Source organism: Phyllostomus hastatus, unplaced genomic scaffold, assembly GCF_019186645.2.
Source record: "Phyllostomus hastatus isolate PE091 unplaced genomic scaffold, TTU_PhHast_1.1 phas_scaffold_317, whole genome shotgun sequence".
Lineage (NCBI taxonomy): Eukaryota > Metazoa > Chordata > Mammalia > Chiroptera > Phyllostomidae > Phyllostomus > Phyllostomus hastatus.
Window position 1 is genome coordinate 213,520 of NW_025334023.1, and position 71,408 is coordinate 284,927.

The 71,408-nt window shown below is 36.2% G+C and overlaps 6 protein-coding genes across 6 annotated transcripts; 4 read left to right on the top strand and 2 right to left on the bottom strand.

The window, feature by feature from the left end:
- Nucleotides 1-8,387: 8,387 nt before the first annotated feature.
- On the top strand, nt 8,388-9,332 carry LOC123805576 (olfactory receptor 52R1). Its single transcript, XM_045818240.1, has one exon. It carries the CDS (start codon nt 8,388-8,390, stop codon nt 9,330-9,332), a length of 945 nt encoding a protein of 314 aa, XP_045674196.1.
- A 9,388-nt stretch (nt 9,333-18,720) lies between these two features.
- Nucleotides 18,721-19,672, top strand: LOC123805316 (olfactory receptor 51F1). The gene is given in 2 exon segments (XM_045817796.1): nt 18,721-19,350; nt 19,352-19,672. Coding segments are annotated over 2 exon segments (948 nt in total). The 5' UTR covers nt 18,721-18,723.
- Nucleotides 19,673-26,652: 6,980 nt separating this feature from the next.
- Nucleotides 26,653-27,603, bottom strand: LOC123805318 (olfactory receptor 51F1-like). Its single transcript, XM_045817797.1, has one exon. It carries the CDS (start codon nt 27,598-27,600, stop codon nt 26,653-26,655), a length of 948 nt encoding a protein of 315 aa, XP_045673753.1. The 5' UTR covers nt 27,601-27,603.
- Nucleotides 27,604-38,445: 10,842 nt separating this feature from the next.
- On the top strand, nt 38,446-39,390 carry LOC123805521 (olfactory receptor 51F2-like). The gene has a single exon (XM_045818152.1). It carries the CDS (start codon nt 38,446-38,448, stop codon nt 39,388-39,390), a length of 945 nt encoding a protein of 314 aa, XP_045674108.1.
- Nucleotides 39,391-50,497: 11,107 nt separating this feature from the next.
- Nucleotides 50,498-51,448, top strand: LOC123805527 (olfactory receptor 51F2-like). The gene has a single exon (XM_045818159.1). It carries the CDS (start codon nt 50,498-50,500, stop codon nt 51,446-51,448), a length of 951 nt encoding a protein of 316 aa, XP_045674115.1.
- An 11,534-nt stretch (nt 51,449-62,982) lies between these two features.
- Nucleotides 62,983-63,933, bottom strand: LOC123805523 (olfactory receptor 51F2-like). Its single transcript, XM_045818155.1, has one exon. It carries the CDS (start codon nt 63,931-63,933, stop codon nt 62,983-62,985), a length of 951 nt encoding a protein of 316 aa, XP_045674111.1.
- Between the last annotated feature and the right edge of the window lie 7,475 nt (nt 63,934-71,408).

Here is a 71,408-nt window from a genome sequence, read left to right on the forward strand (position 1 = left end):
AACAAAAGTTTGTGTTTGCAACCCAGAGGATGAACAACAATAGGGGCATTGGCTTGGGATGGGACTGGGTAGAGGTGGGGAAAGGGAGAAAAACTGGGAACAGCTGTAACAGCATAAACAATAAAAATAAAACTAAAAAATAAAAAGTTTGTGTTTGGCAGGAAGAGGGGAGGTCTATAAAAATTTACTGCTGGGCATAAAGTCCTTTATTCCTTTTGTGAAAATAAGAACATTCAACAGTGAAAAATGTAAACTTTCCCATTAGCACTCACATAAATTTAAAGCATTATCAACCAATAACACAAACGAGTTTTTAATGAATAGTGACAGATGGATCTTAAAATCTATTAAAATGTGCAATATATTCAGTATAATACTGAAAACAATAGGTGATGTCCTTTGATAATAAAATGTAGTATAAAGCTATTATAATTAATAAAATATAATAGTCAAAGGTTTAAAAAACATATCCCCAGAAAAGAGCAGTTTCCCAAAAGAAAATGTGTGAGGATAAAAAATATGATCATATGGCATCTTACATTACAAAAAGAAACTGGTATGTCATAAGTGATATTTGGTTAATTGGCTAACAATTTACAAAAATACAAAAAGATCCTTACTTTCCACATTTCTGCATTGATTAAAAATTTCAAGGCAAAAAAAATTCTGTAATAATATTAAAGTGAAAGAAAATGCATTTGTGTCATGTGTAGGATATTCCTTCTTAAGATGAAATTATTAAGCAAAATATTAATACATTAGATTGCACATATAAGTAAAATCAGATGGTACTTGTCTTTCTCTGACTGGCTTATTTCACTTAGCATAATACTTTTCAGGTCTATCCATACTGTTACAAAAGGTAAGATTTCCTTCTTTTTTATAACCATGTAGTATTCCACTGTGTAAGTATATCACAGCTTTTTTTATTCACTCATCTACTGATGAGCACTTGGGCTGCTTCCAAATCTTGGCTATTGTAAACAATGCTGCAATGAACATAGGGGTGCATATATTCTTTTCAATTAGTGTTTAAGGTTTCTTTGGATATATTCCCAGAAGTGGAATTACTGATTCATAAGGCAGTTCCACTTTGAGTTTTTTGAGATAACTCCATATAATTTCACTTATATGGGAATCTAATGAACAAAATAAACTAACAAAGTAGAGACAGACTCATGGATACAGAGAACAGGCTGACAGCTGTCAGAAGGAAGGGTTTGGGGACTTGGTGAAAAGAGTGAAGGGATTTAGCAAAGAAAAAAAAAGAGAGATTCATGGACACAGACAATGGTATGGTGATTACCAGAGGGAAGGAGGGGTAAGGGGAGGTGGAAGAGAGTTAAGGGGGGGTAAATGTGATGGAAGGAGACTTGACTTGGGGTGGTGAATACATAATATAATATGCACATCATGTGTTATAGAATTGTACACCTGAAACCTACATGATTTTATTAACCAAAGTCACCCCAATAAATTCAATTAAAAGAAACAAATTCAGTACTTACTAATTATGTAATTTTGGGAAAATGATTTAATTTTTTATGGCCTCAGTTTCTACATTCAAAAAATGCTGATGCTAACTTGTAGAATGGTTGTAAAGAGCAGATGAAATAAAAATTATAAAGTGTCTGGAGCCCCCCAAAAATAATGATACAGAACACTACATCAATCTTAACTATTTACTGAGTGCAAAAGTTATATGTAATGAAATCAGAAGTGCAGCATGCTATACACACATTAGAAGGCCAAGACTCAAAAAACAGTGCTGCTGCCTTAGCATTAAACAAGATCGTGTGTCTGTTTTTGCCTGATGATAGTTTGTGGTTTGACAGACTCCTTGACAGTCCGTGAAGGAGCTGAGAACAGGAAACAACAACACCAAATAGATTTCTGTGGGCAGAGGTTTCAGTCATGAAGGAAACGGTGGACATTGGGATGTATTATTCTAGCTTGTCGACGAAGGTAAAAGACCTGACTACAAACATTGACAGGAGACAGGACCTTGTATACCCATTCCCACTTAAGATTCCTCATCTGTAAACCTTGGACTTTAAAAATATATCTGATCTAGCTATTTGTAGTTGTTTCTTCAATGGTCAAATGTGAAGAGGTATTTGAAGTCCTTCTTTCTAAATATAAATGGGTTGTACTAAGAAAGCTATTAGAAAGCTCAGACTATGAGGATCTTGTAAACAGATTTATCTGATGCCAAGTGAAAAAACTCAAAAAGCTTATTTTCTAGAAAATAGGGTTATAGAAACCTGCCAAATTTAAGAGCTGAGTGAAAAAATAAAATATATAATAAATGTCAAATTTGGGTAACACAGAATCACAACAATATACTTGCCTTTCTTGATTTAACTGGCTTTGACCTTTTCTCCTGGAAAGAAATGTTTGTTTGCAAACTGCTTACTGATCTCCAACTAATTCTCATAACCTTCAGCTTGAGCCTTTCACTCTGAATCTCTCTTCTCAATATCTCTACTCTTCTTTCTCTGATTTACAGTCTTTTGCCTCTAAGTACCTGCTCCCCACGCCCCATCCCTTCCTCTGGTCTATCTTTTGCCTTCCAGTTAGCTCTCACCCATTCCTTCTTGGTCTGCTATTTCTGGCCTAGCATCCTACCTGACTCCCAACAGAGAGCAGTCTGTCCACTCTCTGCCCAGCCAAGGACATATATGTAGGTGGCTCTTGACCCTCTTCTTCTGCAAGGAGCCCAGAATTAACCTGCTGCCAAGAAACCCCTGGGGCTTGGAGATATTATAATCAGATGAGCAGCATGATCCCAGGTGTGAGAACTAGAATTTCCCAGGAGGTTCACCACACCAGACTAAATCAGGTCTAAATAACATGTTTACCGTCTCACTTTTAGTTATTTTACTATTTTTGTATTACTTTTAATGAATAAAAAGATCCTTTTTTTCCATTAACTTCATATTTTTATTTACTGCTATGTTGCGTGCAGGCAAAAAATGTCCTTACACTCAATTCCTCTCCTCTTCTTCCTTCTCAAATTTAGTCACCTAGGTTTTTCTGGATAAGATATATAAATTTATATACAGCTTTGGCACTATGATTAAATATTGTCTATTTGTGTTTCAATTGTTCAAACTTTAAAGCAAATAAATTTCTATTGAAATAGGATTAAACAAACATTACACAATGCAAAATTTAGAATACACAGTGTGAGTAAAAAAGAATGGCATATCATCCTAAATTGCTAACCACATATAGCTATTAAAAGAAGCATGTATTCATCAAAGTAAAATTTATTCTTTCCTTGTACATCGATTCAATTATGTCAAATGTATATTTAATTTACATTGGTTCTTGCTTTTTAAAGACTATTTTCTGTTTTCTATGGAATTCAAATTATCCTCCATTTTGCCTAGTAGGTGGATAAAACAGGCTTTCTTCAGCATTTTCCTAATAAGTTACTGCTACTCACTCAAAATAGTAATTCATGATGATACAAATCTTCTCAACACCTTGTTAAAATTAAAATGCTAATTCATTATGTCTGGGATGGAGCCTGAGTTCTGAATTTCTGACACTACTTCTGCTCTGAAGCCATATTTTGTGCAAAGCTTTAATACGTTCTGCATTTTCAAAGCGTATGAGAGAACATCCCCCCAAAAACAGAATTTATTTATTAAAAATTGGGTATTCATTCTTACATGTTTAAACTCCAGTCACCTTTAAAGCACTCCATTTGATGCAATACATCTATCAAGACTTTTTTTCCACGGCTCAAAACACTTTCTGTACTCATTGATTTTGATGCATTTTAGTGCTTCTGCCATTTTTTGTTTCACCTCTTCCACATCAGCAAAACATTCCCCTTTAAGGACTTTTTTCACCCTGAGAAACAACAGCAACCACCAAAAAAAGTTGCTGGGTAGAGATTGGGTAAATAGGGAGGGTTGGGCACGTCATGCCATTTTTTGGTCAAAAACTGCTGAACCATCAGTGCTATTTGGGCAGGTGTGCTTGTAAATCATCCATCATGAAATGGGCAGACTTGTTTAGTCTTCAAAAAAATTCACTGAAGCCGAAGACAGCCTCTCACAACATCGGCAGCTGGTGCACTGGTACAGATGGGTTCCTAGAACACTCACCTGGTGGGGGAAGCCTGTCCTACAAGGGCCCACACTCCAGAAGACAATTCCAGTCTTGGGGGGGCTCCCCTCATATTTAATTGGTGCTTTCCTGGTATTACTTTACATGGCACCCCTAAGTAATTTCCACTCATACTTCATTAGCAATAGCTGAACTTTATTGAATATCTGTTTCATTTGCTGAAACACATACTCCAGTTTTATTTTTAAAAAATGAATGTAGAAAATGACAAATTTTCTGTGTTCCTGTCTAAAATATATATACATATATGCTTATAATTTATTGATACATTGGATTTATATAGAATTTTTAGGCTTAAATAATTTTGCTGAACATTTTAACATTCAGTTTAAAATGGTAAGACTAGAGATAAAATTCTGGGTCTGTATATCTGCACTGTAAAAACTTAACTTCTCTGTGCCTTAGTTTCTCTACATAAAATGAGGATGCTAACATTTATATTATGAAGTTGTAGAGAATGAGTAATTATGTAGTTTTAAAACCTTTAGAATACAATCTGGCATGTAGAAACTATTAAACAATCTCACCTAGTCATAGCTAGGCCTATAAGAAAAACTAAAGTTACTGCCTTTCCTTTGTAGGTCATCTCCCTATTTTAAAGCATTAAGCTCTACTCTCATGGTTGGTGCTTTGAAATTCTACAATACTATTTCTATATAGACATTACCCTTAATACTTTCTTCTTTTTTCTTATTTACTTAGTATTCTATTGACTAAATGTAGCAATATGTGTTTAACTAACTGATTGACAGATATTTCAGTTGTTTCCACATTTTACCTGTTATGAATATAGCTATCTATGGTAAGCATTCTTTAACATTTTTAGTGTACATATAAACCATTTATTTAAGGTATGCAACTCGAAGTAAAATTCCTTGGTCAAAAATATGTTTAACTCTAATAAGGTTAATTGCCAGAAATATTCCTGGTGTGGCTATGCTCAGTGCACGGTACTCTCATTGCCTCCCATTTTTGCCAACACTTAGTGTTGTCCTTGTATTTAATTTTATTATTCTAATGAGGTTGTATTGGTTCTCATGATAGTTTGATTTTTTCATTTCCCTGTGATAATAATGTTGAATACCTTTTCTCATATATATTACCCATTCATTTACCTCCCTTGGGAAGTACCTTTTTAAATCTCTTGCTTACAATTTTAATGAGTTGCTACTAATTGATTATGAAACTTTATTTTTTAGCTATAAGCATTGTAAATATTTTCTCTATCTGTGGCTTACCTTTTCACATTTATTATGGTATCATTTGAAGTGGATTTTTTAAAGTGAAGTTTAATGTTGAATTTCTTTCTTTTACAGTTAATGCTTTTTGTATCCTGTCTTAAAAATTTTTGTTTTTTTCAAGTTCATGACATTATTTTTTTTCTTTGAGACTTTTATAGTTTTAACTTTTAAATTTAGGTGTATATTACATTTTAAATAAAGATTTTGTTACATCAAAGTAGGAGCTGAGGTTCATTTGATTTTCATACAGACATCCAATTGTTCCAGTACCACAGAGACATTTTCTGTCACTGAATTGCACTAATATCTGAATATTAGTTGAATATTAGTTAATTATGTTTGGAGCTCTTTCTGTTTTCCTTACCATTTTTTCAATAATGAATTGATCTATTCCTACATAAATAAAGGCCACATGATATATCAACATACTTTCACATTGCACAAAAAACTCTTCAATTATAAATATAAATATTCTATATATTTAGCAAAAATTATATTCATACAAGTAAGCTCACATGAATGTAATCTCAACAATACACCCTTTGACACATGCATTCAAACCCCCTGCTTTTGTACTTGTGTACACAGAAGAGAGAGGAAAGTTAGGGGTTAATGCTTCCAGCTTTGGTCTCTAGTCTCAGAGGAAGCCAGTGTGTGAGGCAGTGGGTTATAGGAGGAGCAGGAGAACTAATGCTTGGCAAAGAGAAAAGCCAGAGGTTAACAGACCTTTAAATAGGCTCTAAGCTGAGGTCTCTATTAAGGGCTGAATCCCAGGAGCCAGGTAGAACTGCTTATGGTCATGCAAGATTTGGTCAGAGCTCAAGGTGAGTGGTTCTCTGTGCCCCACTCATCTCTGCCCTTCCCAGAGAGCAGTAGGACTCACAGAGTTTCAAGGGAGCTGCAAGGCAAGGCATGAACTGTGCAGGAAACCTGATTCACTGGGGGCTCCTGGTCGAGATCCATAGCTGCTGACCTTCCTTCTTAGAAGGGAAGAAAGAGTCACTGCTTGCACTGTCTTCCAGGGAAACTCTAGAAAAATGGAAAGAGCACCTCCATATGCAACTCCTCCACAAAGGAGGTTATATCTGAACCTCACCCTGCTGTAGCATTATAGCTCCATGCTGTAGTTTTAGATGCCCCAAAGTGAGAAAATAAAATCTGAATATTCCTGAAACTATTTCCTAGCAAGATCTCAGCCCATTTTATCTTTCATCCTCTTAAGTTTGAACAACACAATTGAACTAATGAACATAATTATTTCTATATAATTAGTGGAGTAATTGAGTCTCCACAGAGCCAGGGGGTAGCACAGCTGGATTAAGCCCATATTCACAGATGAAAGCAGAGCTCCATTATTGTGAGAATATAGTTCTCATAACCATATTTGCTGAACCAAAAGCTATGCCAAGCTCTCACAAGTTAGATTGTATTTGGGGGAAAAGAAAAATTGAACCTGAAATCCAATGTGTGATCTGTAGCCCTAGCTATAATGCTTGAAAAAGATGACTCAATTTCACCTTCAATATGTATTATGCTCACAAGCATTCTAGCCCATGGAAGGTGGGAAAGGAGAACATATTTAAAATCAAGGAAGGGAGGAAAGAATGTGGTGCAAAAAGGGGGAGGATAATACTCTTCCTTTCCCTACGCTTTATGGAATGAACATTTTCATCCCTTAACCCAGATGCAAGCTGATAACCTGTGCTTCCCCTCAAAAACATTACTGAAAACCTCACGCAGTGCACAAAAATTACCAAGGATTAACTCCCTTTCCACTCTCCATGACTTACTTATAGCCTGAACTCTGCCTGCACTAAGTGTGTAAGTTTGAGAGAAAAAAAAAAGATTAACAGAATTGCTGATAATGAGAGCACTAGATTCAATGGGACAGCAGCAGAAAATGCAGAGAGAAAAGAGGATCCTGTCAAGGGCATCCATATCCTGTTAGACTTGGGTCCCAGGTCAGTTTTACCCCTTCATTGTACACCCAAGAAAGAAAACCTTAGAGCAGAAAATCAGAGGCAATGAAATGAGGAAGCTAAGAAGTATCTGTTATGGAAGAGAGCTCTGGTCCGTGAGAAGGCCATTTGAGAGTCTGGGATATAAATGAAGCAGAGGAGAGAAACTAGCTTTCAAAAGGGATTGCACACTGTGGATAGCTGAGCCCTGGCTGAGGAGAGTCACTACAACCCCTGCAAAAAGTATGTAGAACAGGTGAGTTCTCCATTAAAGTTCATATAGGCAGAAACTAATAAAGATGCCATCTTATAGAAAGCAGGCCATACAAAGACGACCAACCTGGAGCATATTCTAGAGCCACTCCAGTGAAGTGGCAGAGATTTTGGGTCCAAATGCAGATGTGTCTATAATATTTGTATATAATTTTTGTGTGTGTCTTTCATATCCACTTTTGTCATGATAAGGCAATGATTTCTGCTTTACTCCACAAGGGCAAGTGTCCCAATCAATCATTGTCTAGCAGAGGCAGTGGTGTGCATGACCAAAGCACAGGGTGTAGAGTCATGGACTTGGCTCTAAATTATTGTATTTCCCAACTGGTTTCCTCCCTGAAAGTTGTCTAAGTGGTCTACACAGAGGGATAAAAAAGACCTAGGGCAAAGTTTAAACAAATCAGTAGTTAATTCTAAAGAATAAAATGGTGAGAATTACTATGACATTATATGCCAAGATAGTTTTCCCTTAGCAGATTCTACTTTCAAGAAAAATTTGATTTTTATTTTAAAAAATCACACTTATAGCTGGTATGTTCTGACCCCATTTTGAATAGCATAAATATGAATAATCCAGGGTAGCGTCATTCTATGTTGAAAAATTTTATTTATTAAAGTAGTTGAAATTATTCCATTTTATCATTAAACCCAATTGTCCTATTATTCAACTGCTCCTTCCAAAATATTATGAATAATACTTTTTTTATTTGATTGTTATCACTTACACAGAGTACATTCCCTTCCCAATGAAGAACAATTCAGCCATCCTGTGATGTTGGCTTCAGGGAACAGCTCTTCTCATCCTGTGTCCTTCATCTTGCTTGGGATCCCAGGACTTGAGAATTCCCAGTTTTGGATCGCCTTTCCATTTTGTGCCATGTATATTGTGGCTATAGTTGGCAATATCACTATACTTCACATAATTCGAACTGACCACACCCTGCATGAACCCATGTACCTCTTTCTGGCCATGCTGGCTATCACTGACCTGGTCCTCTCTTCCTCCACCCAACCTAAAATTCTGGCTATTCTCTGGTTCCATGCTCATGACATTGAATATCATGCCTGCCTCACCCAGGTGTTCTTCATCCATGCCTTTTCTTCTGTGGAGTCTGGGGTGCTCATGGCTATGGCCTTGGATCGTTATGTGGCTATCTGCTTCCCACTTCATCACTCTAGTATCCTGACCCCATCTGTAGTAAGTAAACTGGGGGCAGCTGTGATGATGAGAGGGCTGTTGTGGGTGAGCCCCTTCTGCTTTATGGTCTCTAGCCTGCCCTTCTGCCCCAACCAGGTCATTCCTCAGTCATATTGTGAGCACATGGCTGTGCTGAAGTTGGTGTGTGCTGATACCAGAATAAATCGTGCATATGGGCTCTTTGTGGCCTTCTCAGTGGTTGGCTTCGATATGCTTGTCATCAGTATATCCTATGTGATGATCTTGAGGACTGTGCTGGGGTTGCCCTCTAGGGAAGCCCGAATGAAGGCTTTTGGCACATGTGCCTCCCATATCTGTGTCATCTTGGCTTTTTACATCCCAGCCCTCTTTACTTTCCTCACCCACCGCTTCGGTCATCATGTGCCCAGAGTGGTACACATCATGTTGGCTGATCTCTATCTACTGGTCCCCCCCATGCTCAACCCCATCATCTATGGAGTTAGAACCAAGCAAATCAGGGACAGGGTTAATCAAGGATGTTGTGGAAAAGACCCATGAGCCCAGGAACACAGCATCACAACCAACCCGACTGCCCTACTGATCTGGGGAGAGAAATGCAGGAAGTTGCCTGGCCATCACATATCATCAGTAAGTCATTTCTGTGAACAACTGGCTCAGAGGTCAGCAAGCTTCAAAAGCAAAAGGAAACCATTTTCGGGATGTCCAGAATGAGAGTTCTCTATGAAATGCAGCTGATAAGTGCTTAGTTGACCTATGTTCACCATCACAAGAAAACAGTAAAAAAAAGTTTACTTCTAAAATTAGTGAATATTTCAAAAGAATATCACTTTACACAGACCACTAAGGTGAAAATTGTTTTTAAATTGTTTATAGAAGGATAAGTTGGTATACTTTGTTAAAAAGGAGTATAGAAATTTCCATCAAAATGGTTAAAAATGTATATATTTTCCCTATATTGGAATCTTGTTATAGAAATAAAGTTTTAGAAAAAAGTACAAAGACATGTGTAGATTTATTATTTATAAAAACCAAAACAGAACATTCAAATATTAATCTATAAGAAACCAGGTGAAGCAATGAGCAATTGAATGTCATATATCATTTAACTACTACATTTGTAAAGAGTGTCTAAGGATATTAAAATGGTCAAGGTATAATATTAAAAGAAAAAAAAATTTCCATAAGGCTGATGCCAATTCTAAAAAGGAATAGATATACACAGAAGAAGATTCAGAAAATACACTCAAATGCTAATAACAGTTACTCAGAGTAATGAGATTTGTGGTATTTTAATTATTTTTGCACCTTTATTTATTGTTTCAAAATGATCTTCAATTGAGGGACTTTAATTTTAATATGAAAACAAGTAATTGAAACAAAAAAAGTGTACAGAAGAGGTTAATTAAGTGCCAAAGTCTAGAGGAATGCAGTGGGCAACCTACGAGGATGAGTGGCTATAAAATAGATTAAGTTCCTGAAAACTTAAAAATATAGATGTAAAACTTTCAGAATCTTAACTAATTGAGACTGCTAACAATTAGGATTAGGTATTCTGAGTTGATCTCTCTTTACAAAATTTGCTGATTTCCCAATGACAATGGATTTCGGAATGAAAAAGTTTGGGAAAAGAATGAGGAAGGAGATTCTTCTGAAGATAACTATACTGTTTGGTTAAAGGTAGTGAAAAACTAGAAATTATAATAATATTTGTTACTATTCAATTACCTTTTAAATTAAAACTTTAAGCTCTTTTACAAAGTTGTTTGTTTTTTCATGTTTTCAACTTATTAAGATATACTTTATATGAACAAAGTAACACATATTTAATTCGTGCATACATTTTGATAAGTTTGGATATCTGCATACAACCATAATAACATCACCTTAAAAAAGTAATAAGTATACTAATTACCATCCTTACATTTGTTTTTTATCTTTGTCCACCACTCTCCTGTCAAAGACAATAGTAAAGAAGGTTCTAGAATTTAGACTTTAACGTTACTTAAACCAACATCAGATAAAGGTGCTTTAAGAGGAGTCAGCAATGTGCTTGCTTCTCCCAAAAGAAATAGCTCTTGGAACCTAAAATTTTCCTCAGAAGTTAATCAGTATTCTGCAGGATCATTTTCATAATTCCCAAATTTTATAGTTGTAAGGGATCTTGGTTCTCTTACCAACAAATCAATCAATGATTGTGAGTCTCCCTGTTTTTTTTTCTTTTTCAAACTAACTTCATTATTGTATAACTTGTGATAATAAAATGCAAATATTGTAATACAGTTTGATGAATTCTGACACACATAAATATCTGTATAGCTACCAGCCTAGTTAAACTATAGAACATTTCCATCACTTTATAAAGATTTCTCCTACTTCTTCAGAGTCAATCACTTCCACCCCAAACAGGTAGATGCTGACATGATCTCTTTCACTATAAATTAGTTTTTCTCTCTCTAAACGTTTTATAAAATAAAGGACTAAATGATGCATTTTTATTAGTGTGGTGCTTTCTGCTCAGTATAAAGATTAGTGTGGTGCTTTCTGCCCATACTCTTACATGTAGGAGTAGTTCATTTCCTATTATTGCTGAATAGCATATTATATTTTTTCAACACACTTCAATTGGTATATCGTTACTTTTTTGCTTTGCTTCAGGCCTTCTAGTCTTCTTTATTTCCAAACACATCAACCACTTATTTATCTTAGTGTTCTGCTCTTAATTACCCACTTTGCCCCACTGTTCTTTTCTAGGGCATTCTATCTCCTTCTAATCACCCTTTAGGTCTCAACTAATACCACCTCATTAACAACATATTTCTTAACCTATGTATCTCAATTAGATCCTGCCACCTATAATTTTCTTTCAACACAAATATTTTATTTCCTCCTTATCTTAGCACAGTATGTAATTATTTCAAGTACTTATTTATCATCTGTTCCTCTGACTTGAATATAAATTGTAAAAACACTGCATACATGCTCACTATTTTAGTCCCAAACCTAGCTCACGGCAAAAAACACTAGCAACATGAATGAATGATTTAATCTAATGTGCCTAATATCATTGTCCCAACAATTCCACTAGTAACCACAAGATGGTACTTACAAGTTTATTTTTGCCTTATTTCTACAGAACTGGATACCAGACCTCTCAGTCCCAAGAGCTCCTTTAATTATTCCCATGGAAATGTGAAGGATGTTATTAGTCAAATAAGATAAATCTGTTATGTAAATAAAATTTTCCTTCATTCACTTATTTTTGTTAAGAAATTTAAAAATTTGGAACATATATAATTTATCTCTTGAGCAATTATTCTGCACCAAGCACTCTGTAAGAGGATGGGAATAGAGTGGAGGACAAGAGAAATTGGCGATCAGAGCATCTGATTAGCACACCAAAATAAGCATACCAAATACCTACAATTCCAGCTTCAATATGAAAAACAGTAATTACTGAAATTGTGCAGGCCTGCCATGAAGAGAAGCAAGCTTAAGTATTATAAATCAGTGAAAATAGTTGATTGCCTTCAATACAACCCAAAGAACCAGTGGGTCCAGGGCATCAGATTTGTAACTAACCTCAAGCTTCTTTGTAATCATTTGCAAAACTTACCAAGTGAGCACTTTGAATAAGGAACTCAATTTCCCATTTTTGAGAGGGAAAGAATCGTTACCATGCCTCTCTTCTCTCAAGTAACATACATCTGTAATGAGATATAGTGAGTAAAACCAGACAAAACTTAACAAAAGCAGTCCTCAGCAGGTCAGCTTCTCCTACTCTAAACATTACTCAGAGCTGAGCCATGCTTTTAGGGCTTTTTTCTAAAGTAACTTCAAAAGAGAAATGTTTCATCTGTGTTGACTACTCCACACAGAGCTAAACACAGTATTATTTATCAGTATCGTGACATTTCACACTCAAATTCAACAAACATGTCTCCTTCCATTTAAGGTGTGACAATACTGTACTTGGTGCTGGGGTTGTGGAGATTAAACTTTTATTTTTCATCCTATAAACTTCTCTTCTATATTCTCACAACACCTGGTACAATCTGCTGTCATCACATTCATTCCTTTACACCCAAATGATTTGATGGTGGGTTTTACTGTTTATTCTCAGTCTGCTAAACCTGAAGTCTTTGACTCATGGTGCCCTGTCTCCTGAGCCTGGAACTCCCAGTGCCTGAGGAGGGACAGAAAGGCCCAAGGAGGTACGATGCCTGACTGCAAATCACATCTTTCACCCCAGCCCTATCCCTGACAAACCTGTAGTCTCAGTCTTTGGACCCTGATTCTCAATTGTCTATCTTAAGTATAGACCATCATGGAAAAGATTGGGGATTCTCTAACATCTGGACCCCAACAGACAGTTACCATCCCCAACATTTCTTACAGGCCTTGGCCTCACTGTATGTGCATATGTACAAGTAGTTGTAATTATCCAATTATAGTTTGTAGATGGGGAAACAGAAATGAAATAATCTAAATAACATCCACGGGTGTATCCCCCCCCCCCCCACAGAATGTACAGCAGAGTCAGAAAGTGGGGAAAAAAACAGATAAATAAATTAACAATATGTAAACAAAAACAAGCAAACAAACAAAAAATTCCTGACCCCTAGGTAAGAAGAAATCAGCTGCAAGTCTTAGGGAGGCTTATAAATAAAGAGTTGTGGATTGTTAAATTCTGAAAAGACATCCATATGGTATTCTATATTAATGCTCTCACTGGAGTTGTACAAAAATGCACCTTAAGAAGAGATTGAAAAAGAAATTTGTGAAATATCAGGGGGATCACTTTGTAAAGTACAGTATTTTTCAGACTATAAGACACATTTCCCCCCAACCAATTTTGGGAGGAATAATGGTTGTTAATGCTGTTGTTGAGTTATGTTTACATTTACATTGGTGAAATATTGTTATTTATGTTTTTAAGTATTTTACCACAATTTTTGCTTCAAATTTTTTTTCTTATTTTCCTCCTCTAAAACCTAGGTGTGTCTTATGGTCCAAAATATACAGTATATGATTGTCTAACCATTATGCTGAAACAAATACACAATAATATTGAATGTAAACTATAATTGAAAAATAAAATAATAATAATATTAAAATAGAGATTTGTGCAAATTTGTTTCTTAAATGTGACAGCCTCATTTTAAACTTCATGTTTTAAAAGAGGATCAAGGCCAGTGGGAAGGGGATTGAGACAGGCCTCCACTTAATTGTTTTCCAGTAGAAAAGGCAGTAGAAAGGCTCAGTGGATGTTGTAAACCAGATCTGCAACAAAAGTTCTCTTACCACCAGAAACAGCAGTAATTATGTGCATGGTCACTGCAGCAGAAAGGTGTAAGCAAGATGTCAGGAGGGGAAGAGTTGTTGCAGAAGAGTTAATGTTGTTCTGGAAAAGAGAGAGAGAAGTCCATAATGTGTTGGCATAGACACTGTATCAATTGGGATGGTGTCTTGAATTACCAATAAAACTTATTTTTGAAGCTGGTGTTTTTGAATCCACATGGGAGAGGGTCATGCCTTCATTTAGTAATTTTTGCCAATAGTTATACTTTTATGTGTATTTTTGTCTTACTAATCCTCAACAGCCATGTTTTTTAATGTCTTTCTACTGGTAGAGAATTTTTTAAGGCAGCCACCAAATCATTCTTATTGCTGCATATCCAATACTTAGCAGCCTGGAATAGAGTAAGTGCTTAAATATTTGTTATATGAACAAATAGGTGAATGAGGGATACTATATTCTAAAAAGGTCTTGTGTAGGATTTTAAAAAGATAATAAATCATTTTTTGGTTTCTCAAGCACTCTAATTTTCACAAGGCAAAAGAGTACATGAAACTGAACTGCATTATTGAGTTATTGATTCATTGGCAATAGCAATGCTTTAAATAGCAGCTACTGAAGAAATAGTCATGAGACCCAAAATGTCAGAGGAGCAAGTGGAAGCTACACTAACCTCTTCTTAGGATCTAACTGGGAATTACAACTAAATTAAAGAAACATCATCCTGAATAAGCATGAAATCTATCTGGAGAGAAGCCTTATATAACCAAGGGCTTATAGAAGAAACAACTTCATCAAAATGAAACTGGTAGGAGTACAGAAGAGGCCAAGAGGGCTGACTGGTTTTGCACTGGTGGCAGCTGAAGTGCTGGAATTTCAGTGGCTAAAGAGGGGGATCCTCCTGAGAAGTGTGGGGTATAAACCCCAAGGTGGGCTTTCCAGCATAGACCACTAGAATCAGGAAAGGAACCCAAATAATACCTGGTGGTAAAAAACAGTAGGGTTTCTGTCTGCCAGGGAGGGACAGCTAGAGATGCAGAGAGCCTCTCAATGGGCCAACACAAAGAAATTTAATTTGCAACCATTTGCCCTGGATTCCAGCAGAGGGAAGATAGAGCAGATTAGAGTCACATAAGGAGAGTCTAGGGTTGGTGATACAGGGAAGAGAGCTGAAGCATCAGCCACCAAGATCCCTGTGCTAAGTCATTCCCTATACTTCAGAAGCCACCTTTCTCTGGCAGAGCACTCCCCTCCAAGTAGCATTAGCCTGACAGAAAGCAATAGCCCCACCCACAGGAATCCCACTAGCCCCACCCAGCGGAGTATAAGCCAGGCTGCTGAGTACAGCTGGAGTCTACATCAGTGATTAAGCCTAACAACTAAGAAAGACCTCTGGGAGTTCTGAGACTTTAGCTGACCTTCCATTGGGCCCAGTACTGGTAAAAGCCAGCCTTGGTGCACAGCCTGGTTATTTCTGCAAATACCCAGCCCCAGCAGAGGAATCCACAAGCTGTAGATCTCTGATAACTCCAAACAGGATGTCCAGGGCCAGTCACAGGCAGCATCTGATATAGATCTCAATCAGAGCCTTTATAGATCTACCTAATACATAGAAACAAATCAAAGAGGCAGCCAAAATGGGAAGACAAAGAAAGAGGACCTAGATGAAAGAACAAAAAAAATTATACAGAAGAACTAAATGAAATGGAGGCAAGCAATTTATCAGATACAGAGTTTAGAGCAATGATTATAAAGATGCTCAACAGCATGATAAAAGATATAGAAACCATAAAAATGCAATATCTGAAATAAATAATACACTGGAAGGAATAAACAGGTCAACATAATGGTTGGTGTTGGTCTTTCCCTCACCTACGAATCTAGAATTGCTAGGCCTATAAAGTAATCTGCATCCCTACTCAACTGCCCACATTGACAAAAGTGGACAAATTCTCCCAATAGTCTAGGTCCTTCGACTTATTACCACAGAAAAACAGCAAGTGCCAGAGTAAGAATACATTTACATGAGAACTCATTATTCACACACAGTGACCCCAGCCACTAGCAAAATGGGACCCAATTTCTGTATCAGTAGCCACCCCATTTCTTGGGTAAAAGCCAGTGAGTGGCTGGACACAGATAGATTCACGAGTGAATATATCATTCTCCCTATGGATCAATACAGTCATAAAGAAACAGGGCCTTAGAGACTGGTTTGCATCTTTTTATTCCCCAGTGATAGAGCAATGTCTAAATACCCACTTATATGGATGATTTGGTTTATTTGCATTTAAGGGTCCCATGGAACACTTGTCACTTGAGTTAGTTGCTAAAACCCTTTTGAAACTACACAGCAAAGTCCTGTATTAACAGATGGAGAGAATTCTGTGTGTGGCCCCAGGGAGAGTCTCATTTTGCCAATGGTCCCACAGCTCAATCCCACTTGACTATAAAGTCCTTGTTTCCAGAACTGTAACTTGTTTCCTCTCTGCTACTGAAGACAAAAAAGGCTCCCCTTTCCACACTAAGCTGGTAAGAAGGTAGAGAAGGGTGTTCATTGTGTAAACTTTGCGTTTTGACGGTTACCTACTCACAAATATTCATGTGAGCTTGTAGAAAAGTCAGGTAATGTTATGGTCAACCCTATCCTCAGGAATCTGCATAACACACAAACTTCTGAACCCTATTAGACTACGGTTAACTATTGTAATGGTTTTTCTCAGATTGAATGAAAACCTTAGGAACTTGAGAGTAAAAACCAACTGTAATGAGATTAAAATTAAAATTAAATAGCTTATACCATATTATTTCATGACTAACAATTCCCATACCACTATACCATAAAACCTGTAAGTTCCTGAAGCATAAAAAAAAATAACTTTGTCCATTTTTATATCTCACTTGTGTCTGGCACAGAATATATAGTCAATAAATAATATGTATTAAACTAAAAAAATGTAACTGTAGAAACTTGCATAAAGGGGATGGTAACATGTATACTTATTACAGGGTATTTAGTCTCAGGAAGTAAACTTCACCTAGAATTTTTAAATGTTTAACTGAAAAATATTAATATAATAATATTTAATATTGCTATTATTTGATTTTGTCTTCCTAAAATTGATTTTAATAATGTAAATGTGTTCATTTAAATATTGTTTTTTAAATTTTAATTTAACAAGACTTTATAGAATTTTAACATTCTGTGTGTATTTAGCATTCTGTGTGTATCCCACTGCCTCTCCTTTTCTCTGCAGTATCTACTGAGAACCTCTACCTGATCTTCGAACTAGCATCCATCACTTCATGCTCCTGAAACAGCAGTGAATACCACTTTAATAACTCATGCAGAGCAAAAAATAAATGGGCACTGGTTAAAAAGGAAGGAAATTCTCACACATTCTACAGCATGAATGAACCATGAGGGCATTATGGTAAGGAAAATAAGTTATCACCAGAAAAACAAATACTGCATTACTCCAATTGTATGAGATATTTAGAATAGTCAAAACTATTGCATTTGTCATCTATTTAAGGGCTAATTGCTGTCATGCTCTAAATCAAACACCTGCTACTTCCTTAAGGAATTTTCTATATCAATGAATCCCTATCATTGTATATTTTCAAACTCTCATTATTTACTATACTTTTAACCTCAGGTTATAAACACAGAAATTTATCTAAGTCTTTATAATCTTGCAAAAATTCTCCATCCACATTAGAGGTTTTTTCAGTCAATGGTCTTTCTCCTTGCTTTCACTGACAAGTCTCTAGAAATATAAACACTGTGCCTCCACTATTTGTTTTTCCATTTATTCCTCATGCTACTGTAGCAGGTTCTCAGCTTCACTGTGGACCTTAATTGCTTTTCTTCAAGGTCATTAATGCAGCTATTACATGGGCTCTCATTTAAAAATTTCAGCCTTTAGTAGACTTGACCTCATAAGCAATTCCTCATTATTGTTCCTTTAACACTGAGTCACCACCATGCTTTCTTCAGTTTTACAGTTCTTGTAAAGTGTCTAGACCCTGCAGGACTGTATCCTCATTGGTTTTCACTTGTAAGTCCATTTTCTGAGGTTGTTCACCCACACTCTTAGGTTAAAATGATTTACAACTTCCAAATATCTAAGGAGCAAAAATCTGAGGGTTTTTTTTTTGTCTCCAGCATAAATCTGGAGATTTTTTCCTGGATTTTCACACCAACATGGGCACTGCAGACACAAGGATATATTTAGGTGGATTTCCCTTAGTAACTTCATACAGGATATTTAAAATTAAATATAATTACATTTCTTAACAAAGTCTTCATTCATAGAATCTTATAATCTAATGGAGCTTTATTATGTTAATAGAGAAAACTATCAACAAAATGTTTAAAGTTATACAGACATACTTTCCTTGAATTGAAGAATTAAAATGTTTATGTATATAGCTAAATATACCTGATATGAATGCAGATGAATGTCAAAGTTTAATTTAGAGTTTTCTCAATTAAAGAAAGTTATTTATGAACTTAGAAACCTCTCCTAACCCAAAGAAAATTTACCTAGATATTTTGTGTAACCATGTAATTTCTTATTTCCACAGGATGAGAGCATTGTAAGAACAAAGGCTACAAATCTACAAAACATGGAGATCTTAAGTAACTTGACATCTACATTTCCAAATTTCTTGTTGGCTGGCATTCCTGGCCTGGAGTCTGCTCACGCCTGGATCTCCATTCCCTTCTGCTGTCTTTATGCCATTGCTCTCTCTGGGAACAGCATGATCCTGTTTGTCATCATTACCCACCAGAGTCTCCATGAGCCCATGTACTATTTCCTCTCCATGTTATCAGCTACTGACCTGGGCTTGACTGTGTCTACAATGTCTACAACATTAGCTATACTTTGGTTTAATGCAAGAGAAATCAGTTTAGATAGCTGCATAACCCAAATGTTTTTTCTTCATGGATTTACTGTCATGGAATCTGGGGTGCTAGTGGCTATGGCCTTTGACCGCTATGTGGCAATCTGTGACCCCCTAAGGTATACTACTATTCTCACTAATTTCAGGATTATTCAGATGGGCACCTTAATGATTATACGTAGTGTAGTATTAATAGCACCACTACTCTTGCTCCTTAAGCCCCTGTATTTCTGTAGAGCAAATGTCCTTTCCCATTCTTACTGTTACCATCCAGATGTGATTAAATTAGCATGTTCAGATACTCGGGCCAACAGCATCTGTGGATTAATTGATCTCATCCTGACCACAGGGGGTGGATACACCATGCATTGTCCTCTCTTATATCTTGATCATTCGCTCTGTGCTGAGTATGGCCTCTCCCAAAGAACGACACAAGGTCTTCAGTACTTGCATGTCCCACATTGGAGCAGTAGCTATTTTCTACATCCCCATGATGAGCTTGTCCTTGGTGCATCGCTATGGCCAATCAGCCCCCAAAGTGATCCATTCAATGATGGCCAATATATACCTGCTTTTGCCCCCTGTGCTCAACCCCATCATCTATAGTGTAAAAACAAAACAGATTCGCAAGGCTATCCTCAGTCTTCTCCTTGCAACTAAGCAGAGGTGATTAATTTGGAGAAAAACCTGATAAAACTTACTTTTACTCTAGAAAGGCAACACTGTTAAGAGACTGCCTATTAGATAATTTTTCTCATTTTGCTCATTTGTTCAGCAAACAATTGGTAAGCATTTTTGTATTTTCAATTGGGAAATATATGTATAACATACCTCATGAACTTTGTAGTCCAACAAGAATAAAAACAAAAATGCACCCTGGCTAGCATAGCTCAGTGGATTGAGCGCGGGCTGGGAACCAAAGTGTCGCAGGTTCGATTCTCAGTCAGGGCACATGCCTGGGTTGTAGGCCCCGGCCCCCAGCAACTGCACATTGATGTCTCTCTCTCTCTCTCTTTCTCCCTCCCTTCCCTCTCTAAAAATAAATAAATAAAATCTTTTAAAAAAATTAAAAAATGCAATAATGAAATAACAAAAATAATATTCATAGTAATTAACATTTATTGATTGTTTATTTTATATTAGGTATCCTATTAACTGTTTCTGAGATATATTCAATTTATTCTTCAAAACAACTCAGTGGAACTATTAATTGTCTTAGACTTGAAGACACTAAAGCCTAGAGACCTATTTATTCATCAAAGGCCAGATATTTAACAGAGCAGTATTCATTTGAATTCAGGCTTTCTGTATCTTAGACACTATACTCTTTACTAATGTATTGCATACTCCACCAAAAGCATCTAGAAAATACATTGTGTAGTCAAAAGCAAAGACTAAATTTTTATTTCCGTATGTTGTGGTTTTAAATCGTCATAATGGCTTCCTTAGAGTAAACTTTTGTTTGCTTTCTTATTTATTAATATTACAAAAAGTAGATATGGATATGTCAAAGAGTAAACCATAGATCTGTATCTAGTACTTGATAGTCAATAGTTAAAGCTACAAGGAATGGGGACATTTGATAATTCACCACAGGAAATGGGGACTCTGTAGGATGAAAAGGATCATGTAGTAATAGAATATAAGGAAGTCAGGGGTACAGACTCATAACCATTTTCTGCACAATCATCCTTGGAATTTAATAAAGCTCATTAACCCTTCTCCACAGGAAAATTGCATATAAACACATTCATTTATTTTCCATAAATATCAGAGATGCCATAAAGAGCCTGCATGGCTCTCTTAAGCAATCAAAGAACCAAAGTAAAGAATTCATGGTGTTCAGCCAATAAACAGTTATACATAGCTAGACATAAGCCATTAGACTCCTGGAAAGAGCTTACTATGCTCACAGTAGTACAGTAACTGTATGATACTCACAGGAACTTTATCAATTTGAGAAGGAGGCAGAAACTTAAAACTCAGCTCAGTAAAATTGTAGAAAAACTGAGAAAAAATGGAAATAGAAACTCAGTGGAAGTCAGATCAATTTTTTTGCAGTTGGAAAATTAATCAATAGGAGGGATGCTTTATATATCTCACAAACACTGGGGCAGCAGAGTGGTGGCGCTCACTCCAGCTTGCAAGAATCCATGGTGTGTATTTTCATCTCAGCTCTGTGTTCAGTGATGCCATAATGGCAGCTGAAATTGTCATTATACATACCATGAGAACTGATAAACATTGTGAAGAGGACACTTGTGTTTTATTTTTGTTTGCTATCAGAGATACGGTTTTCCAGCACACCAGTGACTGGGGGTCTATCTTATGTTTGACCTTGTGAAAAGCAATAGAAAAATGAAAGTAAAAATGTATTCCTTGCACTCAAGAAGCTTAAAGGCAAATGTGTGAAGTAACGACATAAACAAATTATAAAATCATACACTAGACTTTGTAGTAGTTTATAATACAAAATTATACCCCTTGTTTGAATAACTATCTGAGTTGAAGTGATTCCAAAGGGAAATGTAGAGTAATAGTATTGGAAGTAACTCTGTGGAAGAATGTAAGAAACACTGAGTCATCATTTTATTTTCATGGGAGAATATTCTCCTGAGTTTTAAATTTATAGGTCCTATCTGGACATAGCATTGAAAAATATGAAAACAAAATCTTTTATGACATTTTTTTGTTTTTTCTATCAGATTTTTCTAAGTGAATTTAGATAAAAATATTTATATTAGTTGCTTAAGGAACATCTTTTGCTTGAACAATAGTATTTTATAGTGGAACTGATTAGATTTGACTTATAAATTTAGTTCTGCTTCCTGAATATTATATGTCTCCCACATATAATTCTGCTAGTTCTACCTGCCTCTTAGCTTCTTAGAGCTTCAGAAAGATAAAACATGTAAAATATTAAAGTGGAGGGACTTTTACTTTGAGATGCTTAAAGAGCTACAACATTGCAAAGTGTGCTCCTAGCAGAATCTCTAAAAACAAGCAAAAACACATTAGGTATGTACGGAGACCTCTAGCTAGAAGTGAGGAAGAGAACAAGATGTTGGCAAAGGAGCAATATTCTTAATTATATTTGGAGACTCTCATAAAGTGCAAGCAAAAACGTGGATCATTTTATTTAGCTTGAATTATATTGGTGTTCTACAAAATTTCCAAGATACTATGTAGACATGTTACTTTGTATAATTCTTTCTTGCTTGCTTTTTAAATATTTTCATTATTGTTCAGTTACAGTTGCTCCCAATTTTTCCCCCATTGCTCTCTGCTGCCCTGCCCACTCCCTCTCTCCCACAGGAGTAAAGTAGTGCTTGGCTTAATATGTAGAACAAGCTTGAGGTAAAATTATTTAATTAACATTCTAATAAATCTCAGTAGCCCAAGAAAGTACCATTAGAAGGATTCTAATAGGAGAGTCTTAAGGATCTGACTCATTCCATTAGTCACAGGTAGAAATAAAAGAGAGTGACAAGAAAGAAAGCTGTGTGTATGTGAAGGCATACCATTGTGTGCATTATATTTTTTCCACACACTATGTGATTCCTGATTATATCATTATGTGCATCTGTCGTATTCTCTGACTGTTCTCTTTGTTTGATCCATCTAGTATATTGCCATCTGGTCTATATATGGAAAAAATGAATTAAAATATTTCCTTTAGAAGGCTGGACCTAATGAAATCTCCCAACCTTGAGGTAAATTACTTTCTCATTTTCTGCATTACTCAGGTTTGCATCCAAGGCTTGTGTTCTCATCACTCCTCTCATACAACCATTATCTTCAAGATGAATCATGCTGTTTTCCACTCTGAAATACCACATGCCTTCCCCTTTTGCTTTTAGTCTGCACTGTATTCATAGTTCCACTCCTTTTATGAATCATTCTTCTACCAACAGAATAAAGCCTCTGAGGAAAATAAGCATGGGGAACAGATAAATTATATAAGGCCAAAAGACCCACCTAAAGGTGTGTTCCATGAGAGGCCCACACCATTCACCAAGGCCATTAGGAATGGGCTGTACAAATCATAACAAGCATCACTAAGGAGTTGAGAAGTGGTTTTCTCTGCTGACCAGGAACAACAGTAAGAGATGCAGTCATAGAGTCAGGCTCATGAATATCCATGCATATGAGGAAGCCTTGACATAATAGAAGTCAAATAGTGGTGGTTAATTACTAAAATCATAAGAACCAACAAAGTCTAAAGGGCAAGCAAGAGATCTTAGTGTGCAAGTAGTTTTGCATGTGGTGAATAGAGCATGACATCCCTGGGGCAAAATAGACAACCAGCCAACAAGGGACTATGTAACATTTGCTACAAGAAGAAAACAAAAATGGACAAGAAGGAGGCTGGATGAGCTGTCATACATTGATGTAAACTTCACCTTGAATTAAGTAGAGAAAGCAAAAAATGGTTTTGGTGGAAAATTATCATCCCACTCTATAATGCAATTCTTCACAGGTTAGCAAATGCCACTGGGGTAACCTCAAGTCAGAGTCACCTGTCAGACAAGACGTGTGCCCTCCTGAAATGCACCTGCCTTAGTTTTCCTGCAGCACTCAGTCATTGTCTGGAGAAGCTCACGGGAAATGTGACCTCCTTCAAATGTAATGATGGGCGTATGAGCTCAGCAGCTAGCACTGTTTTCCTTCACAGCCTATGCTGTGAGGATCACATTTTAATAACCAACACATCTCAAAAGAAAGAAAAATTCTTTCAATACAAGGAGAAGTCAAAGAATTGAACCTTCAGACAGAGAAGGCAGAGTGGCCAGGCTGCCATGGAGAAGTTTAAGAGTATGTCATTTCCTCCTCATGTGGTCCCTTGAAGTGTCAGGAAATGAAGTACCAGGGTGAAGGACATATGAGTATTCCTTTTCAGCCTTTTTTTTAACTCAGAAATTATTTTGAAATATAATGTTAAAAGTGCTCATGAGAGAGCAACTGATTGGCCTGGCTTGCATCAGGTGGCTAAGCCTCCAGCACTAACCAGTCAGGTTCACATGTGCGGGCCTGGTGTATTGAGCCCCCTTTTTAGTTTGGGCCTTATGTTTAACCACTATGCTGTATACCAGAAACTGATATAATATTGAATGTCAGCTGTAATTGAAAAATTAAAACAGTGTTTTTAAAGAAAAAAAGTAGAAATACATTTTGCCACAGAACTACCCAACACCAGTCTAATAGATACTGTTTATTCACCAACAGAGTGCATTCAGAACTTTTGATTTGTGACAAATGTTTTTCAGGCAATAGTCACAATCCCAGGGATTAAATAATTGACCAAACAGAATAATATCTTCAACTTTAAGTTTCTCTTTTGGCACAACTGCTCGAGGCAAATGTACCAAGAATTACAAAGTCCCTGATTTAGATGAGTAACAGAATAGTTCTATAAAATTATGAAGTGTAAACACATGCATTAACGTGTCATATCTCTCCTGTAGGCCTGCAAAAGCAGATTCATATAATTTTGAAGCAAAGATTAAAAAGTAATAAGGATAAAAAACTTTATAAGGCATAGAAATTATGAAATGTGCCTCATGTAGAATTGAAATTCTTCTTAAAATTTTCCTGTTCATTATGCTAAGTAATTACTTATTCTGACAATCACTGTTTTAGAAATTCAATTTACTATTAATACTTTGCTACTAAGAACAGATAGTGTTATATATCATTAAAATTTTAAAAGTGAATAATTGTTAATCTGAGGCAATTTATGACAATTAAAAAATATGCAAAAACAATTACATGATATCTATAGTAATTTAAATATATGTTTCCACTCTGGCTGGTGTGTCTCAGTGGATTGGATGCTGGCCTGTGAACCAAAGGGTCACAGGTTTGATTCCCAGTAAGGACACATGCCTGGGTTGCAGGCCAGGTCCCCAGTTGGGGGCATGTGAGAAGCAACCACACATTGATGTTTTTCTCCCTCTCTTTCTCCCTCCCTTCTCTTCTCTCTAAAAATAAATAAATAAAATCTTTCAAAATAAATATGTTTCTGTACTCATTGCCCTACAGTGCATTAGACAGAAAAGAAATACATTCTTCAAAACTAATTTTACAAATGTATACATTTATATTTCATTATTTATTCATTCAATTCATTCAGTGATTATTTATCAACTACTATGTGTAAAAATAAATAAAATATGCTCTTGGAGGACATGTACTCTCATGAAGTATTTCTACTTGTACCTTTCTACCAAAATAATCCATATACCCCATCAGTACCTCAAAGTCAACAAGTCCAAAATCAAATATATTTTGTCTTATTTAAAAACAATCTAATTTGTCTATTAATGGGTGAAGCTATTTTTGATAATGAAAGTTTTAAGGTGATTAAAAGATTTCCTTCTTTGAAAAAACTTGACCAAGTGCTCCCCTCACCCAGCAACATGTTTTTCTGTTTAAATTTTATGTGATCAAAACTATATTTTTTTATCTCCCTTGTAATGCCACCCTTTTTTTCAACCTACCAAAACTGATTTATTGATGTCATCTTTGGCCTTTCTCCTTATCTTTAACATCAAAACTGTTACCATATATTATAAATATAACGTCTTTGATGCTGCACTTAATAAAGTTTCACTTAATGAAGTTTCTCATTTCCAACTCCACAATGCTGTGCCTTCAGAATCTCTCTTTGCTTAGGCATGTTGTACCAGGTAGCCCTAACCCCATTTTCCCCTTATTGCAATTTATCTTCTATGCAAATGTCAGGTTAATCTTATAGAATCACAAAATTTCTTAAATTAACTTTCATTAGCTTCTCATGCTCTCCAAATTGTAAACAAATCCCATCAGCCAAGAAAATGCAAAATCCTAATCCTGTGTACTTTTCCTTAACATTTTAAGAGATTATCTAGCTCATCACTGTATTCTTCAGATAAAGAAACTGATGCACTTAGCTATGATGTCTTCTCTTTGAGCCACACAGCTGGCAGAGTACTTTTCTGGTTGTATAACACTAGAGTCTTAGAGCTCTACTATGCAACTTCTCCGAATGATGGAAATGCTAAAACTATTTGCTGCTATCCTCATTGAGTCTCTTGCCTCCTCTTTTTCCGCTTACATAAAAATGTATACCAACTTATAAGCATGAAGACTTATTTGCAGTAAACCTAGGAATGCAGACATCTCTTAGAGATCTTGATTTCAATTTTTTGAGTAAATTCTCACAGGTGAAATCACTGGATCACTTGGTAACTCTATTTTTAAATTTTATCTGCCCTTTGATAAAGAAATAAATGTCTATAGGCTTAAATTTCTTCATATCTAAAATAATTAATAGTTTCATTGAGTTGTTTTGAACAATAAAAAGAATATATATCGGAAACAGTTAATAGGATACCTAATATAAAATAAACAATCAATAAATATTAATTACTATGAATATTACTTTTGTTATTTAATTATTACAGTCTTTGTTTTTATTCTTGTTGGACTACAAAGTTTGTGAGGTATGTAATACATATATTTCACAATAGAAAACACAAAACATTCTTACTAAATAAATGTTTGTTGAACAAATGAACAAAATGAGAAAAATTATCTAATAGTGAGTCACCTACCACGGTTGTTTTTCTAGAGTGAAAGTAAGTTTTATCAAGTTTTTCTCAAAATTAATCACCTCTGCTTAGTTGCAAGGAGAAGACTGAGGATAGCCTTGCGAATCTGTTTTGTTTTTACACTATAGATGATGGGGTTGAGCACAGGGGGCAAAAGCAGGTATATATTGGCCATCATTGAATGGACCACTTTGGGGGCTGATTGGCCATAGCGATGCACCAAGGACAAGCTCATCATGGGGATGTAGAAAATAGCTACTGCTCCAATGTGGGACATGCAAGTACTGAAGACCTTGTGTCGTTCTTTGGGAGAGGCCATACTCAGCACAGAGCGAATGATCAAGATATAAGAGAGGACAATGCATGGTGTATCCACCCCTGTGGTCAGGATGAGATCAATTAATCCACAGATGCTGTTGGCCCGAGTATCTGAACATGCTAATTTAATCACATCTGGATGGTAACAGTAAGAATGGGAAAGGACATTTGCTCTACAGAAATACAGGGGCTTAAGGAGCAAGAGTAGTGGTGCCATTAATACTACACTACGTATAATCATTAAGGTGCCCATCTGAATAATCCTGAAATTAGTGAGAATAGTAGTATACCTTAGGGGGTCACAGATTGCCACATAGCGGTCAAAGGCCATAGCCACTAGCACCCCAGATTCTATAAATGTTAGTCCATGAAGAAAAAACATTTGGGTTATGCAGCTATCTAAACTGATTTCTCTTGCATTAAACCAAAGTATAGCTAATGTTGTAGACATTGTAGACACAGTCAAGCCCAGGTCAGTAGCTGATAACATGGAGAGGAAATAGTACATGGGCTCATGGAGACTCTGGTGGGTAATGATGACAAACAGGATCATGCTGTTCCCAGAGAGAGCAATGGCATAAAGACAGCAGAAGGGAATGGAGATCCAGGCGTGAGCAGACTCCAGGCCAGGAATGCCAGCCAACAAGAAATTTGGAAATGTAGATGTCAAGTTACTTAAGATCTCCATGTTTTGTAGATTTGTAGCCTTTGTTCTTACAATGCTCTCATCCTGTGGAAATAAGAAATTACATGGTTACACAAATATGTTATAAATTTTCTCTAGGTTAAGAAAGTTTTCTAAAAATATAGATAAGTACTTTATCATTGAGAATGCTCTGAATCAAACTGTATTTTATTACATATATATGTGTGTGTTTTATACAAATATGTATGCATGTGTGAATGTGTGTTTGTGTGTGTTTATTCTTAAGTCCAATGTAAATATGCCAATACAATGTTATAAATATTATAATTATTTTTTATATTGACAGAATTTAAAGTTCCTTTCAATCACAAGATTAAATCACAAGGTATATAAATAATATCAATGCATTTATTTTGAATGACTTGCATATGCAATGACTAATAGAATTCCACTTAAAGATATTTATTTATGTGTTTGCAGCACTCACGTGGGTACTTATCTGACAGCATTTCCATATTTTTGTTGGTAATGTACATTTGGAAGTTGTCATTGTATAAGCACAATTTTAATCCAAGAGTGGATGTGAACAACCTCAGAAATTAGATTTATAAGAGTAAACTGGTGAAGGTGGAATTTTGTAGAAATTATTGGAAAGGTCTATATAGGATAAACCAAGATAAATCTAGGCAACCCTGTAGGAACCTTAAAATCAAGAGAGCATAGTGTCAGGACAGGGAATTACATGAACAACTGTGCTGAATTGCCAGAGTGGTCAAGTCTTCTAAGATTAAAATTTTCAAATGCTTCTGAGAACACACAAATGGCCCTAAAAATAGTTGAAATCGAGCATTGAGAGAAGATAGCCTGTTACAGTGGCTTTAGGAATGAACAGAAAATAAGTAGATGGGGTATAGTGGCTAATATTTTTGAAAATTTATCAGGGAAGGCAAGGAGAAATATAAGCCATGACCTAAGAAGACTGTAAGGTGAATTTGAGGTTTTTCTAAGAATGGAAAAACCTAGATAAATGCACATATTTTCAAACTGATGTTAAAGATTCATACAACACATAAGGAGAGATTAGGGATACAGAATGTTAGTAAATAATGGATGTAGAAAATTCCTTAAGAAAGTAGTGGGTGATTGGATATACAGCATAATAATAATTAGCTCTCAGAAAGATGAGGATCATCATTTCTGCTGACACTAGTAAGTGACAAATGAGTAAATTGGTGGATGGTTATATAAGGGAAACATCACCCAGTGCTACATTTAAAAAAAAAATATTTATTGTGGTCAAATACACCAAACATAGAATTTTCCAGCAACCACTTTGAGGTGTGCAGTTCAGTGATATTAAATATGTTCATAATGTTGGGCAACCATTGCCACCATCCATCTTATATACATCTTTTCATCTTATAAAAGTGAAACTCTGTGCCCATAAAATTGTATTTTTTTATTTTCCCCCTTCGCAGCCCCTGGCAACCACCACTACATCTTCTCTCTCTGTGATTCTGACTAGGCTAAGTAACTCATATAAGTGTAATCATAAAGTATTTGATCTTTTGTGATGGCTTATTTCACTTATCTTAATGTCCTGAAGAGTCATTAAGGTTATACCATACATTAGAATGGTCTTCTTTTTTAACCAGTTCCTATTTTTCCTGTGAATTCTTAGGGCAAAATTTACTACTGTTCAAGGAATATGAAGAGATGGATGCAGGTTTGAAGATAAAGTACAGGTTTTCAGTAGACATTGCAGACAGTAGAAGAGGCAGTTGAATTAATGCACACAGAAATGTTACAAAGTCTTGTTCAATTAAAAATTTAAAAATAATATTTAAAATACATTTACATTATTAAAAGCAATTTTAGGAAGACAAAAATCAAATAATAGTGGTATTACTTATTATAATATAAATATTTTTCAATTAACATATTTAAACTACTAGGTAAAGTTAATTACCTGAGAGTAAATACCCTGTAATAAGTTTACATGTTACCATTCCCTTTATGAAAGTTTCTACAGTTTCTTTTTAGTACACAGTTCCCAGAGTTTTAATTCAAGTGGAGAAAAATTATTACAATACTTTACATTAAACTAGTAGTATTCAGACACCTACATGTTATGTGGATCCCTGAGTATAAGGAGGACCCTGGCATTACCTGACTTTTCTGTAAGCCCATATGAATACTTGTGAGTAGATAACAAAGCACAACATCAACACAATTAACACCTCTCTCTACATCCTCACCATCTTCATATGGAGCCTTTGCTGTCTTCATTACCAGAGTGAGAACAAGTTACAGCTCTAGAGCCATGACTTTATAATAAAGTAGTATATGAGCTGTGGGGCTATGGGTAAAATTTAAATATCCCTAGAGCCATAAAAAGAGAAAAACTTTTCATCTGTAAATATAAGACAACGCTGTGTAATCTCAGAAGGGTTTTAGCTACTAGCTCAAGTGGCAAGTGGTCCACAGGGACCTTAAATGCCAAGCACATAAACCAAATTATCATATAAGTGAATGTTTAGACATTGTTCTGTCACTGGGGAATAGAGAGGTGCATGTCATTGTCTCTGTATTATCAGCATGCTGGGAAGACAGGAAAGCAAACAAGTGTTCACTGGAATAATTATGGTGACAATGAAAGTAGAAGGAATACACACCTCACTCTGCAAAACCTTATTTTTTCCTTACTGCAAAGACCCATAGGGAGGATGATATCCACTCTCGAATCCAATTCTATTCAATAACTCACTAGCTTTCCCCCAAGAAATGGGTCAGTTTCATATCTATAAAATGTGTCCCATTTTTCTCATGGCTTACCTCACTGTCAATGAATAATGAGTTCTCACATGCATGTGTTCTTGCTCACATACTTGTAGTTTTCCTGTGCTATCAAGTTTAATATCCTGGACTCATGAGGGGTTTTGTCCAAAAGGTGTTTATCTTGGGTAGTTGAATAAAAGGCAGATTACTTTATAAGCCCAGCAATGCTACATTCATAGAAAAATTCAAGATACACAGTGAAATATTATGTTTTCCTTTATAGAGAAGCCTCATACTGACAGACAGTCTTGTGTTTGTCTGGATATCAATAAAACCAGTAAATTGTTCCTGATTTAGTCACTTTTCCTTAATTTGTATTTATCCCTTTACCCACATACTTCCTTGTATGAGAACTCTTAATGGCAGAGTGTTCAATTCTAGTCTGATGAAAATGTCTGGAACCCCTATCAAATGTGTGCACTGATACTTCAACAACAATGGTAAACTATGAACAAATCATTGTGTAAAATGTTACCTTTCAGTGTCAAAGAATGAAAGTTTCACTGCTATTGCCTTCATAGAGTTAATACTGTAGTATACACTTAAATTTGCTAAGAAGATAAATATTATGTTGTGTTCTTACCACAAAAAATTAAATAATAATAGCAGGGATAGGAGGAAACTGGGGAATGATGAATATGATTACGGCCTTGATGGTTTCATGGTTGTACACTTATCCTCAAATTCATCAAGTTGTACACACTATATATACAGTTTTTATGTGTCATCATACTGCAATGAAGTAGTTAAAAAGGAGATTTCTATGCCAGTTCCACTGAATAAGTTTGCTAAACTAACTACCAATATTTATTCCTCCTATAAAACCTACTGACTGATGCTAGCAGCCACTTGAATACTCATAGCTCATTGTCCAATTCACAAGTCCTCAATGCCCCCAATAAATGAATTGTACCCTACTTGCTTTTTCTCAGTCATTATATCATTGTAATAGAAACTGTATACAGTGTATTAGATATGGTTTATAAACAGAAGTAATATGACATTCTAATTTGCAGACCTACATTAGAAGGCCCTAATTCTACATCAAATGATGACAAATAAATCACATATATAAGTTTTAGGTTCAAAGAAAATGTTTAATGTAGATTAAAATTACTTTTATGTCTAATATATGTAACCAACTTCATTAACTAGTTGACTTAATCCATCAACCAAATGGAGTTGAATAAAATGACTTCTGTTTTGCTTGTTTATATAATTCTCTTTTCCAAACTGTGAAATAGATCTTTAAGTGTAAGGGATAAACTAAGTAAATAAACAGTGTTAATCACTGACTTGGTGTAAAATACTTGGTCTATAAATGAATGTCAGGTAATAAATCATGTTTGTTTTAGTCTGAACAACCAAGATTAAATAAGATAATGCACTTGAAATTACTTTATAAATATTAATCACTATACAGGTGTTAACATAAACCCTGAGAACCAACTTATTTTTTTTCCTAAAAGTTGATTCCACTTGACCCACATGTTGCAACAGAGGGGATCTGGCCAGACTGGTGAGCAGAGGAGAGGGACCCACAGACCTGCCCCAGGCTGCCATGGATGAGAATAAGTCTACTAAGACATGATGTGCTTAGGGAGGAAACGTTGCTCAGTCTCTCAGAGGAGAAAGGCCTTAAGCCTCTTTCTCAGTGGGCATTTATTGGGTTTAGTTTGCATAGGAATATAGGGTATATATGTAAAGCTCATTAATCATCATCAGGCAGTAATGATCAAGGAATTGATCATTACATCCAAAGTACTATAAGGGTTTATTCTGAGTCAGGGTCAGATAGATAGATTGAAGCCAAAAGGCCATAAAACTTTAGAAAACAAACTCATTTTATGCTTGGACCCTTATCATTTAAATTGAGGGCATTCTTAGCAAAACAGGTTTCACAGGATTTTATGTATTCTCTCTTAGGCCTGATCACCCCAGAGAACCACCCTTTCCAGCACAGGGCTGCACCTACCTTCAGCATTGTTTCAGACCTGGATCAGGTCGGGGATGCAGGCAGCCAAGAGATGAGGAGATTTCTTACAGATAGAATGAGGACTCAGTCTATAACAAAGCCAAGGGGTAAAGGTCCATCACCCCTTTTCTATAGTCCCCTAAATCCTTCCCTGATGGCCCCTGCATGACTGTGCCTGTCTTAGATTGTTCCTTCCTTGAGGACTCTTACCTGTCATTGACTTTTCAGCTATTCTCCAGGGGCCAAGCAGGGTGAAGTAAAAGGAAGAAGAGGTTGCACCCCTGCCAGGAGGATAAGTTTTATCTCCTTAGTGGCTTATGGTCCCAAAGTCTTTTTATTCAGCCTTAGCCATATGGGGTTACAGCTTCTGAAACCAGGCAGGGCAGTTCCCAACAACCCCTGAGAAGGGGTGTGGAAGTACCACAGGCAGCAGGATTAAAATTGCACTCAAAACCATGTGACAGACCCCCATACCCCCAGGGAAGGGTAAACAACTATCATGTCTCATGACACAGGCAGAGGAAGCTTTCACAGAGTATGCCAAGGCTGAAAAGGTCACAACACATGTGTATCATGGAGATGAACATGGTGACAGCTTCACGCCTTGCAGAGATCCTGTGTTGGCTAACAAGTATGGTGGACATTGGCCTGGATTGTCTGGCAAGCTAAGCACTTTCCCAGTGCATGGAATTTGGAGGCAGAAGATTTAAATGGAGGGCATGTTGACACTCACCCTTTTTATTCCTTCCCTTCCTAGCCCAGCTGGGAGTCAGAAGTCTGAGTGTTCTCAGACCAGTGGGTCTTGGAAGCCACATGGCCATCCGACAAGTCCCATGCTCCTCCTCACATGAGAAGCAACAGTGGCCCAGGTGACTGGAGCTGCACTGAGCAGTCCTGCCCAGCCAGGTACATGCACACTGTGGTGAGGAAACAACTAGAGGGACATGGTGTAGGCACTAGGCCAGTGGGCAGCAGCCAGGGAAAAGGGCAGCACTCTGCAAGTAGGACTCCAGTACACACTGCCTGGATAATCATGCTGCACCCATCTGTGTTCCCCAAAGGACAGTATTTTTTAATGGGTGAAGGAACTCTGGGTGCAGCCTAGATCTGGTCTGGCCTGGCAGAGGATGTAGTGGTATTTGTCCTTGAGGATTTTAGAGGGAATGGGCATTGAGGCAGAAGCCCATTATTCTTCCAAAATTGTATAGCCTTCAAATAAATGACTCCTTTCCTTTCTCACCAAATCTCTGCCTCTGGAATGTATGAGCAGCGGGCAACAGAACCCCAAGTGCTGCCGAGTAACAATGTTGTGAAATATATCTTCTTCTATTAAAAGGGAACCCCTATGGAGCCCCTTGACTTTGTAATTATATTTTACCACTTGCTTCTGATTTATAGAAATCCATTTGCTCATTTTAACATTTAATGCATATGTACTATACACCTGAAATTATGCCATTCTCTGGAGATACTTTCATAGCATCTGTCATCCCACATAGTTGTACACAACAATCTGCTTAATAGATTATTTATAAGAAACACACAGCAGAATAAAATTCAGAAATAAATTCAAAAATAAATTCTGTAACCGGGTTCAAAGTAATGATTCAATTTTATTTTCAGTTAAAACACATAAGCACAGAGTTACTGTGTCACTATACTGATTGCTCTTTGTCTGGCTCTTTTCCACTTATCTGAGCACCCACATTTCCTGGTGCCGGCAAACTCACCCAGGGGGCAGACAAATGGAGCACAACAGAACGGCATGGGAATCCCCTGAGGATGTATTTATCTCAGTTGGGTAAATGGTTACACCTTCACAGACCTTTATAAAAATATTCCATTCATAGAGGTAAATGGAGATCCTCATTTAACCTTCGCTAAATAAGGGTAAGAGAAGTCCCTCCTCCCTGTCTAAGGCCAAGGCAAGTAGCTACTCTCAGATCAGAAATAGTTCTTGTTTGTGTCTAGAATAAAATGCTGCTGGTTACTTTAAGCTGCATCACAAGTAATTTCGCTTAGATAAATAGGAGGAAGATTTTTTTGGAAGTGAAGTTAATGACAATAATTCACTGTGTCTTCTGGAATTGCTCCTTTAATATCTATATTTGTATCCATTCTAATTTTCCACATCTTGAAAGGTAAAACCCTTTTCTCCCTTTCCCCTATTCTCTGATCTCCAAACCCTCCAAGCTTCTGATTATATTTAGTTCCCACTGTTTTGCTCACTTCCATGGACCTGATAACCTATTAAGAAATTCTAAATCCTTAAAAACTACAAACTGGCAGTCACAAAATAGTCCCAGAGATGTAAGGGACAGCAGAGGGAATATAGTCAATAGTATTGTAATAACTGTGTATGCTGCCAGGTGAGTAGTGGAAATATTGGGGGTACCACTTTGTAAAGTATATGATTGTCTAACCACTATGTTGTACACCTGAAACTAATACAATATAATATTGGATATGAACTGTAATTGAAAAATAAAATTTAACAAAAGAAATTCCAAATCTCATATAAATGTTTTGTTTTCATCTGTTTAGCAAATCATAGCAAAAATTGTGCTACTTATGTATTTCCTGACACATATAATACCCAAACCCCAAAATATAATCACTGACATATCCTCACTGTTGTTTAACTTATATTTCTAAGTTGTTTACACTTACTGCAGTGCATTTATTCCATTCAGTCTTTTCGGTCTGCAGGAATCGGCTTTATTTCCTTTTAATTTTGTCTGAACACCAGTAGCACAGCGCACAGCAAAGTGATAATACTTTGGTCAGAAAACCCTGGATACATACTCTGGCTTCATTATATCCATCAATGGGAACCTTCAGTAAGTTCGTCCCTCTGAACCTAGGTCCTCTTACCTGAAAACTAGGAATGTTAGTCAAAGCCTACTAATGGTGTTGCTAAATTAAAGTAACAACGAGTAAAGATATCTAACAGAGAACCTGACTAAATGTTACCTTCTCTTTTCAATAAAAATATTAAAACTATCCTCCCATTTACCCACCAACCTCATACCTAGTTTCTCTTGAGTCCAGGCCCCAGATGTTGAGGCTGCAGTGCCTCACATTCAAAGCACATTCGAAGGATACAGTCACAGCTGCACCTCCACGTAGGTGATCTACTTTGTGTCCTCCCACAAACACTGTTTCTAAATTTAGGAAAACATAATGAAGGACTTGCTCAAATAGTTCTCTGGGAATAGATAAATCATTAAGCAAATGCATTTAAATACTTGAATTCGCAGCATTTTTCCATCATAGGGAAACCATTATGTCACTCCAGAGATTGTGTTGGTTTCATCATGTGACAGTAACTGATTTTTCTCTGCAGCAGGATATTTCTCCAGACCTTCCTTTACTTTTTTTCATTCAGTAAATATTTATTTTAATTAACATCTTTTAAATTGGGGCTATAATACATTCACATGTTCAGAATTTTTTTTAATTTCTTTAATTTTTTTACTGTTGTTCAAGTACAGTTGTCTCCATGTTCTCCCCACCACTCCCTCCTACTCTACCCATCCCCACCTCCCACCCTTGATCCTACCCCCCTTTGGCTTTGTCCAGGGGTCCTTTACACATGTTGCTTGATGACCCTTCCCTCCCCACTCCCCTCTGGTTACTGTCAGTTTGTTGTTAGTTTCAGTGTCTCTGGCTATATTTTGCTTGCTTGTTTCTTTTGTTGATTAAGTTCCACTTATAGATGAGGCCATAGGGTATTTGTCTTTCACGTCCTGGCTTATTTTTGTTAGCATGTATGAGAGATGTCTAGTAATCTAGAAAATCAGACTTCATATTCTTATTTCTAAAAGATTAGAGGTGTTTTACCCTTTTCTGGATTATTCATGCTTCTAAGAAACTAAATGAGAATGAAACTACTTGCCTTCTTTTTCTAAAACCTCAGGTACATATTCCAACTTATGTCCAATTACACACCCTAGCATTTTACTGATAGAGATTGAGTCTAGTAGAGTGAGGTTGACTGGGAAGTAGAGGTCACAAAACAGAGATTAATTCCTGACTACCTGGTCCTGCCTGACTCCAAGCACTTGCTAGCCCCTCAGTTTCTGAACACTGACTCTGTCCACTCTAGATAACACAGTGGTGCTGAGGAACAAATCCTGGGTGAGCCGGTGAAGTTGTACATGTGTTTCTGTCAGAGTAGAAATCTTACTATTTTTTTAGAGATGCCTGAGAGTACTCTTGAATTAAATAAAGAAACAAAATAGCAGAATAAAATGTATCTTTCTAACTCATTCAAAAATGTTAAAGAAACTAATAAATTGAAAACATAGATGGTATTTATCTCTCAGTAAACAACAGCTCCGTGATTTTTTAGTATAATAAGGAATGAGGCCAGTGTCAAATATAAGGACTTTAGCATAATCTCATATATACTGTATTAATCTGTCTATAAACATCTATGACATTGAAAATAAAAGGTTTTTGAGGGCTAAGTAGATAAAATAAACACAGTACCATATTATTAAAGTAATTATTGATATATATGCACACTGGCCACAGTGGCTGTTGTTATCACTATTGGTAATTTCTGAGGAATTAAGTTGTTAATTCAAAGGAAATTAAGTCTATAATTTTTGAACAAATAATGACAAATGGACCTTTTACCTGATCTCTCTCCACCATGTAAGAGTGAAGTTTTCTTTTAGCCCAACAATCCTTACTAAGCTTTATAATTGAATTGGTTAAAAACAATTGTTTTAATTAGCATTCCTTTGTCTGATGGTAAAATCAAATACTGTTCCTGTATTACTAGTAGTTCTTCTTTGGGAAATTCCATTTTAACATCTTTTGCTCATTTTTTTTATTGTCTTTACTATTGCAATGTAAGCACATTACTCAGCTGAATGTTGTATATGCTTCAAATATGTCTCCCAATTTGTAAATATCCCTTTAATAAAGGGTTTTTTAACCATAGAACAATTCTTTGTATTTTGTCAAATTGAATATATATTAATCTTTATCTCTATGGTTTATATATTTTGTGTTATTATTAGAAAATTCTTTCCTGAGTTTAATTCACATTATATGTGATTTATTTATAAGTAAATAATCATCAGGAAATAATTTATATATTGTGGTATATGGTTTTTTTTTCAAATACAGTTTTCCCAACTCCACTTATTCAATAACTTACTCTATTACTTCTGGTTTAAGAAGTTTCCTTTATATTTAATTAAATGTTCACCTAGACCTCTTGCTGTGATTTTAGTTCTGTCCCAGGGTTTTATTTGTTCCCAAAACATGCTAAATTATTGTAATGATATCTGTAGTGGATTTCCTGAAAAGAGGTGGTTGCCCGCTAAGTTAAAATGAATTTTCACTTAGAATCTGAGTTTACTAGTTCTGAATTTCCAAGGCATAATTAGTCAATTATTTTTAGACCAAGTCCTACTCCTAGTTAAATAGAAAATTTCAGAAATGGCAAATAAGATATAAATTAATTAGGAAAAACGTATTCAATATCTACTATGCAAAAAAATTCTACTAAACAATTAGCCATAAATAACGCCTTATTCCCATGAGAACATATTAATAAGTATAAATTTATAATTCACTTGAAGGCTAAAAATATAACAAAAATATTGATGAGTACAAGATAGTAAATTATAAACACCAAATAAATTTAACTAAGTAAATTGAACTTAATTGAATGTCTTATTTCAGTAATGAATCCTACAGATATACTAATGAGTGAAAGAAGCAAAATTCAATAATACATACTGCATGATTTTATTTATATCAAGATCAAGAACAGAGAAAGGTAATTAAAGTAACATAAGTCACAAGAATGTTTACAACAGAAGGGGACATTGATAAGTATAAAGCATTAGGAAGTCTCCTGGGTTGGTGGTAATGTTTTATCGGTTAATCTTGGAAGTTGTTACATGAGTGCATATAGATATCAAACTTCATTGAGCTGTACTCAAAAGTTTTTTTTAACTAAATGTAAACCAAACTTTAACTAAAAATAATTTTTAAATTCTAAATTTAGAAAGTCAAGATCTTGCAAGAGAATTCAGCTCCTTCAGACCATAATGTTAACCTACTATAACTCCACATTCCCTACCTTCTTCTTGTCTGGGGTCCCTGGACTTGAATGGGCCCATACCTGGATCTCCATCCCCTTCTGCTGCCTCTATTTAACTGCCCTCTCTGGGAATACCTTGATCCTGTTCATAGTCCTCACTGAGCAAAGCCTCCATGAGCCCATGTACTATTTCCTCTCCATGTTGTCTACTACTGACATTGGCTTATGCCTATCTACACTGGGAACGGTACTGGGAATATTCTGGGTCAATACAAGGGAAATCAGCTTCAATGCCTGCTTATCGCAGATGTTCTTCATTCACCTCTTCACATTCATGGAATCCTCGGTGCTCCTGGCTATGGCCTTTGATCGTTTTGTGGCCATTTCTAACCCCTTGAGATACGCTACCATTCTAACTCATGCAAGGATTGCTCAAATTGGTTTGGCAGTCATTACCAGGGGGACTGTCATTCTGACACCACTAGTCCTACTTCTTAATCGCCTATCATTCTGCCAAAGCCACGTGCTCCATCACTCCTATTGCTTCCACCCTGATGTGATGAAGCTCTCGTGTTCAGATACAAAGATAAATAGTGCTTTTGGATTAGCTGCAGTAATCTCTACTGCTGGGGTAGACTCTATCTTTATCCTGCTTTCCTATGTGTTGATCATCCGCTCAGTTCTCAACATTGCATCCCCAGAGGAGAGGAAAAAGGCTTTCAGCACCTGCATTTCTCATATCACTGCTGTGGCCATATTCTACATCCCTTTGATCAGCCTTTCTTTTGTTCACAGATTTGGAAAACGTGCTCCACCCTATGTGCCCACACTAATTGCTAATATATACTTGCTCATTCCCCCTGTGATGAATCCCATCATCTATAGTGTGAAAACAAAGCAGATTCAAACAGCTATGTTCAAACTTTTATGTTCCAAGAGAACTCATATTTAACTATTATTATTCTCATTAAAACTCATCTCAAAGAAAGTGAAAACTTGTCAGAATTTGGAGGTATAAACTCATGTAATTTTAGAGTTGGATGGAATTAGATATTATTTAAATTCAAATGTCTCTACAATGTAGCTAATCTTACCTAAGGTAATCTTATATATTCTATACTAAAATACTAATTCAGATTCTCACTACTACTCAGTTACCCTGTTCCTATAAATGACTAACTGATCTCCCATCTCTACTGTTTCTGTCTCAAACTTCTGTCATTCACTTTTAAATAACTTTCCAGATATCTAGCTCAAATAAAATTTATGAACAAACCAATAAGCATCTCTTCCATGTTTATTTTTCATCCAACAACGAAATGAAACAAGATTGCCTGTCTATGGTAAAGTCTTCCACTATTTGGGTTCACCTTTCATTTAAACTTTAATCTGCCTCTTTCTGTTTTTACACACTCTGCAGTCTAAGCAAGCCAGTCGGCTAACTGCTCCATCATGCAGCTTTCCTAAAAGTGGGCTTCACTGTCGCCTTCACTCCAATTTTGACACCCACTCCTCCACCTTGAAATTCTATTTGTATGTCAAAGCTTATCCTTAAATATCTTCTTCATTAAATTTTATGATTGCTTCAATGATATCTGATCTTTTCTTCTCATAACTGGCTTTTTATAGTGACCTTGCTCTACTTTTTCATTTATGTGTTTTTGACACTATGTTTTATATAAATAGTGGTAGTAGTAGTACTTCCATAAGGCTTTAAATTTCTTAAATTAAAAAAAAATGCCCTGTGGTCCATTAATAATTGAAAAAGAGGGCAGAAGCATAAAATGGAGTAAAAATAGCCTCTTAATAAATGGTGTTGGGACATCTGGACAGCAGCATGCAAAAAAAAATGAAACTAGACCACTAACTAACATCACACACAAAAATAAACTCAAGATGGATCAAATACTTAAATATAAAACATGACACCATGAAGTCCTAGAGAAGAGCATAGGCAGGAAAATTTCAGATATCCCACCCAACAATATTTCACCGATATGTCCCCTAGGGTAAGGGATATAAAGGAAAAAAATCAAAAAGGTGTTTTCTTTAGCCCTACATTCCTGCAGAGCTAAAGAAAACATCAGCAAAATGAAAAGAGAACCAACTGTATAGGAAAATATATTGGCCAATAATACCTTGGACAAGGGTTTGATCTCCAAAATACATAAAGAACTCACATGACTCCACAACAGGAAGACAAACAATCCAATTAAAAAAATAGGCAAAGGACCTAAAGAGACAGTTCTCTAAGAAGTACATACAGAGGGCCCAGAGATATGTGAAAGGATTCCTAACATCACTAGCCATCAGAGAGATGTAAATTAAAACCACAGTGAAATACATTTTCATACCAGTCCAAATGGCCATCATTAACAAATCAACAAACAAGTGCTGGCGAGGCTGTGGAGAAAAGGGAACCCTAGTACATTGCTGGTGGGAATGCAGCCACTGTGGAAAACAGTATGGAATTTCCTCAGAAAACTAAAAATGGAACTGCCTTTTGACTTGGCAATACCACTGCTGGGATTATGCCCAAAGAATCCTGAAACACCTGTTCAAAATAAACTCTGCACCCCTCTGCTCATAGCAGCATTATTTATAATAGCCAAGTGCTAGAAACAGTTTAAGTGCCCATCAATCAATGAATGGATCAAAAAATAGTGGTACATTTACACAATGGAATACTACACAGCAGAAAGAAAGAATGAATTCTTACCCTTCGTGATAAAATGGATGGAAATGGAGAATATTATGTTAAGTGAAATAAGCCAGTGGGTGAAAGACAAACACCATATGATCTCACATAAGTGGAACCTATCAACAAAACAAACAAGTGAAAATGAACTAGAGACATGGAAATAAAGAACAAACTAACAGGGACCAGAGGCAGGGGAGAGAGGAGTAATGGGGGAAAGATAGGGAAGTCAAGGAAAGTGTACAAAGGACTCATGGACTGGGGCAATGGGGTAGGGATTGCCTTTGCAAGCAGAGGTTGGCAGGGTCAGGGAGAGCAACAGGGAGAAAAATGGAAACAAATGTAACTGAAAAACGATTACAAAAACAGAAAAAATAAAACATATGTTTATGTAAAACAAATACAAAAACAGAAAAAAGAGAATGTATGTTTATGTAAAGCAATTACAAAAACAGAAAAAAGAAAATGTATGTTTATGTAAAACTAAATGCCTTTATTTTCTTTGTTGCTGCTACAATACCTAAAAAAAAATACTTTTAACATAACAGATACTCAATGATAGCTGTCAAATTGAACTGAACATATACACTATTAAATAGTTCATCAAAATAATTTCAGTGATAAGTCATTCATTTCAATGTTTGGCATGTACAATGTAAGAAATTTGTCTTATAACTGATGTCAGCTTTTCTATCTCTATTACATGACAATCATGGCTCTGACTTTCCAAAAATATATAGGCAAAAGGCAACTTTGAAGCCTGTGATCTCAGTCTCCAGAACTTATCCCAGTTTGCATTGGGCCCAATTTGACTAAGAATAATTCAAGTCATTTTTTCATGAATAAGAGATTTCCCAGAACTAATTGCTGTTATGTAATTTCTAAAAAATTCCCAGGTGCCAACCACAAAAAGTAATACTCACTCACCTCTTGTTCCTACATCCAATTGATCTGTACCATATTTTGTTTCCATTCTAAACTGGAACTATTTCTTCATCTCTACTGTTAGACTCAGTCTAGGACACTAAAACCTTTAAACTAAACTGAGTTTTCTTATAGGTTTCTAGGTCTGAAATCCCATCCCCTTTCTTCCTTTTGTTTTTCATAAACTAATCAGAAAAAAAAATTTAATTTAAATTTTAGTTACATGAAAAATAATAAATATGCCATCATTAATAAAAGATTTTGTAGAAAGTGCCAAAGTCCTCATTGATATATTCCCTTGAGTTCAGTTTTGCTAACTTCTCCATAGCAAACCTCTATAAGTGTGATATTTGTGCTATGCTTTATGCATTTACATCCACAGATATAGAGAATATAAAATTTAATGCAAAATTTATCAAATGTATTATAGACAGTAAAAAAATTTTAGGGATATTTTGCCTATTATTTTAAGAATTACAAGTTCTGTCCAGAAGGTATCCATCCATGTAATATGAAAAACAGAGACATTTATTAAATAAGATATAAGATACAAGAAACATTGTACATAGGACAATGACACCTCAGTCCCCTTCAAAGTAGGCACCTTGGGACCTCACACAGTTCTCCCAATTACCATCAGCTACCCCATTGTATTTTTCTGAATTTCATTGATAGTCTGAAATCTCTTTCCTTTCAAAGGTGATTTTAGTTTTGGGAAAAGCCAGAGGCCACAGGGCACCCACCCAATCTGGGCTGTAGGGTGGCTAAGTGACCTGGGTGATTTGTTTCACCAAATGACTCTACACAAGATGTGATGCATGAGTGGGCACATTGTTGTGATGAAGCTGCCAATCACCAGCTGTCCAAAGCTGACCTTCTGAACTATCCAAATAGTTTCTGTGGAGGAATATTCAAGTTCAATGCAAAATTTGATGCAGATTCACTGCTCTACTCCTTCAGTCATTTTGAATGTGACAGCCACACAGCACACATGTTCACTCAATGGCATCTACTGCCCCACTGACTAATACAGTGAAGTCATCATTGTTCACATAAGCACATTCCAGTCCATTTCTCCTCGGCTGCCAGGTTACATGAATGTTGCACAAACTGTTCTCATTATAGTAACAACAACTGGACTCTTTCTGGATAGACCTTGTACATTAAAACCAACAAGAAATACTTACTCACTACCTAGAATTCTCGCCTATATCACTTTTCTTCCTTCATAAATTCTACTCAATACTTTTCTAGATATTAGTCCCATGGGGTTCCAAACCCCATTGGCTAGTTCTCTTTAAATGTATAGTACATATTTCATAAGCTACTTCTGGAATATTTTCTATATATAGACATAGAAATGCTATGGAATAATATCTCTAAGAATTACTTCCCAGGCTCATCACACATCAGCTATAGTCACTGAAGACTCTACCACAATTTAGTTCATTGTCCATCCAATGCTCCAGATTTTGGTAGTCTGATAGCCCCACCTTACTTCACACACTCACTTTTTTACAGAGAATGATAAGGCAGCAGCACACTTTACCACACAAGGCAACACCAGCACAGGGCTTTGTGGCCATAAAAGTGGAACTAATGAAGCCAAAGATATAATCTCACATTATATTCTTCTTCATCTTCTGACACAACATATATTGAGCATCTACTATAAACCAGGTAGTAGGACAGATACAGAGACCAAAAGCATTAATAAGAATAGTTTCTGCCTTTAAGTTAGCTTATTGAAGAATATAATTTGCCAAGTTGTAGTGTCATTAAAGTGTTTATCACAGATATGCCCTCTTTCAAGAAAACTGAGTAAAAGACACATACATTGAATAATTCAAATCACAGAAATCTTTAAATAGCAATTCTACTTTACTACAAACATGGTATAAAATTATAAACCATCTGATATGATAGTAGATAGGAAGAAGCAAAATGAAAATGAAAGAAGCCCCTCAAAAGTGATCATTGAAAATGTGGTACATATATTATTGGAATTAATAATGCAAGTCAATAGGAATGTAGTATTCACTATATAAAGTTTTAGTGTCCATTCAAAGTCTTTTTATCTATAGAATAACCAGATCTAAAATCCCAGCAGAGATCAGATGATTTCAATGGTCTCCTTCCTAAAATAGTTATAAAAACTATATTCACTCACTTTTTTACATGTGTTCAATATTTGTATGTTTCTGGCATATATTTCAATATTAATCACAGTAAGTCAAAAGAAAAACATCAGCAATTACAGTACATAAAACCTGTTGGAGAGAAAATAGTTAGGCAGGCAAAGTGACTCTGAAGCACAAAGGCAAAAGAAGCAAACACAATTGGCCAGAAAGACCCCTTAGGAATAGGATTTCATGATAGGTAAATGACTCTCCTGAGAATGGATCCATCATAGATATCCTCCACTATGGAGCTGAATTGGACCTCAGAGCCCTGTCTCTTCCTCATCATCTTCACTTGATGTAAGTACATGGATATCAGAGAGACAGTGACCATGCATTAATGTCAGAAGATTTATGTGGGATCATTTTGCAGCAAAAGATTTGGTCTTATTAGAGAAAGCATTTCTAAGAGAAAATTTTAAAATAACAACTATGGAAACACAAGATGCTGTGGAATTGCCTTTGATTTAAGAATTTACAAAAGGAAAGATGTGGTATTTTATTATTGTTTCAGCATAGCTTAGAAAGAAAGAATAGAGATTCTTTCCAATGTACTGAACTTCCATTCTGAAAAAATCATAAATAATTCTGAAGATTAAAACATCCAGGGTATGTGGTCCATTTGAAATCTAACTGATATTCCTTAGATCAGATAATATGTCTAAAATTTATTATCCATGGTGCTAGACATGGAGATTCCAAATAATTTAAAAACTTAATTTGAGTTTTCAGTATAGAATTCTGCCATATAAAGCAAGGACAACAGGATTTCGGTAAGTGAAAACATACACTATGGGATGTCTGGGGTAGATGCTCAAATCCCAGGATTGAACTTCAAAGAGATAAATAATGTCCAAAATTAATAATAATCTATTAGTAGCAGGGCATGAGATTTTATTTCATTTTCTTCTAGTGGGAATAATGTTGCTCCATTCAGAATAATAGACCATAATACTCTTTTTCTTTTTCCTAAAGATTTTGTTTATTTATTTTTTTGAGAGAGAGAGAGGGAGAAAGAATGAGAGGGAGAGAAACATCAGTGTGTGGTTGCCTCTCATGTACCCCCAACTGGGGACCTGACCTGCAACCCAGGCATGTACCCTAACTGAGAATCAAACCTGTGACCCTTTGGATCGCAGGCTGGCACTCAGTCCACTGAGCCACATCAGCCAGGGCTAGACTGTAATAGTCTTAAAGATATTAAGACATTCCTGTCAGGATAACAAAGAGATGAATTTGACATCAATTAACTTATATTAAATATGTCAGCAGTGGCTATAAAAAAGGTAGATCTAATTGAAGTATCTGCAGCTCAAATCTATGATTCCAGTAGGTCTAATTATATAACATACACCATTAACTTTACTAGTAGCCTTAATAATTTAACATGTAAGAAAATAATTGCTTGCTATCTCCCTTGAATATTAACAAGGAAATAAGATTTAAAATTAGCAAAAAAAATTAGAAAGTGAAAAACAAATCTATCAAACATCAAGTGTTTGAAACCCTAATACCTATGCATTTTTGTGTCTACTTAGAGACAACAAACAATGAGAGTATATGGCTATTGAAAGGAAAAAGTAGTATGAATTCTTAAAATTTCAGTAATTTATATGTATAGGTAACACAAAAATGTATTATTTTAATGTTATTCTACCAGGATTACCACCATGGAGAAGCATTGATATGGAGCATGGTGGAGCTATCACAAATTTTGAGTTTACAAAAATGAAATTTAAAGCCTAACTTTTGGGGGGTACTGAATATTATAAATTGTTTATCTCTCTAACTGGAATTTTATAAGCAATATGATTCTTTAATTAAATGAGCTAATTCATGTGAAGCATATAGTGCTAGGCCTGACTCATTGTGAGATTCTAAAAATGACAGGTATCATGACCACACAAAATTACTGTACCTATTATCATCTCCAATTTACCAATGATAAAATAACAACAAACATATTCTGTTAAGTCCTCTATCCCAAAATTGTTGCTACTATTATGCTTTTTCTCTTCTCACACTATATTAGTCAGGGTTCTTCAGAGATACAGAAATGCAGTAGGAGATAGATGACATGTAGATAAGTAAATTAGATAGATGATAGATGATAAAGATAAGGAGATTTTTACGAGAAATTCACATTATTATGGAGACAGAAATCCCACAACATGCCATCTGCAAGCTGAAGACCCAGAAAAGCTAGTGGTATAGTTCCAGTCTAACTCTGAAGGCCAGGGGAATTGATGGTGTGAGTTCCAGTTCAAGTACAAAGGCAGGAGAATCAGGAGCACTGATGGTACAAATTTCAGTTCAAGGACAGAGGAAGACTGATGTCCCAGTTCCGCCTTGGGAGAATTCTCTCTTCTCCTGCCTTTTCATTCTATTAAGGACTTTACTAATTGAATGAAGGCCACCCACATAGGAGAAGGTAATCTGCTTTACTAAGTGTACTGATTCAACTGCTAATGTCTTCCAGAAATACCCTCACAGACACACCCAGAAACAATGTTTAACCCCATAGTTGAGCATTCTGTGGCCTAGTCAAGCTGGCACATAAAATTAACTATCACATACACATACACACATGTGCACACAAATCCATTCCTTGACAACTCAGAATTCAGGTTTCAATCTAGTCATCATAAATTAGGAAAAGCAAGTTGTTATCCTCTACAAAGAGCTTATTGTTGTCCTTATACATTCTAGATTTACTCTTTACCCTCTCTAATTCTGTCTTAATTTGTCTGTATTCTCTAGTTGACTAGTTATATTTAGAGCCAGGCACATTGTTGTGTTTAACATTTAATTTTTTAGCCCTGATCTACAGTAGATGTGCAACATATATTTACTGAAAGACTAAATGAATGCATCTATCCCATTTTCAGCAGTTCTGTTTAGACAAAGTGACCATTGTATCATGTAGTATTGGAAGGTCACTACTGCACTGCTTCTGGCTCATTCCACACATGAGAGCACTCCTTAACATCTCATTAGCTCCTTTCTGCTGGTTCTAAGTTTACCCTATGTACAGCACACAGGTCAAATGGAATTCTTCTCAAATGTAATACTTCAGTCATTCAAACACAACCATCTATTTGTGCTTGGTTTTCTCCTCCTGGCTGATTATAAACTTTATAATTTCCAAGTGTTCTTTTTTTACATATACATTCATCATTATTCCTTCAATTCACCTTGACAGTAGTAAGGCTAATAAAATTAATTAATTTTTTTAGGAAAATGGGAAATGATTTGATAAAGTTAATGTAATTTTATGGAAAGAATTAAAATATTTCCAAGGTACTTTCTAATTTTAAAATTCTAGGATTCTATATTATGCAAAAATGTTGTAAATGAAGACATTTAAAGCCAATGTCTTAGGTCACCTTAAAGGAAGCTTTCAAAACCAAAATTGGTGGGTTTTTTTAATGTTTTATTTATTTCTTTTTAGACAGAGGGGAAGGGAGAGAGTAAGAGAGAGACAGAAACATCAATGTGTGGTTGTTTCTCAAGTGCCACCTACTGGAGACCTGGCCCACAACCCAGGCATGTGCCCTCACTGGGAATTGAACCTGTGACCCTTTGATTCATAGGCCAGTACTCAATCCACTGAGCCACATCACCCATGACCCCAAATTGTATTTCTTCCTGAACACTACTGCTGTTATTTTCCTGTCTGTGGACACCAGCTTTAAATATTAACTTTCTTGTTAATTTATTTTATTTAAATAAAACCTGCTTAAATTTAGATTGATTGTTTTAACCTCAAAGTCATTATTTTTCTATGACCTTCCCCCATTTTTCTATACGTAATGATCTTTAAAATGTTTTCCTAAAATTTTCTAGTAAGAGATTTTTAATTTCACGTATTAAGTTTTACATTATGCTAGAAAATTGAGTCAAAAATTGATGTTTTCCACTTTGTTAAGTGGAAAACAATTTTCAGTCAAATAATTATGAAGTTAATAAGTATTAACTTCATGAATCAGCTTATAAACAGCATAGTAACTATATCATAATCTCTATAATGTACATTTATTATTTTCAGCATAGGGCCATTTCTATATTTCTTACATAGTTAGGATATTGAGTAATGCCTACAAGCTTATTTCTATGATGTCTTTTTAAACTGTAATTGCATACAATAAGAAAACAATAATGGATATTGTGAAATTCAATCATTTTAATGTTAACATTAGATAACACCAAAGGCAGGAGACTCTTTTGTGATGAACCCAAACTGAGCAGCCTCAGATGTGAGATATGGTAGGATCCCAGTAGCCTGTGAGTGCAGGTATAAAATTTGAGACTAGAAAGCAATGGTAGCTGAAGATTAAATAAAAAGTAAACACTAAAATAAGTAGGAGACCTGTCACAGACTACAGTTTAGAGGCAAATGTTTCAATAACTAAGAAGGTAAAACTGGGTAAGTATAACAAAGCTACAGAAGTATAAGGGGGACCAAAAAAACCCAGGATTACCTTCAGGAAGGTGGGCCCCTTACAGTACAGGCTTCCCCTACTAGGTGAGTGTTCTAGGAACCAACCTGTACCAGTGAATAAGCTGGCATCATTGTGAGTGGCTGTGTTCAGCTTCAGTGAGTTTTTTTAAAGACTCTCAACACATTTGCACATTTCATGACAGGTGATTTACAAGAGCACCTGCCCACGCTGCACTGAGTGTTCAGCAGTTTTTGAATGAAGGCAGTGTGACCCCCATGTCCTATTCTCCCTATTCACTGATCTGCTCCCAAGCAACCTTTTTCTGTTTCCCTGCATGAAAAAGGTCCTCAAAAGGAAACATTTTGCTGATGTGGAAGAGGTGAAACAAAAAACAACAGAAGCACTAAACAATGTCACAATTGACAAATTCAAAAACAGTTTTGAGCAGTGGAAAAAAAAGTCTTGTTAGGTGTATTGCATCAAATGGAGAGTACTTTGAAGTTGACTGAAGTTTCAACATGTGAGAATAAATACACAATTTTTTATAAATAAGTTCAGGGGTGTGGGGGGTCCCTCCTCATGTGTTCTCCAAATCAAGTGGTAAGTGGCATAATTCTGAATGTTCATGAAGGACCAATTGGGTGCCAGCCAATGACTGAGGCTATGAGAAAAGCAAATAGTCTTTGAGACTCAAAAAGAAGAAATTTTAGAGTATTCAGAGCACCACCACATTGGTTTAGTGAAGAATTTAGCAAGATTTCCAGAACATAAGGGGACTAGATCACAAGAATTAACTCAATATGGGAAAGGAGAAAGGAAAAAGAAAGCTGACCCAGGACCTCACCTACACAATGTCTTATACCAGATACAATCTAATGTTAGAGTGAAAGCTCAAATGTGTTATTTACCTTAATGAAGACATGCTCTGTAAGTGTATTGTTCTGAGACTATATATGAATAAAAGGTAGCAATGATTGCAAAAACACTAGGCTGGAGGGGGAGGTATCTAATACCAGGCCTCTGCACAGCCAGTTCACCCTTAGCCCTGAAATTTAATATAATTGACCGTGGAAGGACAAACTGTCAAAGGTGATATTATAGAGAATGTTCTTTACACAACTGCAACACAACTACAGAAAGACACAACTTTACACAATGTATCAACACAACTACAGAGAGACAATAGATAAGAAAATTAAAAACTTAAGATCAGAAATGTAACCCTACACTAAAGACAACCATAGCAAAAGAGAAGATCCATTACCCAGGAAATAATAAATAGGATATTTTTGACTTGTGTAAAATTATTTTCTTAAATAAATTTATTTTCTGAAAGGCTATATAGCTTTAAAATGTATAAGTTCCATTGTAATGTACTATTAACACAAATATTTCAAAATCCATATTTTTGTTAAATAATAATTCTTACTTCTTAAAACTAATATTACTTTGAGATCTTTATCATATTTGTGGTATTTTCAGATTATCTTGATCCAATTCTCCTCTATATGGGGAGTACAATAGAAGGGGAAAAGAAAATGCTTAAGGTCAAAGTGAAAGATAACAAAAAGTACCTCTGAGATTTAAAAACAAAAAGACTCCCTATTGTGAATTGGTAAACAAGAATCATGGAGAAAAAGATCAATAGAGCAAGAAGAAAAGAAATAAAAACTGAAGAGCAAAGAGAAAAAAATAATCTCCAATTTGATTTATGTAGCTACAGTTAATATAAGTCATAACAAAATTGCTGAATTGTGTTTTCATTTCTCATTCTAGGACAGTTTATTTCAACAGAATTATTATTCTGTAGTAATCATGTCATCTTTTCCTAACATCACTTCCTCTTCTCTGATCTTTTTCCTGACGGGAGTTCCAGGACTAGAAGCCGCCCATGCCTGGATTTCCATCCCCTTCTGCTGTTGCTACATAACTGCCCTCTCTGGGAATGGTGTAATCCTATTTGTCATCATCACTGAGTCAAGTCTCCATGAACCTATGTACTATTTCCTCACTATGCTCTCAACCACTGACCTGGGCTTGTGTATTTCAACACTAGTCACTATGCTGGGCATCTTCTGGTTCAATGCAAGACAGATCACTTTCTATGCCTGTGTTGTCCAGACTTTCTTCATCCAACTCTTTACTGTCATGGAGTCTTCCGTGCTCCTAGCAATGGCTTTTGACCGCTTTATTGCCATTTGTAACCCGCTGAGATACAATACCATCTTGACTGAGTCCAGAATCATCAAAGTGTGGTTTGCCATTCTTGTCAGAGGGACAGTGATCCTAATGCCTCTGGTTCTGCTTCTTAAAAAACTATCCTTCTGCCAAAGCTATGTACTCCATCATTCTTATTGTTTCCACCCTGATATAATACAGCTCTCATGTTCTGACAATAAGATCAACAGTATTTTAGGACTTTTTGCCCTCATAGTCACTGCAGGAGTGGACTCCATCTTTATCCTTCTCTCCTATATCCTGATTATCAAGACCATTTTAAGCATTGCTGCCCCAGAAGAGCGGCACAAAGCCTTTAGCACTTGTATCTCCCATATAGGTGCTGTTGCCATCTTCTACATCCCTCTTATTAGCCTGTGCTTTGTCCATAGGTTTGGGAAAAAGGCACCTCCTTATGTACACACTCTTATGGCCAATGTGTATTTGCTTATTCCACCAGTGATGAATCCCATTATTTATAGTGTGAAAACCAAGCAGATCCGTAGAGCCATTAAAAAAGTCCTCTTTCCCAGGGCTTCTGAGGTCTGAATCTAACACCTCTACAATAAGATCTACTTCTTAGTTATCACTTCCCAGACCTAGTGTTTAATCAAGAATATCTTTTCTATCAGTGACCCAAAATCTGAAAAATTAGATAAGGTGGGGTGGGCTGGGTGGGGGATGCCATTTGGCAGAAACGTATTTTTTATTTTCAATAGGACTATTACTAATCTACAAGTACTCCTTAGGAATGCTCAATGAAACACCCTAATATTATGAAAATGTTAGTAAAGTTTTGAAAGCATGAATGGCAATGGCTAAAATGAACACTTTAACGACTAGACCAAGCTTCTAAAACTATACTTAACTCATATCTTTCTGTCCTGTTTTGTTTTCTTAAAGTATACATAATAAAGAGTTAAAGTTTGTTTAATCTTAGATTAAATTAGATCCTGACTTAGAATTCTTCTTCATAATTTAATTACCATCAATTCATTTTTTAATTTACTGAGAGTCTACTATTTCTGAACATTGTACAATATGGTAAGTGTCAGAGACAAACATGATATTGTCACAATTAGTGAAATATGTATATAAGAAAAGCAATCAACATCTGAAATATTTGGGTGATGTGTACAATTTATACATATAAGCAGAAGGAGTAATAAGAATATATAAAAGGCAACTCGGACGGAAGATGGTGGCTTTACTCTAGGCAGCGTTTTTCTCGGCTTCTGTGAAGAGGGGAGAAACTCGTGGATCGTTGGAGAAACAGAGCAAGTGGACTAGGTTACCGAATCACTTTTGAAAGCAGGACATCAAAAATTATTGCACTCACTGAAAAACCAGACAGTAAGGAGGCTGCCTTAGGACAAAAGGGGCCCAGGGATCAGCACAGGGCCTAGGGGTGTGCAGACCCCAGGCCTGCCCGGTGCTTGCTCCGGGGTCTGCCTCAGGGCTCCTAGGAGAGGAAAGTCGCTGCTCCCTCCCCCGAATACTGGGGGGGGGGGGGGGTGGCGGTGAGCAACTCCAGGGGAGAACGTGTTGCTAGAAGGAACAGATTGGCCAGTTGGACTGGGAAAAAATCGCCCAGGGACTATGAACACCCGCCCAGAGACCTGGGAGAAGGGAGGGCCTCTAGCCGAGAGGACCAGGGGCAGCCTGGAAGAGTGCCCACATCCCTAGCCCGGTGGAAGTGCAAATCAGTGGAGAGCACAGAGCCTGGCCGAGCTCAACCCATGCCCCACAGGGAGGCCTGAATCCCGTGCTGGGATCCCAGGAGGGTCGTGGCACTTGTTGCGTTCCTACAGTAGTGGCTCAGAAATTTCCAGCCAGCCCAACCGGGGGAGCCGGGAAAGGCGCCAACACCCGGTCAGAGTGCGGCTCCGCAGGGAACATGGAGCTGGAAAGGGCTTAGCTCCCGCACCTTCAGGATGACTGACTCTCGTGTGCTGTGAACCTGTGAACCCGGAAGGGTCGCGGTGAGGCGTTTAGGGTGATCCTAGACCCCGAATCTCAAAAGTTTGGGGGAGGGGCGCGCCCTTTTACGATTCCCAGGGAGGGCACAGTGAATCCCAAAACATCGCAGGTGCCTCCTGAGATCATAGAGCTGGACCCCTGCAGGACCCCAGAGTCCGGAAGAACGTGGAAGTGAGATCCAGAGAGCCAGTGTGTTCGGAGCGCCCAGGGTACCTGACAGACTTGCTGAGATCTGGCTGGGAGAGAGAGAAGCATTTCAAAGGTCCCTCAGCCAGTTGAAGCCAGCAAGATCAGAAAAACTGGTCTGGCCAGTTAGAAACCAACATGAGGTTTTTTGTTGGGGTTTTTTTTTGTTTGGTTTTGTTTGGTTTTGTTTTGTTTCTCTGGCTGTTGTTGGTTGATTGATTTTATCTTGTGTTTTAAGTGACATTTTATTTTTCAATTCTTATTATTTTTATCTCGCAATCCCTTATGTTTCTCTTCCATTCAACTAATCTTATTCTTTCCACTCCAAATTTATCTCTCCTGCACTACATCTTCTGCTTTTCTTTACTTTTTTTTTAATCTTGCAAATTACTGTAAATTTATATTATCTTTTTCTCACTTTTCTGACATTTTCTATTTTAATAATATTTTGGTATTCTTTTTCTTTCTGTATAATCTTCTTTGCTTGGCTGGTTATACTGTCATTTGATAGGTTCCCCCTGGTATCTCAGTCACAAGGTGTTGATAAGTTACTATCCTTCATCTGTGTTCCATTAATATACCTCTCAAGGTTCTATACTCTTTATTCTTCTTATCTAGACCCCATCGATTCTGCCACAAGACTGTCACTTTACTATTACTGCTAGTAAGACCTAGTCTATACAATTGTAAATGCTTCTCAATACCCCTACCTGATCTCAGCCCACTTTGCAATTTTCTGAACTATACTATTGTGGGGGGTTGTCTCTATTCTTTTACTCACTACTCCTATATACTAATCTTTAGTCCAACCCTACCTTAGAATCTGACCTCCCACAGCCTCACAGCTTTCTAGATCCAACTAACAATCCTCTCATCCCCAGTAAGAGTCTACCTTCTTTACATCCTTACTAAAACATGGATAGTGGGGTAGAGGATCATGGTTAACACTATAAGGATCCAAAGGATAACCCATCTCTTCTCTGCTGGCTGCTAATGTAAATATCATAGTATACTGTCTTGCTGTTTTAAACCATTTTCCTTACTCCTCCAACTGATCCCAAAAAAAGAGTAGGGGGAAGCTGTGAACACCAGGATACACGAAGGAGATTGCACCACTGAATCTCACAAATATTCTACCACAGAAGTTCGCACCATAATTACAGGGAATCAGAACAGATCAAATTAACAAACAAGAAGAAAAAAGAAGAAACCCACGAACAATGAGAAAACAAAAAAACCACCCCCAACTGAAGGCAAACGAAGAAGCCTCAGGAAAAATGCTAAATGAAATAGAGGCAACTCAACTATCAGATAGTGAGTTCAAAACAATGATTACCAGGAAGTTCAATGAACTCACAATGAGCTTTCAGAAATTAGAGGGAAACTACATCAATCTCACTGCAAACTATATAAACATGAAAAAGGAAATAGAAACTCTCAACAAAGGTCAAGAGGAAATGACGAATACAATTTCTGAACTGAAGAACACAGTAGAAGGAATGAAAAGCAGGATTGATGAAGCAGAAGATCGGATTAGCGAACTGGAGGACAAAGTAGAAAACAGCATCCAGAAAGAGCAAGAAAAGGAAAAGAGGCTCAGAAAGAATGAAGAGGGATTAAGAGAAATGCAAGACAATATGAAATGTAATAATATCCGTATAATAGGGATACCAGAAGGAGAGGAAGAAGAGCAAAGGATCGAAAACCTAGTTGAACAAGTAATGAAGGAGAACTTCCCTAATTTGATGAGAGAAAAAGTCACACAAATCCAGGAAACACAGAGAGTCCCAATCAAGAGGAACCCAAAGAGGCCCACCTCAAGACACATCATAACTAAAATGGCAAAATTTCAAGACAAAGAGAGAATATTAGAGGCAGCAAGGGAGAAACAGGAAGTAACATACAAGGGACCCCAATAAGGCTAACAGCTGATTTCTCAATGGAAACACTTCAAGCCAGAAGAGAATGGCAAGAAATACTCCAGGTAATGAGAACCAGAGGGCTGCAACCAAGGCTATTATATCCAGCAAGGCTCTCGATCAAGATAGAAGGCCAAATAAAAAGCTTCCCAGACAAAAGAACTCTAAAAGAATACACCTCGACCAAACCAGCTCTGCAAGAGATTCTAAAAGGAATGCTTTAAGGAAGGGAGAGAAAGAGAGAGAGAGAGAGAGAGAGAGAGAGAGAGAGAGAGAGGACCACATGTACATAAAAGACAATGAATAAGCACCTATCAATAATAACCTTAAACGTAAATGGATTAAATACTCCAATCAAAAGACATAGAATAGCTGAATGGATAAGAAAAAATGACCCACACGTATGCTGCCTACAAAAGACCCACCTCAGGATAAAAGACCTACACAGGCTGAAAGTGAAGGGCTGGAAACAAATCTTCCAAGCAACTGGACAGGAAAAAAAAAGCCGGGGTAGCAATACTCATATCAGACAAAATAGACTTCCAAAAAAGGTCCATAAAGAGAGACCCAGAAGGTCACTTCATAATACTAAAGGGAAGAATCCATCAAGAAGACATAAATATTGTAAATATATATGCACCCAACATAGGAGCACCGAAATACATAAAGAAAATCTTAGAGGACTTTAAGAAAGATATGGACAGCAACACAATTACAGTGGGAGATTTTAACACCCCACTATCAAAAATGGACAGATCTTCTAAACAAAATATCAACAAAGATATTGCGGCATTGAACAATACCCTAGATGAAATGGACCTTACTGATATATACAAAGTCCTCCATCCAAAAGAAGCTAAATATACATTCTTTTCCAATATACATGGAACATTCTCAAAGATAGACCACATGATAGGACACAAAACAAGCCTCAACAATTTCAAGAAAATTGAAATCATACCAAGCATTTTCTCAGACCACAAGGGACTGAAGCTAGAAACCAACCCCAAGGAAAAAAAAACCAAAACACTCAAAAATCATGGAGATTAAATAGCATGCTATTAAACAAGGAATGGGTCAAGAATGATATTAGGGAAGAAATCAAAAGGTTTCTGGAAACAAATGAAAACGAACTCACAACAACCCAAAACTTATGGGACACAGCCAAGGCAGTCCTGAGAGGGAAGTTCATAGCTATACAGGCCCACCTAAAAAGGTTAGAAACATTCCAAACAAACAACCTAACCCTACATCTACAAGAACTCGAGGAACAACAACAAAAGCAGCCCAGAGCAAGCAGAAGGAAGGAAATAACCAAGATCAGAGCAGAATTAAATGACACAAAGACTAAAAGCACAATTCTAAGGATCAATGAATCCAAGAGCTGGTTCTTTGAAAAGATAAACAAAATTGACGAGCCTTTAAGCAGACGCATTAAGAAAAAAAGAGAGAAGACCCAAATAAACACAATCAGAAATGAAAGAGGAGAGATTACAACAGATACCACAGAAATACAAAGGATTGTAAGAAATTACTACAAAGAACTGTATGCCAAGAAATTTGAAAACCTAGGTGAAATGGACAAATTTCTAGAAAAAATATAATCTTCCAAAACTCAATGAAAAAGAAGCAGAAAGTCTGAACAGACCAATGACAACAAAAGAAATTGAAGCAGTAATCAAAAAACTCCCAACACACAAAAGCCCTGGACCAGATGGTTTCACAGGAGAATTCTACAAAGCATTTAAGGAAGAGCTAACCCCTATCCTTCACAGACTATTCCAAAAAATCCAAAAAGATGAGAGTATCCCAAACTCTTTTTATGAGGCCAACATCATCCTAATTCCAAATAAAGACACAACAAAGAAAGAAAACTTCAGGCCAATATCACTGATGAACATTGACGCTAAAATCCTCAACAAAATACTGGCAAACCGCATCCAACAATACATTAAAAAGATCATACACCATGACCAAGTGGGATTCATTCCAGGGATGCAAGGATGGTTCAATATTCGCAAGTCAGTAAATGTAATACATCATGTAAACAAAAGCAAAGACAAAAACCACATGATCATATCAATAGATGCAGAAAAAAGCATTTGATAAGGTACAGCACCTATTCATGATAAAAACACTCGGCAAAGTGGGAATAGAGGGAGCATTCCTCAACATAATAAAGGCCATATATGAGAGACCTACAGCCAACATCATACTCAATGGGCAAAAATTAAAACCTTTTCCACTAAGATCAGGAACAAGACAAGGCTGTCCACTTTCACCACTTCTATTCAATATAGTATTGGAAGTTTTAGCCACAGCAATCAGACAAGAAAAAGAAATAAAAGGCATCCAAATTGGAAAGGAGGAAACAAAACTGTCACTGTTTGCAGATGACATGATAGTATACATAGAAAATCCTATAGACTCTACCAAAAAAACTGCTTGACCTAATAAATGAATTTGGCAAAACAGCGGGATACAAAGTCAATATCCAGAAATCAAAGGCATTTCTGTACACCAACAATGAAACAGCAGAAGCAGAGATCAAGGAAAAAAATCCCATTTGAAATGGCAAAAAGAAAAATAAAATATCTAGGAATAAACCTAGCCAAAGAGGTAAAAGACCTGTATTCAGAAAACTACACAACACTGAAGAAAGAAATCAAGGAAGACACAAACAAATGGAAACATATACCGTGTTCATGGATTGGAAGAATTAATATCATCAAAATGTCCATACTACCAAAAGCAATTTACACATTCAATGCAATTCCTATTAAAGTACCAATGGCATATTTCACAGGCATAGAACAAACACTTCAAAAATTTATATGGAATTATAAACGACCCCGAATAGCTACTGCAATTTTGAGAAAGAAGAGTAAAGTAGGAGGGATCACAATACCCGACACTAAACTATACTACAAGGCCACTGTAATCAAAACAGCCTGGTACTGGCATAAAAACAAGCACATAGACCAATGGAACAGAACAGAGAGCCCAGAAATAAGCCCAAGTCTCTATGGTCAATTAATATTTGACAAAGGAGGCAGCAACATAAAATGGAATAAAAATAGCCTCTTCAACAAATGGTGTTGGGAGAACTGGACAGCCATGAGCAAAAAAATGAAATTTGAGCACCAACTTACACCATATACAAAAATAAATTCAAGGTGGATAAAAGACTTAAATATAAAACATGACACCATTAAAGTCCTAGAGGAGAACGTAGGTAGGAAAATCTCAGATATTTCACAAAGAAACTTTTTTACTGACTTGTCCCCTAGAGCAAGGGACATAAAGGAAAGAATAAACAAATGGGACCTCATCAAAATTAAAAGCTTCTGCACAGCTAAAGAAAACAGTATCAAAATTAAAAGAGAACCAACTGTATGGGAAAACATATTTGCCAATGATACCTCAGACAAGGGTTTAATCTCCAAAATATATAAAGAACTTACAAGATTCCACTCTAAGAAGACAAGGAATCCAATTAAAAAGTGGGCAAAGGGCTTGAACAGTCACTTCTCCAAGGAGGACATACAGAAAATCTAAAGACACATGAAACGATGTTCAATATTGCTAGCTATCAGAGAGATGCAAATTAAAACCACAATGAGATACCACTTCACACCAGACAGAATGGCCATCATAAACAAAGCAACAAACAACAAGTGTTGGAGAGGTTGTGGAGAAAAGGGGACCCTAGTTCACTGCTGGTGGGAATGCAGACTGGTACAACCACTATGGAAAGCAGTATGGAACTTCCTCAGAAAACTAAAAATGGATCTGCCTTTTGACCCTGCAATTCCACCGCTGGGACTCTATCCTAAGAATACTAAAACACCAATTCAAAAGAACCTATGCATCCCAATGTTCATAGCAGCACAATTTACAATAGCTAGATGCTGGAAGCAACCAAGATGCCCATCAGTAAATGAATGGATCAAAAAAACTATGGTACATTTACACAATGCAATTCTATGCAGCAGAAAGAAAGGAGCTCCTACCCTTTGCAACAGCGTGGATGGAGCTGGAAAACATTATGCTAAGCTAAACAAGCCAGGCAGTGAAAGACAAATACCATATGATCTCACCTTTAACAGGAACCTAAATAACAAAACAATGAAACAAGCAAAATATAACCAAAGACACTGAAATAGAGGCCAGGCTGACAGTGCCCACAGAAGATAGTAGAGGGAATTTAAGGGGGACAGTGGGAAGGGTTCACAGGAACAAACTTAAAGGACACATGGTCATAAACTAAGGGGAGGATGGTAATGGGAGGGAAGTGGGGAGGGTGGGAGGGGGGACTGGATTGGGAGTAAAAAGGAGAAAACTGTATTTGAACATTGATTAAAATTTAAAAAAGAGAAAAAAGAATATATAAAAGGAATGTGTAATCCAACCTGGGACAATCAGGAAACAATAACAATGTGTTGTTTGAACTATAAAGTCAAGAACTAGAGAGATAAACATCCAGAATGGCAACAAAGAGGAGATCTGGGAACTCAGTCCGCAGGGAAACTATTATAAATAGCAAAAGTTATAAAGTTATATATAGATACAGGTACATGTATTTAAATTCTCTGGAAATTGTCCTAAGTGCATGCTGCAAAGGAAAGACTATTTCTTTAAGAAAATCTGTTAAATCACATTGAGAACAGTGAGAGTCACTGTTCACTTGAATTGCAGCCAGCTTTTGCCTCTTCCTTTCCCCACAGCTCAGTCTATTGATAGCTCCCCTCCAAGAAGGTGTAGCCAAGAACACAGGGCTTCCTTCCCCACTTCTCCATCCCACCCCCACCAGCTCTCAGTGCATGGACATAGTATCTCTGAGGAAGGGCAGGCCACAATATTTCTCATTCCCCATATCCCAGTTCCAATTATGGAAGCTAAATTTTCAGTGAGTGTAGTCAAGAAGTCAGCAGCTCTCTTTATTCACTCAGCTCCACTTATATATATAGCAGAGATGCAATTCTAGATATGACAGTCAGAGAACACTGGAGTGCCGATCACTATCATAAGCTCTATCATAAGGCTTTTCCCAGCTCTATCATAAGGCAGAGCTGCAAGCTGAAAAGCTGAAAGACTGTGTTATCCTGTCTAGCGCCTTGCATGTAAAGCGAGTGTGTAGCTCCAAGAGAAGTGAGTCAAGATGAAATTAAATTATAAATCAATAACAAAAATTTAGAAATTCACACATATTTGAAAATTAAACAATACATTCATAAATAATCAATGGTCCAAAAAGAAAATTACAAAGGGAATTAGAAAATACTTTGAGATGAATAAAAATGTAAGGTGAAACAAAAGAGTGCTTATAAAAAAATGTATAGCCACAGATGCCTCTATTAAAAAGGAAATATCTAAAATCAATTACCTAAGCTTCCACCTTAAGATACTGGAGACAAAAAAGGAAAATGAAACTTAAGTAAAGAAAAAGGAAAAATTAACCATGACTATATTGGTGGAAATTAATAAAATAGAAAATTGAATAAATAATAGATCATGTCAACAAACCAAAAGTTGGTTCTTTGATGACACTGAATTAATAATTTTACCAGTTATTTCCAAAGAAGAAACACACAGGTCTAAATGAATTTGCTAAATCTAGATCTAGATGCATGGATTCACCAGATTTAAATGGATGAATTGACTAAATACCTAAAAAAATATCAATTTTTTACAACTTTTCTAAAGAAAAAAAGAGGAAAGAATGCACTCCAACTCCTTCTATGAAGCCATTTTACCTAGGAGAGAATATTAGATGCCTGTATATTTTACGAATACAGATGTAAATCTCCTCTATGAAATAAATACTAGCAAACAAAATCCAGCAACATATAAACAGGGTTATATATCATGACCAAGTGGGATTCATTCCAAAACTACAAGGTTGATTTAACATTGGGGGAAACGATAGAATGGAGGACAAAAGCCACGTGATAATCCCAATAGGTGAATAGATGCACAAAAAGCTTTGGACAGAATTGAACATCAATTTATAATAAAAACATTTAATAATTAGGTAGAAAAAGGAATTTCCTCACCTGATAATAGATGTCTATGCAAAACCCATAAGTAACATTATACTAAAGGGTAAACATTAAATGCTTTCCCCTAATATAATAAACAAAGCAAGGATGTCCATTATCACCAATTTATTCCACATTATATACATTCTAGCTAGTCAATTAGAAAAAGCAATGAAATAAAATCTATACAGATTGTAAATGAGGAAGTAAAATTATTTCTATAAGCATATGATCTGATTTTTTGCAAAAAACATTCTAAGAAATGGACTAAAAGATTAAAATTAATAAATGACAATCAAAGTTCACAACAGTAATATATAAAAAATTAATTATATTTCTATACACTAGCAATGAACAAATCAAAAACCAAAATTAAGAAAAACAATTATTTACCATAGCATCAAAATAATAAAAATACTTGGAAATAAATTTAGCCAAGTAGGCACAACATTTTCATACCAACAACAACACACACACACACACACACACACACACACACACAAAACTGCTTCAAAGAAATTTTAAAATTCCTAAGTAAATTAAAGATATGCCATATTTATAAATTTGAAGACTTAATATTGTTAACACAGCTATACTCACCAAATTGATTTATAGATGTAATGCAATCCCTATCAGAATTTAAGTTTGTTTCTTTGCTGGTCCCAAAATACATGTGGAATTTTAAGACACCTAGAACAGCTAAAATTATCATGGAATAAAGAGAGCAAAGTTGGAGGATTTGCACTTAAAAATTTAAAATTTTACCACAAATCTAGTCATCCAGACAATATGGTCCTTCATAGAATAGACATAGAGATCAATGGAACAGAATTGAGAATACAAAAATAAACTCTCACATTTCTTGCTAATTGATTTTTGACACAGGTGCCAAGACATTTCAATAAGGAAAGAATAGTGTTTTAAACAAATGGTGCTGCCACTCAAATGTTCATTAACTAAAAATTAGCTATATACAACATGATAAATTCATATGATGGAATATCTGCCAATGAAAAGGATGATGTACTTGTACTTACCATAAAATGGATGACCCCTGAAAATATTATGCTAATTGAAAAAGCCAGTAACGAAAGACTATATTTTATATGAGTCAACTTATATAAAATGTCTGAAATAGGAAAATTTATGGAGACAGAAAGTAGCTTAGTAGATGCCTAAGGCTGGATGTGATGGAAGGTAATGAGATATAACAGCTCATGGGTATAGAGCTCTATTTGTGGATTATAAAAATAATCTAAAATTTACTGTGTCAATAGTTACACAACCATACTATAAAATATTAAACTTTTGCATATTAAGTGGGTGAATTATATATGTGAATTAAATTACAACATAATAAAACTGTAATATTTTGTTAAAAATGAAGAAGATTGGAGATTACCTAAGACAGGTGGGGAGAGTACACATGTCCAAACTACTCTTACCTTAAAAAAAGAAAAAAAAATATGTTTGGGAAAAGATAATTTAATATTGACACCAGAATATAAGTACAAATATAATCAGTAATATGTAAATTTGGGGAACCCATGAAATATAGAAAGATCAAATATTATTGACAGACAAAACTGTAGTCCAAAATAAGTACAGGAGAATATTGAAGGGGAAGTGGAGGCTACTCTAAGGGATGTCCAAAGTTCTGAGGTGTTGGATTAGAGAGCTCTAGTAAAATATCCAATCATTTTACTTCTGTTTCTCTAACTCTAATCTAGTCCTATTTTTGCCACATTTTAGGCCACAGGTAAACTTGCCTACCTGAAGAAAATAGTGATAGAGAATTTCAAACCTAAATTTGTTTTTGTAGACCAGTCAGTCTTCTTACTGAAAGTGATCTTTTAGAATGCTTTTATCCCAAGCCTGAGACTCAACATTTTAACTGCTGTAAGTGGCATTTTACTCATCTATGCAATAACCAAAAATAGGAAATTTGAAAACCCATCTAGTTCTTTGCTGCCACAAGGTGGAGAACTTTCAGCACAGCCCTGCATATTTGTTTGGTCTTCACACTGTAGATGATGGGGTTCATCACTGGGGGGATCAACAGGTAGGCATTGGCAATCAGAGTGTGTACATAGGGTGGGGCTTGTTTTCCAAACCTGTGAACTAAGGACAGACTGATCAATGGGATATAGAAAACAGCAACAGCCCCGATATGGGAGATGCATGTACTGAAGGCTTTCTTCCTCTCTTCTGGGGATGCAATGCTGAGGACAGTCTTAATGATCAAAATGTAAGAAAGGATGATAAAGACCGAGTCTACCCCAGCAGTGGTAATCAGGGCTGTCAACCCAACTGCACTATTAATCCTGGTGTCTGTGCAGGAGAGCTTCATCACATCTGGGTGGAAGCAGTAGGAGTGGTGCAGCACGTGGCTGCGGCAGTAGGACAGTCTTTTAAGAAGCAGTACCATAGGAGTCAATATCAGTGTCCCTCTGGTGATGATTGCTACTCCAATCTGTGCTATTTTAAGATCAGTTAAGATAGAGGCATATCTAAGAGGATTAGAAATGGCCACAAAACGATCAAAGGCCATAGCCAACAGCACTGAAGATTCCATGACAGTGAAGAGTTGAATGAAAAACATCTGCGACAAGCAGGCATTAAAGCTGATCTTCCTGGCATTGAACCAGAATATACCCAACATGGTGACTAGGGTGGATATGGACAAGGCAAGGTCAGTGGTGGACAGCATGGAGAGGAAATAGTACATGGGTTCATGGAGGCTGGGCTGAGTGACAATGGCAAAGAGAATCAGGCTGTTTCCTGAGAGGGCAGTTAGATAGAGGAAGCAGAAGGGAATGGAGATCCAGGTGTGGAAGGCTTCCAGCCCAGGAACGCCAGTTAGCAGGAAAATGATGGAAGAGGATGTGGTATTCTGGAAAGTTGACATGTTGAACTCAAACTGCAGAATCTTAAACTGAGTATCCTGCAATGATAAGTTATCTCTTTATAATACAGTACATGAAATTAATTATTTCATTGGGTAAACATTCATAAACTATAATATCTATATTATATATAAAGCTTGTAAAGAGTGATTGAAAAAAGAAAACTAAGACCACATCTAATTAAGGAGCAGAAAATAGGAAATAAATAATTATATGAGGATACAGTATTTGTATACAAACAGATCTAACAGTGGCCAATTTTTATTTAAATTCACATGTCAGTTCAGGGAGATTATAGCCATCACTTCCTTACTTCACTTGGCAGACAGTCGATGAATGCTGTTGAAATATGTCTATAGGGTAGTATGACATTTTAGATGAACAGCAAACAGTACATGCTGTAATTCAACATAGGCAATAAAGTAAGTTAACTTCTGGTGACCCAAAAAGAAATATTTTCTTCATCACTGGGATACTTTCTGTCAATCCAGTTGATTATATCTAATCATAATGAAGAGATAACATTTGTTGAACCCCAAGTAGCTGTTAGTGGTTGTGATTATGTCCTGTGTGAACATACATCTGATTTGTAATATCATAACTTGAATTGTACCTAATTAACTTTCATACCACACAACAAGTCTAAACAATCAAGACCATTACATACAGAACTATTTGAGTACAGAGGGTCTCAAATGTCAGTTATTAGAATATTCTGATATTATGAATTTTTATTTGGCATCCCAAATCAATTTTTTTAGGATTACATACTCTAAACTCTTACAGGTTCAAGTATGAAGTGATATATTTATTGGCTGAGTAATCCAAATGATAAATAACTAAACTGTGCATTCCTGAAATTCTCCATCTCTAAAGTATTAATACTATACATACCCCACAGGATTATTGTGAGGATTACATTAGTTAATGTATGTGAAAAACTTGGCTATCGCACTGTGATGTGAAACATCACAAAATATTAGCTATTGTCACTTTAAAAAATTAAAGTTAAAACATTATACAATCATTTTTACACTTCCTTTTATACTTCTGTTTGCATCCCCCTTACACTTATCTATGTGTTTTATCACCTGATAGTTGAAAGAAAAGATGGGAATATTCTTTCTCTGACTTAGGCAGTGCCCCCTGATTAATTCTTCTTCATTTGGCTTCTTCTTCCTCCACAGCTATGAGTTTCTCAACCTTTCTTAATTCTTCTCTTATTCAGAAGAACTCCTGCTCCTTTCCAAAGATAACACTACCACCTGGCTTCTCCATTAATTTCAGAATTAGTTCAATGTTTTGGAACATTAAATTACTCAGTGTAACCAAGACAATAGGGGTGCAGAATCAAATTAGGCATGGCACCTGCCCTGGAGGATGCTTATCAAAGGATAAGATAGTGAAGAAAACAAACATGTAAACAAATAAATAAAATGCTGTGTAATAGACACAATAAAGGGTTTATGTTTAACATACAGAGGCTGTATATATTAAAAAGTTGTGTGGGGAAAGGTCAAGAAAGGCTCCCTTGAGAACATGAAGATTACTTGTGCAGGGAATGATAGGTAAAAATCACCATGAAGATATTCTAGGCATGTCCAAGTGGTGTAGATTTAGACAATCCAGAATGCCACTATAGTGTGAGATACAAAGGGTTAAAAGATCACTTTTGAAGGCAACTGGGATCCAGTATGGAATTATCATTAAGAGGGTAGGGAATGTGGAAATTCTCTATACAGTGACAAAAGAATGAATGAATACCTAGATCTCTTTCTACTTCAGGAAATAACGCTATCATTTTTTTCTTTTTTCTTCAAATTGTACTCCCTTTCATTGGTAACAAAAGCATAGTCTGTGAATATGCCAACTTCTTTTTCAACCAAAACATAATGTAAAACAAAAAACAAACACAAATAAACAAAAAAAATCCTCTCTTATTAACCATGGCTCCTCGCAGCATGAATGTACTTCTTAACCAACAATTTATTGAATTTTTGTTTATCCTCATTTCCCTCTTTAATCATTCACACCTTCAGTTGAAATGTGGTCCTTTTTAGACTGAAACCTACTCTATTTAATTAGTTCTCTGTTGCTACATAAAAACTAGCACAAATACATGACTTAAAACAAGACTCATTCATTATCTCACATTTCAGTAAGTCAGACATCTGAACAGAAGATAAATAGAATTTTGCTCAGGACTTCACAAACCTAAAATCAAGGTTTCAGGCAGGACTGTGTTCCCAGCTGGAGCTCAGGTCCTATCCAGATTCATTCACGTTGTTGGCAGAATTGAGCCCCTTGAGGTATAAGACTGAGGTCTCTGTTTTCTCGCTGGTGTGGTCCAAGGGTTGCTCCCAACCATGTGGACCTGTCACAACAAGACATTTTGCATCTTCTTATTTGGTAGAGGATTCTCTACACTGCTTCTTGTCTCTTTTAAAGACTCAAATGACTATGTCAGTCTAACCCAGTATAATCTCCTTTCAATTGACTCAAAGTCAAATAATCAGGGACCTCATTTTCATTTGTGAACTGCCATACAACATAACAATCATAGATGTGATACCCCATCACATTCATAGGTCCACTCACACTCAAGGGGTGGATTTATGATGGACAACTACATAGGGGCAGGAACCTTGAGGGCCCTTTTCAGATTCTGCCTACACAACTGTCTAGGTCATCCAATCTCCAAACTTACCTAAGTTCAAATCTTACATGGCCTTTGATTGACCATCTTTATCCTCCAGTTCCATCACCTCCATTTTAAAATAAAACTCTCATTAGTCTTCATGGGAACTACAGCAATATTCTTATCAATAATTTCCCTGTCCTGACTTGCAAATGTTTCCAAATTCTCCATATTGATGGAAGTGTGACACCAAAGATAATCTTCATATCACTCCTCATACAGAGCTCTTCATTGCCTCCAGCATGAAGTTGAATCTCTGTCTCTTTACCACAACAGTCAAGGGTATTCCCACTATCAACTAAACCTACTCCCAACTCCATTCAGTCAACCTGTGCTTTCTCCTACTTCACCAAACTACCAAATGTAGCAGTTTCTTTCACACTGCTGTACTTTGCTTCATTCACATATATTTCCCACTTTTCTTTGAATGAGCCTAAATTCCAAATTCTAAAGATTCATTGTTTTCTCCTTTGTTTATTTTTAAATTCAAGATTAATTTATTTACTTTTGGAAGCATTTTGTGGCATCACCTTTTCTAGATCGAGTCAGAAAGAAATGCTTCTTCCTCTAAACTCACCTTCGTTTTTATTATACATCTGGATTAGTGAGTTGTTCCACTGTGTGACCATAGATTTCTCAAAAATATGTCTCTTCAACTAAAATAAGCTATGGTGGAGTGGGGGGTAGATAATTTCTTATCTACCCTTATATTCCTAAAATTTTGCATTGTATTGTGCAGTGTGAGAAGATAATAGATACTTTTTGATACAACTTAAGTCCAAGAGTTATAAACTGACCAAGGACTCTGGAAATACATCAGGATCTCCGTACATTCCAGTGTTGACAATTCATGCCACATAGCCTGAAATTACTCATCTGACCATTGGAAGAATCTCACTGAACTTTCTTTTATTCTCAAAAAATAAGAGTACTCTGTGTGTGTGTTGGGGGTTTTTATGGAAGAATCTGTCTTAGTATTTTAGATAAACTTTTATGATCTTCCCTCCATTTTTTTAATCATTATTCTCTCCTTATATAAACATAATATTCCAGCCCCACTGTAGGAGCATGCTGCAGATTCTGTGCAGACTATCTCTCTTGCCTGAACATAGAAAGTCACTAATATGGTTATAGGATCAGGCAAACCTAGGCTGAAAGGCTGGCTCTGCCACCAACTAGTTGAAGTTCTCCAAATAAGCACTTTACATTAGATTCTACTTCTGCGAAACTAGTAGCTTACCAAAAGCATTAATGTGTGAGGATTAAATGAGATAGCATTTACAAAACATTTAATCTTCTAACTAGTACATGGCAGGCATTTAATAATGGTAAATGTGGATGAGGATGAGGACGATGTTGGTAATGGACAGGGGCAGTGGTGCCAATGCCCTGATGGTAGTGTTGAAATATGACACAACCAACCGGAAAACTCACCAATGCAAAGGCAGGCTAACAACTTGTTGTAAGCATCAAGACATATGATCCATAGACCAAAGAAACCCAATCAGTTAGAGTATGGTGTCCCCAAATACAGATTTCAGGAGAAAACTTTCCACAGTTTTCTGTAGGCACCATGAGTGCTCATTGCAGTTAATAAATCTCCCTCATTCTTAAAGGAAAATAGTATGTGCAAAGTCTCATTTTTCCCTGAATGCAGTAGTTTTACTTACAAGGTATGGAGATGTGGTCTTTCCTGCTGTTTGTCAGGAAGGGCCTCGGCAGCAAACATGTTATATTCAGGGATAGATGGCATATATAAGGAGCCATGACTCACGCTGCCTGAAACCTTTTAATCAGAAAACTCCTGGGAACTAGTAGGACTATCTTGTACAGGGATCTCCATTAGCAGAGCTTGGGAGCAGGAATTGCTCTCCTTTTATTTTTTTCTTTTCCTTTTCACATCATCCTGTTCCCTTTCTTTTGCCAAATGTGTGTTTCTTCTCATATTGCCTGAGAATGCTGCTTAAGATTTTTCTTTGGTGAAAATATTTATGTAGAGGATTATAAAACAAAATTGAAAAATTTTTAAGTATATTAAAATTAATAATATCAATTTTAGTTATAGGAATAATCAAAATGAAAAATGTTAAATATCCCATTATTTAATTTTATTGTTGCTGTTTAATATTTTATTTTAGAGCAGTTTTTTATTGTTGTTTAAGTATAATTGTCTCCATTTTGCCCCAACCATTCCGCCACCCCACCCATCTCCACCTCCCACCCTTGATCCCACCCCCCTTTGGTTTTGTCCATGTGTCCTTTATAGATGTTCCTGAAAGCCCTCCCACCTCCCCTCTGGTTACTGTCAGTTTGTTCTTAATTTCAATGTCTCTGGTTTTAGAGCAGTTTTAAGTTCACAGCAAAATTGAGAGGAAAATACAGGGAGTTTCTAAATATACCCCCACACACATAGCTTTCCCCATCAGCACCATCCCCCACCAGATAGTGCATTTGTTACAACTGATGAACCTATATTGATTCATCATTACCACCCAAAGTCCACAGGTCACCTGAAAACTCCCTTTTCTTAAACTCTGTGATTCTTAAATCATCCTTGAGTTTCTCTGCACTGAACCTACTGAGCCAATATAAATAACTATTTTTGGAAATAATTCTTTCCCCCTCTGAGAATTATTTTCCATAACCAGACCACCAGGACCATAAAAATAGATAGCTCCCAGTACAAAGCTTCACTTTCATTGCTATCACAACAACATGCATTGGTCTCATTAGTTCTTTTTTAAGGTAGAAGAACTAAGGCAAAGCTTAGAAAACAGGCTCAGAGGAATCAAATTCTCACATTCACCCAATAAGCCAATGGCAGATTCAGGAACTGAACTTTTTTCTTTCTGACTCTAAATGCCATCCATGTTTTTGTCAATCCTTACTTTAAAAGAACTTACTTTTTTTAAATTGTGGGACAGATGAACACATGTTTATGACTGTATATTTGTAATAACTATTTTAAACATTACAGCAATTATTTTAAAATTGACATAGCAAATGAGTATATTGAATATATGGTATACTACCAAGTTTACCAATTTCTGAACTGTTGTTTTTATAAACTATCTAAAGACTATACAGCCCCTGGCATATTCAGAAAAGATTTCAATGCACTAAGCACTGACCTCATGCAAAAAAAATTGTGGGTCTGGAAGAGGAGGTCATTTAATTTTATCCTGTTCTCATTGAAGAGTCATTCCAAGAAGCCGTATTTATTTATTTATTTGTTTGTTTGTTTTTGGATAAATGTGATGTATAACACTGTGTAAGTTTAAGGTGTACAGTGTGTGTTACTTTGATTAGTTTGATACATTTATGTATTATACTATGATTTCTGATATACCAGTATTTATTATATTAGTAATTATAGTATAATATTGTCTATGGACATTATACTGTGTATCAGAGCTCTATGGCTTTTTTACTACTCATTACAAGTTGGTACACTTAGACACCATCACTGTTATCCACCTCTTACTCCTTGGAAATCACCATTTTATTCTGTTTATTACAAGTTTAGCTTTTCTAGATTCTACATGTAAGTGATATCATACAGTACTTGTCTTTCTTTGTCTGATTTATCTTACTTAGCATAATGTATTCAGGATCCACTCATGTTGTTACAAATGGGCAAATATATTATTCTCTCATGGGTGCACAATATTCCATTGGGTATATGTACTACATTTTTTATCCATTCATCTATGAATAGGGGTTTGTATTATTTTCATATTTTGGCCAGTGTGAATAATGCTGCAATAAACATGAGAGTGCATACATCTCTTCCAAATCCTGTTTCATTTCTTTTGGGTATATACCTAGAGGTGGAATTGCTGGATTATATGATAGATCTATTTTTATTCTTTTGAGGAGCCTCTTTATTTTCTATAGTGTTTGGACCTATTTATACTCCCATAAACAATATATAAGGGTTCCCTTTACACTACATCCTTGCCAGACCCTGCTGTTTCTTGAGAGAGAGAGAGAGAGAGAGAGAGAGAGAGAGAGAGAGAGAGAGAAAGAGAGATATTATCTCAACCTCACGACCTTAAAAAAAGGGGGGCCTGACACTAAGATCAGAAAAAACAGAGTCCTTGATCAATCTTGTCCTCTTAAACCATCTCCAGAGAGGTTCTCTTTTGCCAGGAGACATGGGGAGTTCTCAGGAAGACAGAATGACAGAGGTATCAGGTTTGACAAAGAGAGCTTTTATAAAGAGCCCAGAGCTGTCTGGTAAGAGACATTTTCCCAGCAAAAACACAAATTCCTAGGAGAGAACTCTATACAGCTGTGTCCTGCTAACCTTTTGTGCCCCAGATGACAGAGTATAAAGGGCAATTTATTTTCAGTCTAGCTCACTCTTACTTCCCCAAATGTAGTCCTGGGGAAGAATTTCAATTCAAGTTCAACAGCAATTTGACCCTGAAGAGCTGCAAGTCAAAACTTCCACAGAGCAAAAGTAAGGAACAGATGGTGTTGATGAATTACCCATGGGTTTGCTCACAAGTGGTTTGCAAGTATCAAGGCAATCATAACATATAGAACCCAGGTAGAAAAGAAGTTGCTCAACATTTCTTTTATGATTATGAAAGTATCCTAAAACTTTTTGTGATGATAGTTGTACAACTCTGTGAATACAACAAAAACCATTAAATTTTGTACCTTCAATGGGTGAATTGTGTTGTATGTTAATAATCTAACAATAACAATACTGTTACATGAAAAACAAAGATGAATTCAAGATTATAAGGAAAGTGGAGAGAATACACATGC

What these genes read in the sequence shown, in the direction of transcription:
- LOC123805527 (XM_045818159.1), top strand. Translation starts at nt 50,498, where the DNA reads ATGTCATCTTTTCCTAACATCACTTCCTCTTCTCTGATCTTTTTCCTG.
- LOC123805318 (XM_045817797.1), bottom strand. Translation starts at nt 27,600, where the DNA reads ATGGAGATCTTAAGTAACTTGACATCTACATTTCCAAATTTCTTGTTG.
- LOC123805523 (XM_045818155.1), bottom strand. Translation starts at nt 63,933, where the DNA reads ATGTCAACTTTCCAGAATACCACATCCTCTTCCATCATTTTCCTGCTA.
- LOC123805521 (XM_045818152.1), top strand. Translation starts at nt 38,446, where the DNA reads ATGTTAACCTACTATAACTCCACATTCCCTACCTTCTTCTTGTCTGGG.
- LOC123805576 (XM_045818240.1), top strand. Translation starts at nt 8,388, where the DNA reads ATGTTGGCTTCAGGGAACAGCTCTTCTCATCCTGTGTCCTTCATCTTG.